This window comes from Bufo gargarizans, chromosome 1 (genome assembly GCF_014858855.1).
Source record: "Bufo gargarizans isolate SCDJY-AF-19 chromosome 1, ASM1485885v1, whole genome shotgun sequence".
NCBI classification, from domain to species: Eukaryota; Metazoa; Chordata; class Amphibia; order Anura; family Bufonidae; genus Bufo; species Bufo gargarizans.
Genome location: NC_058080.1, coordinates 502047772 through 502119860, shown reverse-complemented (window position 1 = coordinate 502119860; position 72089 = coordinate 502047772). Strand labels below are relative to the sequence as shown.

Genomic DNA, 72089 nt, shown 5'->3' with positions numbered 1-72089 from the left:
GCTGAGACATTGATCACATACCCAGACTGAGCCCTGCAGCCTCAGCTGGATGACAAGAAAGCAGACAATCTCCAGAGTTCCAGGACGAAAGCATTCCCTGATAGCCTATCTGTGAGTAAAGTCCAGAGACCTAGGAGAAGCCATATTCCTTCTCAGCAAGTCAGTTCCCACAAAGCAGAAGATATAGAGAAGCGCAGAAGATTAATTCCTGCCACAATTACAGAGCTACTAAGCAGACGTCTTATCCTGCAAGCTCCAGATTTATAGTGCAGAAGATTTATTCCTGCCAACAATTGCCAAAACCTGCTGGGACCAAAGACCAAAGCTGTATTCTGTTTGGATTTAAGTTATCTTCAGTAAAGAAAAGTTTGAACTTCATCTAAAGGTCTGGACATCAATTTCTGCTGCAAAATTTCTCTATTACTCCTACTATCACTACACTCAATTTATTGCAAGTGAGCCAGGAGTCCAGCCATACCCAGGTAGGAGACACCGTTGACACCATTTTCACCACCTATAGAGATATTATAAGCCATTACACCACTCTGGCATTCCTGACCTGGGACGTGCATTATAACACCTTGGGAGGGCCCTGTGATAGTACCCTGCGCACGCTGCAATTGGCGTCACGAACAAACTACAAACTATTATCCAACCATATCCACTGCATAAGTGGCATCAGCGTACCTGTTCCTGGTCACTGCAAAAGACCAGGCCATTTAACCCATTTCCTGACCAGGCCCATTTTCCATATGTCTTGGTATAACCAGGGGCATAACTAGAATTGACTGGGCCCCACAGCAGTGGTTTAAGTAGAAACGACTGAGCCCCACATTAAATTTTGAAGCCCCCCCATCGACTTCTTCACAACCCCCTCCTCCCATGCAACCCCCACTCCTATGGCTAGCCAAGATCGCTTATTCGGACCAGACCCATCACCCACTCTGTCCGTTTCCTACAGTTCTTCTATATATAATATAATTCTATAATACTGTTGAGGGGTCCTGACAATAAAATCTTTTAGTCCATCTCTTGGGTGGGCCCCTTCTGGGTTGAGACTCTAAAGCAGCCGCTTCCCCTATAGCTACACTCCTGCCCCACAGCACATTTTTGTATGAGCCCCCCATGACCATCCTGGCATCGCATTTGAGCATATGTAAGGGTTGCCATCTGTTTGACGTATACATTGGAAAAAAGTGATACAAAAATGTACTACACCACAGTCCTCAAAAATACCGCCATACAATATAATAGCTCATATCATGACTGGATAACAAACACTATAACATTATAGTCCCATACCATGACTGGATAACACTGCCATACAGTGACTACATAACACCACCATACAGTGACTGGATAACACCACCATACAGTGACTGCATAACACCACCATACAGGGACTGGATAACATTGCCATACAGTGAGTGGAAAATATCACCATACAGTGACTGGATAACACCACCATACAGTGACTGCATAACACCACTATACAGGGACTGGATAACATTGCCATACAGTGAGTGGAAAATATCACCATACAGTGACTGGATAACACTCCCATACAGGGACTACATAACACCACCATACAGGGACTGCATAACACCGCCATACGGTGACTGGATAACACTGTCATACAGTGACTGGATAACACCACCATACAATGAATGGATAGCACCGCCATACATTGACTGGATAACACCGCCATACAGTGACTGGAAAATGCCGCCATAAAGTGACTGGATAACAGGGTATATGGGGGCACAGTACAGGGTATAACTAGGGGTACTGTACAGGGTATAGTAAGGGAGCATAATGCAGTTTATAAGAGGGCATAGTACAGGTTAGGAGGCACAATATAGAGTATAAGGGGGCATAGTAGAGGTTAGGATGCACAGTACAGGGGTATCCCCTTATACCCTTGTACTGTGCCTCCTACAGTGAATTATAAGGGGCACAGTACAGAGTAGGGAGGCACCAGGTAGTGAGCACAATACAGGGTATCAGAATCATCAATGTTGGTCAGGCTGGCAGGGAGTCTGAAGCAGGAGGTCGTGGCGTTGGCTGGCAGGCAGGTCGCTGAGACACAGAGCTATTTCTTCTTGGTCATCTGTCACAGCCAGAGCAGGAGGTCAGCGGCGGTACAACCTAGGGATATCGCCAGGAAGGCGGGCACATGCAGAGTCTACTTGAACGATTGGTAGAGCAGCAGCTTCCCACCACTGTTTCACCAAGCAGATAACAGCAGCAGTGTAGAGAATTCCTCTATCCTCTTGTTTCAGTACAGGCCAACGCTTTATGCCCCAAACTCCCACCCCCCGACCCCCCCCTGGGAGAGAGGGGAGTTGGAAATATGTCCCTGCTGGCCATACGCCTGCTACTACTCCCGGGCCCCTTCTGCTCGGGCCCCAAAGCAGCTGCTTCCCCCGCTTCCCCAATAGCTACACCACTGGGTATAACGATTTTCCATTCAGCTATGTAAATAATTTTTGGCTCTTTTTTGGTGATATATTGAGCTTTATTTTTATGTAATTCTTATATTAGTATTTTTGTGGGTTTTTTTATACCCAAGAAAATGTACAGGAAAAGGGAAAATAGAGTGTTTTTCGCATTTCTTTTATTAATTTTTTTTGTTAATAGCACAGCATGCAACTAAAATAATTTTTAAAATGATATCCTTGTTCCATAAAGGATCATTTTGATATAGGACATGTATGGATTATGTTCACCAAGGTGGGTATGGAAGGTATGGTGGGATTTTATAATTTTTTATTTTTTTTTGTAAAGGGGTTCTTTCATCTCAGACAATGGCGGCATATAGCTAGGATATGCCCCCATTGTCTGATAGGTGGAACCCGTACCTACATCAAGAAGGGAGCTCCGAAAGTGGTGGAGGGCTCACTGCACAGCAACCCTCTATTCATTTCTATGGGGCGGCCAAAAATGGCCGGACCAGAGTCCTCCAGCCACCACTTTGCGGAGCTGTGCTTAGTACTTAGTATTGCCCTCAGCTCCATTCACTTCTATGGGGCTGGAGAATACGTCAATGCCTGTTGTGTTCTATAAAAATTAATCCAAATTGAATATTAGCAAAAAAAATCTAACATTTTAAAAATGTTGCCTTCAAATTTAGTGATGATCGAGCACCAAAGTATTCGGGGGCTCGGCCCGAACACATTACTTTATTCGTGTGCTCGGCCGAGCACCTGAGTATAATGGAAGTCAATGGGAGACAACTAGGCAACCCCTGCTCTGAAGAGGGGAGTGTGCCTGGTTCATTGGAAAAGGTCAGAAAGTGACAGAAACACCACCGAAATGGATCGGGAACAGCATGAGGACGATGTCTGGATGCATCTTGGACTCCATGTTGTCCGAGTTGTACGCCACTTTTACAGACTGACAAAAATACACACAAAACCCCCCCAAAAAAAATCAATTTTACAGGAAAAATTGTTAGGAAACATTCTTTCCTGTATATTCAATTGTATATAAAGTGCAAGTGCTGCAAAAAATTACAAGCAAGAGGCACTTCGAAACAGCCTGTATGTCACATAAAGGAGGGCCTCATTCACATTGTGGTACAATTGTTCAGGTAGTGGGACTCCTACACTCATAAAGCCTATGCACTAAGTGAAAGGGCTGCCAAAAAGGAACCGGCACTCCAAAACACCTTTTGTTACACATAAAGGAGGGAATCATACACACCCTTGAAAAATTATGATTGATGGCCTGCTGGTGACCTTCAAAAACATTTGGAGCAAGGGCCTGCTGATCTGACCATCTAAAACATTAGGGGAGAGGGTCTGCTGCCACACTGGTGACTCTAGATAACCTCTGGGTGATTGCACGCCCCCGTGACGGCAACAATCCATTTGGATGTCCGCCCTATCAATTTTCAATGTTCTTTTCTGCGCCTACCATGGTGACGGGTAACAGGGAATCAGGGTTCGATGCCGGAGAGGGAGCTTGAGAAAGGGATACCACATCCAAGGGAGGTCAATGGCTGAAATCTGATTGGATGTTGTTGCCTTGCCCCTTTTTTTTCCTAATTGTAAACCACCCAGAGAGGGTGGGTCAAGTTATTGAAGCAGAAGCATGCAAGGAAGGCAGAAGGCGTGTGGCAATTACCCATTCCCGACTCAGGGAGGTAGTGACAATAAATAACAATACAGCAATCCTAAGTGCCCTGTTTTTGGAATGAGTACACTTTCCGTTAACAAAGATCTATTGGAGGGCAAGTCTGGTGCCAGCAGCCAACTTGCTCCCGGCCTCCACAACGTTCACCCAGTGTGCCATCATGGTGAGGATTGTGTTGACCAGACTCTTGGCTACTGAGACTGGATTTGTAGGTGAGGGCCTGCTGCCACTTTGTTGACTCTAGATAACTTCTAGGCAATTGCACGTCCCCGTGACAGCGACAATCAATTTGGATGTCTGCCCTATCAACTTTGGAGCAATTTTTCAACAAGGACCTTCTGGTATAGTACCACTTTGCTTGTCCTCTCCACCAGAGGGATGAGAGAAGAGAAGTTCTTTTTGTAGCGGCGGTCGAGAAGGGTGAACAACCAGTAATCCATGTTGTCTAAAATGCATATAACGCGCGAGTCACAGGAAAGGCAGCCTAACATGAAGTCAGCCATGTGTGCCAGAGTACCAACAGGCAAGACTTCGCTGTCATCATCAGAAGGTGAGCTGACCCTGTAAAAGATTTTAGGTGAGGGCCTTCAGGTGAGCTGACCCTATAAAACATTATATGCAAGGGCCTGCAGTTGAGCTGACCCTGTAAAAGATTTTAGGTGAGGGCCTGCAAGTAACCTGACCCTGTAAAACATTATATGCGAGGGCCTGCAGTTGAGCTGACCCTGTAAAACATTATATGCGAGAGCCTGCAGTTGAGCTGGCCCTGTAAAGCATTATATGCAAGGGCCTGCAGTTGAGCTGGCCCTGTAAAACATTATATGCGAGGGCCTGCAGTTGAGCTAACCTTGTAAAAAAATTTAGGCGAGGGCCTGCAGGTGACCTGAGCCTGTAAAACATTATATGCGAGGGCCTGCTGCTGAGCTGACCCTCTAAAACATCAGGGGCGAGGGCCTGCTGGTGAGCTGACGCTCTAAAACATTATATGCGAGTGCCTGCTGGTGAGCTGACACTCTAAAACATTATATGCAAGTGCCTGCTGATGAGCTGACACTTTAAAACATTATATGCGAGTGCCTGCTGGTGAGCTGACTCTCTAAAATATTATATGCGAGTGCCTGCTGGTGAGCTGACGCTCTAAAACATTATATGCGAGTGACTGTTGTTGAGCTGACGCTCTAAAACATTATATGCGAGTGCCTGCTAGTGAGCTGACGCTCTAAAACATTATATGCTAGTGCCTGCAGGTGAGCAGACGCTGTAAAACATTATATGTGAGTGCTTGCAGGTGAGCTGATGCTCTAAAACATTATATGCGAGTGCATGCTGTTCAGCTGACCCTATACAAAAATTCAGTTGAGGGCTTGCAGTTGAGCTGACCCTATTAAAAACATTATAGTTGAGGGCCTGCAGTTGAGCTGACCCTATTAAAAAAATTAGAGTGGAGGGAATATATACAACCTGGAGGAGGAGAAGGAGGAGAAAACAAGATTCAACCATATACTCTTTTTTTTGTGGTAGAAAAGGTGCATGGGAATACACTACAGTAGATTGAGTACATTGAGTACATTATAAATGATAGCTTGACATTGCCTTTATGTTCATCATCAGCTAAGTTCTCCTCTGGTGGAGTTGAGAAGTCAGGGGCAATCCAGGCCTTTTTATCTGAGTCAACCTGTCAGCATTGCCAGTGGACAAGCGGATACGCTTATCTGTTATAATCCCACCAGCAGCTAAATACACGATCAGACAAAACGCTGGCGGCAAGGCAGGCCAGGACCTCCAAGGAGTAGAGCTCAAGTTAGTGCCACATGTCCAGCTTGGACACACAGTAGTTGTAAAGCACTGAAGGATCATTTAGTCTGCTATGTATTCCTTCACCATCTTCCAAAACTTTTCCCTCCTTGTACCACTAGGCCGCTTAAGGGTAAGGTTGCTGGCGGGTGTCATGAAAGTGTCCCATGCCTTGGAGAGTGTTGCCCTGCCTTTGTTGGAACTGCTGTGTATTCCCCTTGTCTCCTTTCCTCGGTTGCCTAAGGAAGTACGGACTCTGCCGGCCGTGTTGTCAGATGGAAAATTTTGGAGCAATCTCTCAACAAGTACCTTCTTGTATTGCACCGTTGTACTCGTCCTCTCCACCACAGGAATAAGAGATGAGAAGTTCTCTTTGTAGCGGGGGTCGAGAAGGGTGAACACCCAGTAATCCATGTTATCTAAAATGCGTATAACGTGAGGGTCGCGGGAAAGGCAGCGTAACATGAAGTCAGCCATGTCTGCCAGAGTACATCAGGATGACTCCCCATCTCCTCATTCTCCTCCTCTTCTGCCCATCCACGCTGAACAGATGGAATTAAAGTTCCATGGGTACTACCCTCTGTAGCAGAGGCAACTGTCTCAAGCTCCTCCTCCTCTTCATGGTCCAATTCGCGCTGAGAAGACGAACTGTAGGTGGTCTGGCTATCACCCTGTGTAATGTCCTCCCCCATTTCCTCGTCTGCCACATTCAGAGCGTCGTCCTTAATTGTGAGCAGCGATCGTTTAAGTAGACACAGCAGTGGGATGGTTATGCTGATAATAGCGTTATCGCCACTAACCATCTGTGTGGATTCATCAAAGTTTTTTAAAACCTCAGATTTATGTAGAGGTAGATTTATGCATGGGGGTGCTCGGTGTAATGGTTGCAGGCCTGTTTGGTGTGGTCTGACTTCTCCCTTTTGCAACCCCACTGCATCTTCCAGCCTGTTGCGGTGCTGTTGATCCCTCCCTCTCTGTACTGCTGTCCTCGCTCGGCTTTTCACCTTCCCATGTTCCCTCATCGTCAACCACCTCCTCTTCCACTTCCTCACTCTGCTCATCCTCCTGACTTGACCTAACCACAACCTTAGTGATTGACAACTGTGTCTCATCATCATCCACCTCGTGAACGAATGATTGCCGTTTACCACTGTCATCTTCTTGAGACTGTAAAGGCTCAAGAGGTTGGGAATCAGGGCACAATATCTCAGGTGTAGGTAGGTCAATCAGGGTAGATAGGTTAGGCCTATCCTGAATACTGCTCCAAAACTGAAAAATAATAACTAAAGGAGGGGCAGTTACTAAATAAAACTTCACTTTTAATATATAAGGGCGGACTATTTACCTAGGTGGACACCATTACCTTGGCGTCCCCTCCATCTGGTCTTCAGCCATACGATGATCGCACCCATCAAACAGTAAGTGCCCTCTCCCCTATTATCTCTTATGTCGATGACTGTGGGTGTTTTGGTCAATATCCTTATGTGTTTTGTGTTATGTTTTGTACTTTAGGCTATGCCCCACTGTTGAGCCATACGCTAGCTGCGGCTACCATCTACATGCCCTGTGTCCCCTGAAGAATCTAGGGGCTTGCATTGAGGAAACGCGTCGGGACACTTTTTTCATATCTTTATGCACAGTTTACAAGCCTAATTTTTTAGCTTATTAGCTCAATAGCTTTTTCATCCCCATATCTGGCATATGGTCCTGTATGTTGTTGTATAGGGCCTTGATAGGACCTCCAGCATAGGACCAGGTTCCAGCCGGGGCCATCCCTTGTTTTTTTTTTTTGGACCCCGTTCCAAGGATTTATACATACTATACCACCTTCTACTCTCACCCCTTCATCTTGGCTCTAATCACCCGCCAGTCTACCATAGGTGCCTACGTGGATCTCCCTCTGCACCTTTTATTGGAAATACTTTTTCCATTTAAGGGGGTCTATCGTTTATTGCCTCCCCGGTCCAATGCACGGTGTGGGCACCTATTTAGCCATCTTGATGGTCACATATGAAGCTCTATACGGTCTCACATCCATGACCAGTTGAGCTCCTATACTACCATCACTTACATGTTTGTTTGTGTGTAGGGGCCTTTTTACCCTTATATATTAAAAGTGAAGTTTTATTTAGTAACTGCCCCTCCTTTAGTTATCACAATATCTCAGGTCCCTCTTCAAGCATGCTGGGCGCAAGGGCCAAATGTAATAGTGGCACTGGAAAGAGCTCCTCGGAATATCCAAGTGTGGGATCACTCGTTAGGCAAGCCTCTCCATGGTGGGAGGAAGGATGATCAGAGTGAGAATTCAGTTGACCAGACTCTTGGTTACAGAGACTGGACTTGGTGGAAGAAAGGGTGGTGCTTAACCGACTGGAAGCATTATCTTCAGCAATCCAACTGACCAACTGGTCGCACTGGTCCAACTTGGACAGTGTTGTCCTGCGCCGCCCAGCTAATTTGGACATGAAGCTGGGTACGGTGGATGTTTTTTATTCCTTTCTGGTGTACTGGCAGAAGGCACAGTTTCATTGCGCCCAGGGTCACGGCCTCTGTGTGCACCATCAGCATCAAGCCCACTTCCCTGTCCCTTAGTGCTCGCCTTGTTCATATTATTGGTTTTGTCACTAGATGTGGCGCAGATTGTTTTACAGTCCGCTAAAGACACAGTTTTCGGATGCAGGACAGTATATGTCACAGAAACCCACAGAATATGGACATTATATTAGGCCCAGATTAGTTAAATTTGCCCTAAAGAAACAGTTTTCAGATGGAGTACTGTATGTCACAGAAAACAACACACTATGGACACCAGATTAGGCCCAGATTTTTGGAATTTGCAATACAAACTCAGTTTTCGGGTGCAGGACAGTATATGTCACAGAAACCCGCAGAATATGGACACTAGATTAGGCCCAGATTAGTTAAATTTGCCCTAAAGAAACAGTTTTCGCATGGCGTACTGTATATGTCACAGAAAGCCACACACTATGGACCGTAGATTAGGCCCAGATTATTGGAATTTGCCCTAAAGAAACAGTTTTCGCATGGCGTACTGTATATGTCACAGAAAACAACACACTATGGACACTAGATTAGGCGCAGATTTTTTTACTGACACAGTTTTCGGATGCAGGACAGTATATGTCACAGAACACCACAGAATATGGACACTATTTTAGGCCCAGATTATTGAAATCTGCACTACAGGCAATGTTTTGGCAATGTTTTCTGATGTAGTTTATATTTATATTTTTCACTATATCTGGGCCTGACAACCCCACAAGGTGTTGAAGCACAGATCACGCAATTCACGGATTACACAGTTGACAGCAAAAATGTGGATAGATTATGGGAGAAAAATAGTTTTCTGTATTTTACATTTTCCCTATATATGGGCCTGACAACCACACAAGGTGTTGAAGCACAGATCACACAATTCATGGATTACACCGTTGACAGCAAAAATGGGGATAGATTATGGGAAAAAAAATATTGTTTTTCACTAATATTCTTCCTATCTCTGCCCCTGACACACAGAAGGTATTGCTGCACAGATGTCACAAGTCACTGCAGACACCTTCTATATAGCAAAAGAATCGCTATTTCGCAAAGTATAAAAAAAAGAATTGAGTATTACAATTAAATTGCTGCCACCACACACCATAGTCCTTAAAAGGACTTTTGGGTCTTTGAAACGTTATTCACTGGAATATATTGTGATCACAATCTCCCTACACTATTTGTCCCTTCCTAAGCACATCTCTCCCTGACTCACAATGAGCCGAACTCACGTCATTGTGTGCTATATAGCACCGATGACGCGTTGCGGCCAGCCAATCTCTGTAGTGCTAGTAGCCAACATGGCTACTGGCATTACAGTGATGGCAGAACTCACCTGCACGTTGGCTGCTTAGCAGCCGCGAAACGTGCGGGGAGGAGACTTGATCATGACGCTCGAGTACATGTGGTACTCGGCTGAGTACCGCCATGTACTGAGCATAGCGATGCTCGAGCCGAACAGGTATTCGGTCGAGCACGCTCGCTCGTTACTATTCAAATTTCTTTAATTTAGTAAAACACCTAAAGGGTTAAAGAACTTTATAAACGCTGTTTTGAATACTTTTTGGGGTGCAGGAGCCCACGTTTTTAGCCCGGCAGATTCTCGGCATACTTCCCGAGTTGCGGCTGGTTTTACACCGGACCACATTATAGTTATTGGGGCTGGCAGGTTTTCAGGCAATGCCGGATCCAGATATCTCCAGCAGGCTGCTGCCTGCCGGAGATGCCTAGAGCTAGTGTGAAGATAGCCTAAGGGTAAGTTTATAGTTGGTGCAAATACCATTCTTTTAATGAGTATAAAGGATGCACAATATTATTCTTTAGTTGGTTTTGTCTTCAAAAACTTTTTAATTCTATATTTAGCTAAAAAATGCTAAGAAACAGAAAAGTAAACTATAAGTAAGTCCTGATGTACACAGCCAATAATCACCATCACATAAAAGTTTGAAACAAAACTTGGCTGTTATCCATATACTGCTCATTTGGTGCACAGGAAAATAATTAATCTCATGTGGATCGGATCATTTTTGAAAATTCAATTCAGAGTTAAAGCTGCTTATCTTTGAATGTGCTCTAGTGTATAAAAATGAGAACGGAGATGTATGTTTAGGCTATTGAAGGACTTATCAGGCTTTGGTTTGATGGTAGGTTGACTGTATACCTTAAGGTGGATTTTAATATTGATGGCCTCCTCAGGATAGGCCATTAATATCTGATTAGCAGGGGTCTGCCATCCTACCCCCTGCCAATCAGCTGTTTCCGAGTAGTTCCAGCATCAACAATTGCTGCCGGAGCTACTCAGGAGCAGCTGTTTGGTGGGGGTACGGGGTGTTGGACCCCCTGTCAATCAGATCTTGATGTTCTATCCTGATGATCGATGATACCAATATTACAATTGTGGCATACCTCTTTAAGGTTACACAGTCTGTCCAAAAATGTCAAAAGATGCAACATACAACAAGCATAAACAAATGCTTCGATTTCAACAGGGAAATTCACATTCAAACATATCTTCTCATCACCTCTGATTTGATAGACACATCAAATGAAAATCTTCAAGTCTGAAAATGATGACTATTATTCCTGTATCCACTAGTTTTACTAGTCCTGTCTTTTTAGCAGAAGATGGACAAAATACGACCCTGGTGACAGAATTCATCTTACTGGGGTTTCCACTTTGCTCAGATTTAGCAATATCTTTCTTCTTTGTTATATTACTTTTATACTTTTGTACCATCGCTGGAAACCTCTTGATCCTGGCACTGGTCTTCACAAATCAGCATCTTCATAGCCCCATGTATTTTTTCTTAAGCAATTTATCTATTTCAGATATCATTTTTGTAAATATCACAGTCCCCAAAATGTTGCAAGGTTTTTTCCCTAATGGTAAGACAATCTCCTTGCTTGCGTGCTTTGTACAATCCTATTTGTTTTTCTTAGTTGGGGTAAGTAATTTCCTCCTTTTAGCTGTCATGTCCTTCGACCGCTATATTGCAATTTGCCACCCATTGCACTACTCCATTATCATGCATCACAAACAGTGTGTAAGGCTTATTATTGGAGTGTGGGTGGGAGCGTTTTTCTCCATTCTTATGCTATCCATCAGGATAATGAGATTGCCATATTGCTCAGGGTTAGTAAATCACTTCTTCTGTGACGTCATTCCATTGCTGATGAATTCCTGCATTAACACCATCAGTATCCGGATACAGGAACTTATCACATCATCCACTGTGCTACTTGCTTCCCTACTGGTTACACTGGTATCTTATGTAAAGATTGTTAACGCTATTTTTAAAATCCACTCAGTCGAAGGAAGGAAAAAAGCTTTCTCCACCTGTTCTTCACATGCACTGGTGGTGTCTCTAGTTTATGGCAGTTGTATTTTCACGTATGTAAAGCCAGCTCATGGCCAGGCTATAGACTACGATAAAAAAGTTGCAATATTAACCATCGTGATTGTGCCATTCCTTAATCCTTACATATACACATTAAGAAACCAAAAAGTGAGACAGATACTAAAGGAACACATAAAGGGGTTGTCCAACGTCATATAGTTTTTTAAGTAATCCCCCCAACCCCACCCAGATGGACCTGTCAAGAAAAGCATGCTTACCTTCTCTCCGATGCTTGGTTCTGGCTGTGTGGGTCAACCACTGCTTTCACTGTGCTGCTGTCTCTGCATGTAAACTTCCATCATGGTCGGGGTCACATGTGCTGCTGAAGCCAATGAATGGCCACTGTGATGACGTGTCCCCCACTGCACATTTCTGTTGGGTCATGTGCAGCTTGAGGACATGTCACCACTGTGGCCAGTCATTGGCTGAAGCAGCACCTGTCACCCTGACCATGATAGAAGTTTACATGCAGGTGACTGAAGCATAGTGAAGATGCGCAGGTATGCTTTCCTCGAAAGGTCCCGCTGGATGTGATATTTAAAAATGCTAGAAGAAGTTGGACAACCCCTTTTAAAGAGGTTTTCTACTATTAAACTCCTGTGAAGCATTTTTACTGTTGTTTATGGATTATGGAGGGAAATTGTCTAAATAAATGACTTATTTACTATAAAGCATAATTTGCTATTTCAGGTATTATTATTATCTACTAAGCTTCATTCCCAGTATGACATTGGCACTGCACAGCATCTTTTCTAAACAGAAAGATATTCTCACATTGAGCTGAAGATTCTGACACCGCTAGAATGGGTGCCACTGGCTCACAGAGGGAGGTCCTGACCTGCTCCCCTTAATAAGGCATATACAGGTAAAACTCGAAAAATTAGAATACCGTGCAAAGTTCATTTATTTCAGTAATGCAACTTAAAAGGTGAAACTAATATATGATATAGACTCATTACATGCAAAGCGAGATATTTCAAGCCTTTATTTGGTATAATTTGGATGATTATGGCTTATAGCTTATGAAACCCCAAAGTGACAATTTTGAGGGACCCTTTGCTCAGGGGGTATGGATGAATTAGCTGACTAGAGTGTGACACTTTGAGCCTAGAATATTGAACCTTTAACAAAACTCTAATTTTAAGCTGCATTAATGTAATTCCTTTTAATTTACATTACTGAAATAAATGGACTTTTGCACGATATTACAATTTTTCAAGTTAACCTGTAGACCAGGGTTATTCAGGAGGAAAAAAAACTAGAGTTAGCTTACTACATACTGTATATACTGTAAGGGGTTACACTCTCAGGCAGGGGGGCGGCGATGACAGATTCTCTTGCAGACCACAGAGTTGAAGTCCAAACGTTGCTTTATTAATAACACTCCGGCAATACAGGCAACCCCAGTTATAATTCACTGGGTAAGGTGAAGGTCTAGCACCAAAAAACATAAACCAAACCAAAATAAACACCTGCCCGTCTGGGCTCTAACTAATACAGTGAAGATCCAAACTCACCTATTGAACACAGTTCACACAGAGAATTCGGCTTTTCTAGCCAGCAGGGCAGCCAGCTTTCCAGACTTTCTCCAGGCATCACTCTCCTAGACTGACAGCCTGGGCTATGCTTTATTTCCCCTTGACAATCCCAGCTGGCTTCAGCTGGGGATCCCGCAGGCTAGGGGAAAATCTGTCCCGGAATGGGGTGGACTGGGGAGGTCCCTCTACCAATCCTACCTTCTCCTAGTCCAATAAAACCCAGCCCATAAACTTAACCAAACTGTCTCAGCAACCTACACATTGCTGAGACCATTTTAACCTTCTGGATTTTATTTACCTCACCCAGTTGAGGAAGCTGGGTGGGATATACACCCCTTCCAGGACTTTACCATACACTTTTCTGTTCACCTTACCACATATCCCCCCCCCCCCTCCTCTTCTCCAGACCGTTGGTCTGGATATTTTTAGCCAACAAGCAGTGTATCCTGGACAAAGCATCTGCGTTCCCCTGTAATTTCCCCGGCCTATGTTCAACCTTGAAATTTAAATTTTGCAGGGAGAGAAACCACATGGTCACTCTTGTGTTTTTCTCCCAGTTTTGTTTCATAGAAGTTAAAGGAGCATGATCTGTCACCAACAGAAATTTCCTACCCAGCAGGTAATATTTAAGTGCCTCCAGAGCCCATTTAATGGCTAGACACTCTCGTTCCACTATGGCATAATATTTTTCTGTCGGGGTCAACTTCCTACTTAGGTACATCACTGGGTGCTCCTCCCCATTTATCACCTGTGACAGGACCGCTCCCAAGCCTGTCTCAGATGCATCAGTCTGGACCAAAAACTATTTTCTGAAATCCGGGGAAATGAGCACCGGCTGTTGACAGAAAGCGGACTTTAGACTTTGAAAGGCCTTTTCTGCCTCTGGGGTCCACTTCACCATTACTGACTTAGGGCATTTCGTTAAGTCAGTCAATGGTGCTGCAATTGAGGCAAAATTCGGTATGAACCGGAGGTAGTACTCTGTTATGCCAAGGAAGGCCCTGACTTGTTTTTTTGTAAAGGGCCTAGCCAGTCTTGTATCACCTCTACTTTATTGATCTGGGGTTTAACGAGCCCATTACCAATAATGTAGCCCAGATACTTTGCTTCCTCTAGACCAGGGGTGCACAACCTGCGGCCCGGGGGCCACATGCGGCCCTCAATACCATTCTATGCAGCCCCCAGCCATCTGGTAGCAGACATGTATGTCTATATCTTGTGGCTGCTCACATGAATCTTTCATGTATTGTCCCATTAGATGGGAGTACTAGAAGTGTAACTAGACATTTAGAATATATACTGTATGTTCAATATGCCATAAATATAGTATTTCACTTGGTAATACCCCTTTAAAGATTATTTTCGGCCCTTGGAATTGTTTCAGGTTGACAATGTGGCCCCCAACCAGAAAAGGTTGTGCACCCCTGCACATTTCTCAGGGTGTATCGTTACGCCAGCATCACTAATGGAGTCTATAATGGCCTGTACCTTCCAGAGGTTACTTCTCCAATCAGATGAAAAAATGACCACATCATCAAGGTAAGCGGCAGCATAGTCACGATGTGGCTTCAAGATCAGGTCCATCAACCTCTGAAATGTAGCAGGGGCTCCATGTAACCCGAACGGCATCACTGTGTACTGGAACAGCCCCTCTGGAGTGAAAAATGCTGTCTTTTATTTTGCATCATCTGTTAATGGTATCTGCCAATACCTTTTTGTAAGGTCAAGGGTCGTGATGTACCTTGCTTTCCCAAGCCTCTCAATTAGTTCATCTACTCTGGGCATGGGGTACGCATCAAATCTTGACACCTCATTTAGCTTCCGGAAATCATTACAAAATCTTCAAGTCCCATTAGACTTTGGGATTCAGACAATAGGGCTTGACCACTCACTGGTAGATTCCTCAATGACCCCTAACTCAAGCATGCCCCTGACCTCAGAGGATACCACTTTTCTGTGTGCTTCTGGTATCCTGTAGGGCTTTAGATTCACCTTACTGTGGGGCTCAGTTCTCACGGAATGTTTTATCAGGTGGGTACGGCCTAGTAGGTCAGAAAACCCCTCTATTTTTCTGTAGAAACTCCTTTACTTCTTGTTTCTGGGGTACTGACAATGCCTCACTAATTTTTACCGGAGGAATTGGTGGTGACACCTCCTTACTCATGGTCTGTGCGGCCACCAATGACTCCCGATCTTTCCATGGCTTGATCAGATTTACGTGGCAAATCTGGTAGGGTCTTCTTCCTGGTTGGTGCACCTTATAGTTCACCTCGCCCACTTTTTCCACAACCTCGTAGGGACCCCGCCACTTTGCCAGAAACTTACTTTCTACAGTGGGAACTAGAATCAGGACCCTGTCCCCAGGATTAAAGTCCCTTACTTTGGCAGACCTGTTATAAATTCTGCTTTGAGCCTCCTGGGCTCTTTGCAGATGTTCTTTAACAATGGGCATCACTGTCGCTATCCTGTCTTGCATGTCAGCCACATGTTCAATGACGCTCTTATAGGGAGTAGCCTTAGCCTCCCAGGTTTCTTTAGCTACATCGAGTAAACCCCTCGGGTGACGGCCATATAGTAACTCAAATGGTGAGAACCCTGTAGAAGCCTCAGGCACCTCCCTAACAGAGAACATAAGGTATGGTAGGAGGCAGTCCCAGTCCCAACCATCCTTTTCTACCACTTTTTTTAACATCTGTTTCAGCGTCTTGTTAAACCTCTCTACCAACCCGTCTGTCTGGGGGTGGTACACCGAGGTACGTATCTGGGTGATTTTGAACAACTTGCACAACTTTTTCATGACCTTCGACATAAAGGGGGTACCCTGGTCTGTGAGAATTTCTTTAGGGATCCCCGTGCGGGAAAACATGAAAAATAATTCCGGGCAATATTTTTGGACGCCATGTTTCGCAAGAGTACTGCTTCCGGGTATCGCGTGGCATAGTCCAACACAACCAAGATATACTGGTGCCCCCTAGCTGACTTAACAATAGGACCCACCAAGTCCATGACAATTCTTTCAAAAGGTACCTCAATGATGGGAAGAGGCACCAAGGGGCACTTATCTGGCAGGTTGGGCAGAACTCGCAGTATATTTCCACTTCCTTGTATATTCCAGGGCAGAAAAATCTTTGTAGTACCCTCTCCTGTGTTTTACTAACACCTAAATGACCCCCAAGTACGTGGTTATGTGCGAGATCTAGTACCATACGTCTATAGGGTTTTGGCACCAGAAGATGCTCCACAATTTCATTGTTGCATTTAATAACTCGATGCAGCAGGTTTCCATTCATGGCAAAATGCTTACTAGTAAGTCCCTGTGCATTCCGTATTTTGCAGAACGGAACAGCTGGCCCCTAATAGAACAGTACTATCCTTGTCCGTAATACAGACAATAATAAGGACATGTTCTATTTTTTGCGGGGCGGAAATACAGACATACGGAAACGGAATGCACACGGAGTCCCTTCTGTTTTTTTTGCAGACCCATTGAAATGAATGGTTCCGTATACAGTCAGCAAAAGAAAACGGAGCGGACACGGAAAGAAAATACGTTCGTGTGCATGAGCCCCCTAATATTTTCTAAAAGCAGACACCTGGCACATTGTGAAAATGCACATTAGGGAAGAGTGAATCAATTCGTACAAATTGGTTCGTTCATCAAATAGAGTTCTTGAGCTGTGAGGGGCCGTCTCCGCTGCTGAAGAAGCTCCCCCCTGCTGCTTGACTGAGGGCCATCTGGACATCTTGACTGGCCATGACAACTGTGCACCTGCACAGCTGCTCCAAGTAGTGGCACCAGTACAGAGGACTGTTTGTTATGCTGGAGCAGGGACTGTTCAGGAGTTTCTACCCGGAAGTGTAGCAGCGCATGCACAGTCACTCCTCCAGTTTCAGCAGCAGAATCTGTGCTTTTGCCACTACTTGGAGCAGTGGTGCAGGTGCAAGACCCTGACAAACAAGAGGCTGGGGGAGCGTCTTTTGAAGTATGATTCGATTCTCTCATCCCTAATGCACATGTACTACACATTTGAAAAGTGCCCCAAAAAATATATTTTATGAAAGCAGGCAACCTGATGAATGCAGCCATGTCAACCTTTATGTAACTTGGTGACAAACAGAAATTATTTTAAAAAATAAATAAAAAAATTTGCACCTAAAACTCACATCTAAGGAGACGTTTACACATGAAAACAATAGAATAAAAAAAAAGAACATATAAAATACATAAATAAATTAGCGATGACAGACACAAGCTCCGGGAGTGTGCCGCAAAGAAGGGTCAAGTATAAATATACATAGGAAAAACTATAAAGTACATGCAGGAATAGGTGTATACAAAAGATCAGGCCATATGGTTCACCCTCCTAAGCTTAGAAATATCCAAACCAAAATGGTAAAATATAGACCTGGTTGATGGCATCTCCATTGCCAATTTATTTATGTATTTTATATGTTCTTTTTCATTCTAATACAGATATATTTTGGTATACTACCGTGTAGATTTTTGAATACAGTGTGCTTGGGTTTTCTCATATAGGTGTTATGCATTTTCAGCACCTGTGATTTACTTTTGGGTGGTAATTCGGACCCTTTTAAATTTTTCATAGGTACATGAAAACAATGTAAAAATAATATATAAAGATGTGCAAAGCTCAGATACTGTATACCTCCAGTGTTTGCATCAAGAAGAGCTCTTAAAGGAACCGTGTCACCAAAAATGTTTTCTGCCAGTTAAAACCAGATAGTAACAAATATGCTTTTTTTCTAATCATTTTTTATTTTCCGGATTTTGCAGATTTATGATTTATTTATTCTGTTTTCTAAACATGATTATGGGGGCGGCCATCTTACCTGGGCTCTTCTTAACAGCATTAAAAAAATTGCTTTACAGCAGCCACATGGTCGATAGACACAATGGACTGAAGGAACCTCATTGACTTGTATTGGAGAGTTTTCTAGGCAGGCTCTGTGACCTGTGCCGATGTGATTGTACACGGGAAGAATAGATAAGATCTGACAATCAGCTATTGTGAATGGTGTATCAGGTCTTATCTGTCATTCTAATCCTGCCTGAATGATATCACCTCTATGTATAGATAAGCAGATAACATCAGTAAGGTGATCTGTAAAGACCAAGAAATGGTACCTATTATTAAAATTAGTGGCCAGTGCAAAAACGCAGGGTTTTATGGTTTTTGTTAGATGTTGACATGGAAAATTAAAAATAACCATCAAAAATTCTTTAAATATATATTAAACATAAAAACATGATTTAAATAGGTCATTTTCTGATGAGACGCCCCCCTCCTGAATTTAAACCTCAGGGGGAAAGCCTGACAGACTACAGGAGTAGACCTAGAAACTGCCTTAAATAATTTGACCACCCATCAAAAATGCTTGACAAGACAGAAACCCGAATCTTCAGTGTGTTAGCAGCCAGTCTCAATTCCAAACCTTTTGGGGAAAAAATTCTAAAATCTGATAAATCTGTGCAGCAACAGCGAGTTCTCTGGGTTCTAGACTAGAAAATCCTACAAATTTCCCCTATTCTGCTGTAATAGGGGGTATTAGAGTTACATAACATTTTTCAACATACATGCTGTTGGTGTGTGTGGTGCACTTAAACTAACCTGATACAGATCAGCCTCAGAAGTGACTCAAAATTGTGCACCTCAATTCTTCCCATTTTTTTTGTGTGATGGCATCTACCTGCTTTTTCTTATGCTGCCAACTCAACATATCTTTGTGTGCTCACAAGAGGCTCTAATCACTGTTTGGTCAATGAGAGCCTTGGGATGCATAAGTTTTCAGCAGGATCTCTCGTCCGTCTGACAGTATAGTAAATTCCATTTTCCTGCCTTACTACCAGTGCTGTGATGCTCCTATCATCCTAGTGTAAGTAGCATTGCAGCATTGGTAGTAGGGCTCAGGGGCGAAGCAGTGACTGTTGAAACAATCAGAAACATAAAAACATAGGCTGACTTTCATATCATGAGGGTTCACTAATCTTCAAGAAAAATAGTAAAATAATAGAAATGAAAATAATCAAGCAATGTGTCACACAATGGTCCATACTGAAAATACAACTGAAAACTGTTTTCCCAATTCCTCCCTTGCAATGTTATCAACAACCTCCAAATCTGAGAAATATTCGGATTAGAAGTTTATGGTCATGTACCACACAAAAATTAACTTATCCCTGTAATGTAAGATGCAAAACCTGTTCCCATGTAATGACAACACAGAAGATCCAGATCCCCAACACACAGCAGGACTATAAGACCCCAGGGACATTCACGTGTTCTACACCCAATGTTGTGTACCTGATCATCTGCACTAAATGTCCTGTTGAGGGTCACTATATGGGAGAAACAGGAAGATGAGGTCCCATCGCCACACAATTAAAGAGAAACGGGTATAATTTCCTGTGGCCGAGCATTTTTGCAGCCCAGGACACAATAAAAAAAAAAAAAAAGACATAAAGGTAGTAATATTAAAGGGCAATTTAAAATCTCAAAGGAGACAAGAATTTGGGATTACGAATTTGTGACATAACTTGACAAGTACACTGAATGGAACCTGTCTTGTTAAACCGGTGTATGGTCTTGGCCACCAGCTCAGTTTCAGGGTGTTGGCAATCTTCTTATAGCCTAGGCCATCTTTATGTAGAGCAACAATTCATTTTTTCAGATCCTCAGAGAGTTCTTTGCCATGAGGTGCCATGTTGAACTACCAGTGACCAGTATGAGAAAGTGTGGGAGCGATAACACCAAATCTAACACCCCTGCTCCCAATTCACACCTTAGAACACTAACGAGCAGTGGCGGAACTACCGGGGAAGCAGCTGCTTCGGGGCCCGGGCTGCCAAGGGGGTCCGGCGCCCCGGCAGTGTGTGTGACAGTTTATTTTCAAGTTAGTTAAATATCGTGTTCAGGGCCCCTTCACAGCAGCAGCCGCTAATGTGATCTAATCTTACTGTCTGCTAAAGTCTCCTGGTCTGGGATTCAAACCCACAACCTCCAATGTATCAGAGGCAAAGCATTAACCCTCACAACCATAAAGGCTGCATTACAACTGATTGAAAAAATATGAGACTTCTACTGTTATAGCTGGCTAATTGTACATCTATACACATGACAGCTGCCCAAACACACCTAGCACTGCTATATCTGTATATGACAGCTGTCCCTGCACACTCAGCTCTGCTATATCTCTATATATGACAGCTGCCCCAGCAAACCCAGCTCTACTACATCTATACACATGACAGCTGCACCAGCACACTCAGCTCTGCTATATCTCTATATATGACAGCTGCCCCAGCAAACCCAGCTCTACTACATCTATACACATGACAGCTGCCCAAACACACCCAGCTCTGCTACATCTATACACATGACAGCTGCCCCCAACACACCCAGCACTGCTATATCTCTATATGACATCTGTCCCAGCACACTCAGCTCTGCTATATCTCTATATATGACAGCTGCCCCAGCAAACCCAACACTGTGCCCCACAATGTACAGTATACCGCTACACTGTGCCCCACAATGTACAGTATACCTCTATACTGTGCCCCACAATGTACAGTATACCTCTACACTGTGCCCCACAATGTACAGTATACCGCTACACTGTGCCACACAATATACAGTATACCGCTACACTGTACCCCACAATGTACAGTATACCTCTATACTGTGCCCCACAATGTACAGTATACCTCTATACTGTGCCCCACAATGTACAGTATACCTCTACACTGTGCCCCACAATGTACAGTATACCGCTACACTGTGCCACACAATATACAGTATACCGCTACACTGTACCCCACAATGTACAGTATACCTCTATACTGTGCCCCACAATGTACAGTATACCTCTATACTGTGCCCCACAATGTACAGTATACCGCTACACTGTGCCACACAATATACAGTATACCGCTACACTGTGCCACACAATATACAGTATACCGCTACACTGTACCCCACAATGTACAGTATACCGCTACACTGTGCCCCACAATATACAGTATACCGCTACACTGTGCCACACAATATACAGTATACCTCTACACCGTGCCACACAATATACAGTATACCCCTACACTGTGCCACACAATATACAGTATACCTCTACACTGTGCCACACAATATACAGTATACCGCTACACTGTGCCACACAATATACAGTATACCTCTACACTGTGCCCCACAATATACAGTATACCTCTACACTGTGCCCCACAATACACAGTATACCTCTACACTGTGCCCCACAATATACAGTATACCCCTACACTGTGCCACACAATATACAGTATACCTCTACACTGTGCCACACAATATACAGTATACCGCTACACTGTGCCACACAATATACAGTATACCTCTACACTGTGCCTCACAATATACAGTATACCTCTACACTGTGCCACACAATATACAGTATACCACTACGCTGTGCCACACAATATACAGTATACCGCTACACTGTGCCAAAGGAGTGGGGTTTACACAGGAGGAGGGAGGTGCGAAGCGCACTGAGGGGGGCCCTTACAAATATTTGCTGTGGGGCCCAGTCACTTCTAGTTACGCCCCTGCTAACGAGTCACATGACTCTGTAGAGGGAAGATGGCTAATTGGGCACAATTTGGCCATTTTCACTTAGGGGTGTACTCACTTTTGTTGCCAGCATTTTAGACAATAATGTCTGTGTGGTGAGTTATTTTGAGGACACAGCATATATACACTGTTATACAACCTGTACACTGACTACTTTACATTCTATTAAAGTGTCAGATCTTCAGTGTTGTCCCATGAAAAGATAGAATAAAATATTGTATTGTACTCACTGAGATACTGTATATTAAATATATATATATATATATATATATATATATATAAAAATAGTAGAAAGCGGACAGCACATCCAGTAGAAAATCGTGGTTTATTGACCCATGTGGGACAGTGAGGCAACGTTTCGGCTCGGACACAGAGCCTTTCTCAAGCATAAAACATAAGTGCATTACACAGTATAAATAGCCAAACATGATTAGGGGGTGGAGCAAACAATATACATGATAATTACAATAAAATCACAATATCTAAATACAAATCACTGTAAAGTGACATACTATAGTGCATAGTGATAATCACAAAAGACATAATTATATGTAAAATTAATCAAATGGTGATCCTATATTACAGAAATTCAAAAAAATCTCATAAGTGCCACCAATGATCATCAGCTGCTGTGTATCATAATATTCAAATTAAAAAATCCACAGGTTGAGTAAAGGATAAGATCAAAAACATACCCATCAGACACATCATCGGTCCTCATGCAATCAATCGCCAAACTTGGCATGTAACAACGAACAGTGTGCAGGCGCCAGGTTGCGTCCTGAATGCATGATCTCATGCCGTAGCCAGAGTCGGCGTATCATAAGCCTCCTCCCCTCTCAGACGTAACAAAACAGGTCACTGGTTCCAACCTTCCAACGCGCATGCCCACATGGTAACATGTCGGGAAGCGCCATATTGAATTTAGGCAAACTGCCCCAAGTTGTATTACTATTATAGTATCGGCAGGTAGGAAGCAAATAAAGGAAGGGGAAACTCCTTGTCAAAGGGGTACACCATCCTGATAGTTGGGCATGCAATGAAAGCCCGATGAGCACTGCCGTTCTGATTGTGCAACTAAGCACCGCCCAATACACGCCTCCTACCAAAGCCAAAAACAGGGTTCTCCTGACAACTCTGGGATACAGTGTGAAAAAAATATATCAAGGCACAACCTGGACAATGGCACAGAGAACACTAAAAGAGTTTTATTTAATGATGGCATGGGATCATGATGCTGTTCCGTAGAGCATGTCCGTGTCTTCTCCATATTACTAAACATCACTCATCCAAAATTGTATGAGAAAAGAAAAGAGAGATCATGAGTATATTTTATACAATCACTTATGTTAAAAAAAAAAAAAAATCACCACTACAGGGTACAAGACAGAACATAAAAACAGGGACATTATAGGGCAAACCAATCCTTCAAGTATATAACCCCAGATTATAATCAATATTTAGACCATTTGGTCTCAAAGTATTCAATGTGTGTATCCAGAACAACTCCTTCCTCTTTAATAAAAAAAATTCTGTTACCTCCTCGTCTAGACATTTGCATGTGCGTATGTATTCACCCCCTTTGTTAGGAAGCCCATAGAAAGCTCTGGTGCAACCAATTACCTTCAGCAGTCACATACTTAGTAAAATGATGTCCACCTGTGTGCAATCAAAGTGTTACATGATCTGTCATTACATATACACACCTTTTTTTAAAAGCCCCAGAGGCTGCAACACCTAAGCAAAAGGTATCACTAGCCAAACACTGCCATGAAGACCAAGGAACTCTCCAAACAAGTAAGGGACAATGTTGTTGAGAAGAACAAGTCAGGGTTAGGTTATAAAGAAATAACCAAATCTTTGATGATCCCCTGGAGCACCATCAAATCTATCATAGTTTCAAAAGGTTTCTATTGAGGATTTTCTAAAGTGTGAATGTACAGACAATTGTACAGGTAAAGAAGATAAAATAAAATAATACAACTTATAAAGACAACATAATAAAGGAGTGTTCTTTATTTCACTTTTAGTCAAAATGTCATGCGCATACATACATGTACTCAGTTAGTAGCCATTGAGTTGTCATTTACATTTTCATTCTCACTGACCCTAAGCTTTAGCACCCAATATCTTATGCTCAGGTGACACTTAATTGCTTGATAACCACATAAGCCACCTATTGTGTGCTACTATCCTGGACTGCATAGTTTTGGCAAAAACCAGTTCACAGTACATATGATAATTTCCAGCTGCACTACTTCCTTTGTGCCATCTTCCAGTGTCGAGGTGTTACCTTTTTTGAAGCATTGAGAAAGTTGGCTACAATCCACTTAGCTTTGTATGGAACTTTGTCTAGACCCAGGCTTAAGCTAGCCAATTCCGGCTCTAATGTTGTTTGCAGACTCGTCTCCTCTTCCAGAATATTTGATATAGCTGCCCAGAAGCTTTTGACCGACGGACATTGCCACCACATATGGGTTGGGGTACCTATGTGTCCACAGCCCCTCCAACATAGAGGGGGATAGTTTGGGATGATATGGGATAACCTATTCGGAGTTACGTACCATCGGAGTAGAATTTTCCTATTCTGTTCAGTAGGATTAATACACCTAGAGCATTTCGTAGACCAATATAAAGCAGAGGTCCATGAGGTCAGTGGGAATGCTTTCCCCAGTTCAGCCTCCCATTTTAACATAAATGGCTGTTTTCCCCCATTGTTAGTTGAGAGTAGGACTGAGCACTATACAGATAAGCTGGAGTGGCGTGTGGTCTAATGCGGTCTGTGGGAGATTTTTTGATAGCAAGTGACGAATCTGCAAATACTGATAGAAGAGGGAATTAGGCAATGCATATTTGGAGTGTAATGTTTCAAAATCAACTAGGACTGAGTTGTCGAAGAGGCAGCCCAAGGTGTCTGTACCACATTCCAACCATTTGGTGAGAGAAAGTGTAGGGATGTGGTATTCAAGAACCGTGATAGGAAATTAACTAAAATCCAGATGTGTGTGCGCTCTGGATTTATGTAATCTAGTCCAAGGGAAGAAAGTGGCTTGCATGGTATTTAGAAGTAGGGGATAATTGCACGGATTTAACCTATATGCCGCTAATAGTGCTTTCAGGGACTTCCTTTTAGCAAAGTGTTCCTCTATATGCAACCATTGATGGGGTGCAGCCGGAGACCACCACTCCATGGCCTGATTCAGCAGATTAGCTATGTAGTAATTATACAAGCCTGGGACTACCAAGCCTCTCAAACGAAGGGGGGAGGGGATGTAATGCCTTCTTGGTGACTCTGCGGCGGGAACCGTTCCATATGAAACATGTCATATCCTCTTGCCGTTGCTCAATTACCGTAGTTGTTTTGGTATCTTAAGTGGAATGCAGCAAAATTTATACATCTTTGGCAGAATTAACATTTTAACTGTTTATTTTTGCAATCCAGGATAATTGCACTTTAGAGTACTTAGCATAATCCTTCAGCAGTTCTGACCTTAGACTTTTGAAACTGGAGGATTGCACTTTAGAGTACTTAGCATAATCCTTCAGCAGTTCTGACCTTAGACTTTTGAAACTGGAGGTAACCAACCCATTGTTAGCGTGAGTCAGCTCCACTCCCAGATAAGCCAATGATTTTTCAGCTGATATATTGAAAGTGGTTACTTATTCTGCTTTTCAGGGCGTCCGGAACATTGATAGGTAGCACATTGGTTTTGTTGACATTAAGCTTGTAGTAAGAGAGTGAGGAATACTGAGTGATAATCTTGGAAGCTACCTCTAAAGGATCTCAGGGGGTCTGATAGTGTCAAAATAACGTCATAGGCATATAGCCCGATTATATGGGAACGTTCACCTACCAATACACCTGAGATGTCCCTGCATGTGCAGTTTTTCCGCCAGCGGCTCCATAATCAGGGTATAGATAAGGGGCAATAGTGGGCACCCTTGTCTGGTGCCGCTGGTAATTGGAAAGACGTTGGATAAAAAAACCTGAGGCTAAAACCCTTGCAGAGGGTGTGGAGTATAAACCAGATATAGCTTTTAATATGTTCCCCTGGAATCCAAATTTTTTCAACACTTGGTCCAGGAACCCCTAGTTGAACCCTGTTGAACGCTTTTTCAGCGTCTAAGGAGACAGACTGTGGGGGCCCTGGACCAATGTGCAATCTGAAGTAAATTTATCATACGTCTAGTACCATCCCTGCATTGTCTGCCAGGCACAAAGCCTACCTGGTCAGTGGCGATCAGGGAGGGCAGAAAGTTATTGATTCGAGCGGCTAACAGCTTGGCAAAAAAATTTAAGTCAGCATTTAGTAAATAAATCGGCCTAAAGTTTTCCGAAGCAATAGGGGGTTTCCCTGGTTTGGGCAAGGTGACCACTGTGGCTGAGAGCATGTCAGGGGGTATATTACCAGACGTCATAAAGCCAGTATACAATTTCTCCATTTTTGGGAGTAACGTAGTAAGGAAAGTTTTTACAATATTCTGCTGGGAACCCATCTGGTCTCGGTGCTTTATTTGCTGGGGTGGCTTTAATGGTTCTCAGTATTTCCTCTTTAGTTATGGGTTGGTTTAAGGTGTTTAAAGCATCAGTAGACAAAGTGGGTAGTGAGTCTAAAAAAAGAGGATATGTTAGCTGAGGAGGGATGGGGGGTATGATGATCCGACCCTAGATTGTATAAGGAGGAGTAGTAAGATGCGAAGGCATTGGATATTTCCAGTGGGTGAGTGACTAGCAAGTTAGCATAATTCAATCTGTCAATCCAAGCCTCTGTCTGCTTTCGGTTTAACCTATGAGCTAGCAGTGCACCAGCACTGTCCCCTTGTATGGTAAAAATTTGCTTTGAGGCATCTCATTCCTAGCTCTTGTAGCTATAAGAGCAGTGACCTCAAGTGTAGCCTGCATTTCTGTAATTCAGCTAATGAAGAGGCATTTTGATGTAGTTTATGCCTCTTCGCTGCAGCTTGCAGCTGTTAGTGCATCCCGCATTGCCAGATCTCTGCTTCTTTTCATTCGTGCAGCAGACTGTAATAGGATACCTCTCATATATGCTTTATGCGTGAGCCATAAAGGGTTTGTAAGTATCATTTAGGCTCATGAATTCCTGTAATGTAGCAGAGTATCCTTCAACCCTCTTAGGACATTTGATTAAGTATGGGTTCCTTCTCCACTGTGGAGAAGGGTGATTAGAAAGGTCATTTTCAATCATTATGCTCACAGGCGCAGGATCTGACCACGTAGCGCTCCCAATGTCAGCCTGCAAAACCTTATGAAGCAGGTTTCTAGAGACTAGTATATAATCAATCCGTGAGGAGATAAATGTATAATCACGCTCTCCTCCATGTTGATATCTCCAAATATCACGGTAAGGAGATTCATGGAGAATAGCCTGCAGATCCACCCAGTGACTACCTTGTGGTGAGATTTAGTCAAGGTCCGAGTTAACCGGGATGTTAAAATCTCCTAATACCACTTAGCCAACAGCTTCTTTTTGCACTTTTTTTTTTTAAATAGTCTCCTGCAGAATCTCAGCTGACCGACATTGGGAGCGTACACAGACACCAACGTATATGGTTTACTATCAATCGTGCAAACTAGGATGACATATCGTCCAATAGAATTGGGGATACACCTTATAAAAAGGAAACACGACCGTGGATTTTATACAGCTCATAACCCCCGCTTTCTTTCTGTTGACCGCATGGGAGTGTAATATTCCGGGGAACCTCTGGTGTACGCATCCGCCACCAGCAGGTGGGATTATTGTATAAAGGCTACATCACTTTTAGACTTGAGGAGCTCTGTCCACAGCTGCTTACGCATGTACGGGGAGTTCAAACCCCTCATATTGAGCGAATAAACCTTTAACCCCATGACAGACAAGCACAACCCCTCCTCATTGTAGTGACAGAGTGGAGCCTGATGTTGTATGTCACTTGGCGCATGATTGTCCATCATAGGAACACATTTAAGAGATAAAAAGGAACAACTGAAAATGGAAAATAAAAACAAAAAAAGACAACATGGCAAGATATCCCTATCAGGAAAAAGATGTGGTGGTGGGGCAGAAAAAAGAAAAACCACTCCTGCCTTGGACCAACACTTAGATCTGATCCTTTTTTAATTTCCCCAGAAAACTTCTGCAACTCACAGATCAGGCAGTGTCCCATTCCGGGTAATCTTGTCTGGACGGACAGCAGCATCTCCCAACAATCGTGTTTCTTCGGCAGTAAGCCCCCATTCCACTAGCTTACGGGATTTCCCCTTGTGGAGAGCTGAGCATTTGTTGGGATCCGTTATAGATGACCAACAACTTCACCGGAAAACCCCATCAATACTTTACTTGATGTTCCCTCAGTATTTTGGTGATGGGAGAAAATTATTTTCTTTTGGCCAATGTTGCTGCTGAGAGGTCTGAGTAGATAGAGATGCCCTTGAAGATATCAGATGGCGTGGGGTCTCGTCTCAAAGCTCTCAGAAATGACTCCTTAATCGTGAAGAAATAAATCGTGCAATGACATCACAAGGTAGGGAACCATCCAAGCCCTGCGGTTTCGGCACTCTGTGGATATGGTCTCTAATTAGGTCTCTCTCAGTGACAGTCAGCAATGCTGTTTTAAGAAGCTCCTTGAGTAATGGCTCCAGCTGGGCTGACTCCACATTTTCTGGAATCCCACGTATTCTAATATTTCGGCGGTGCCGGTCCACAGAGTCATGCAGTTTGGCTGCCAGCTTGGCGATATCCTCCTCCATGGCCTCATGGGCATCTATGAGAGAGAGTTTTGTGAAGTGGTGAACGCCGGCATCTTAGTTTCCAAGTGCACCGTGCGGTCTCCAATGTTTGTATATCTCTTTTGAGCCCACTCAGCAAACCCATCATGTCCTCTTTCATAGAAGAGCACAGATTTTCCAGCAATGACCTCATTACATCCTCGGATAGGCGAGTATCCAATTGTCTGTCATGCCCCAGCACTTTGGCACTGATGGAGGCACTCGGCAGGGACGTTGGTGTGGCAGCAGAGGAGATAGAGCGCACTGGCGGAGTGACGCTCCCTAGGCCCGGCTCCACAGAGCCTGTTTTGCCAAAGAACTTGGTCAATTTTGCTGGAGCTGGGTGCCTTTTAACTTTCCCCATGCCTGGTGAGTACTAGAGGTTACCCCAGGCTGTCTGGTCCGCCAGGTGAATCACTTTGAGACGCTTTTCAGTGTGTAGGTCTGGAGCTAAGGAATCAAGCACCTGGCGCCATCAGCCCCCCACCATCAAATCGATCATAACCAAATGGAAAGAACGTGGAACAACAGCACAACTGCCAAGAGACAGCCGCCCACCAAAACGCAAGGACTGGGCAAGGAGGGGATTAATCCGAGAGGCAGCACAGAGACCTAAGGTAACCCTGGAGGAGCTACAGAGTTCCACAGCAGAGACTGGAGTATCTGTACATAGGACGACAAGACAATAAGCCGTACGCTCCATAGAGTTGGACTTTATGGCAGAGTGGCCAGAAGAAAGCCATTACTTTCAGCTAAAAACAAAAATACACATTGCGAGTTTGTGAAAAGGCATGTGGGAGACTCCCAAAATGTATGCAGGAAGGTGCACTGGCCTGACGAGACTAAAATTTTACTTTTTCGTCATTAAAAAAACCCCCGCGATGTCTGGCGCAAACCCAACACATCACATCACCCAAAGAACACCATCCCCACAGTGAAACATGGTGGTGGCAGCAGCATGCTGTGGGGATGTTTTTCAGCAGCCGGGACTGGGAAACTGGTCAGAGTTAAGGGAAAGATGGATGGTGCTAAATACAGGGATATTCTTGAGCAAATCCTGTACCACTCTGTGCGTGATTTGAGGCTAGGACGGAGGTTCACCTTCCAGCAGGACAATGACCCCAAACACACTGCTAAAGCTACACTTGAGTGGGGAAACATGTAAATGTGTTGGAATGGCCTAGTCAAAGCCCAGATCTCAATCCAATAGAAAATCTGTGGTCAGACTTAAAGGATAACTGTCACATTTAGACCCTAATTTCAATTTTCATTTTAATAAGATTCAGCCCTTAGCAACCAGTCTGCATAAAACTGCAATTTCACTATTCAGTTAAGATGGCCGCCACTGCCCTCACCCTGAGGCTAATCCCGTCTGCCCTCACTAGCCAGTAACAATAGCCCCCCAAAAGTGTCAGTAACCAGAGCCCTCCCCCTAAAGGGTTAATCTCCTGCAGCACAAAGGGGTCCTCTTACCTACATGTTGCTTTCATTTATACACTGAGCAGACGGCAGATCTCCCTTCCCTGGTCTGCGCTGATTCAGCTCTGCATTCTCCAGCTCTGCTGAGTGAGGGAGCGTCTGCCAAGTGCAGGGACAGGGAGAAGTGCACACAGCCTAGGCACTGTTATCAGCTGCTGGGGAGGACCTGGCTTTAATCATTTACTTATAGTCCCTGGCTGTCAGTAATCTGACCTTGCACGTAGCCTGCTTCTGAGTCCTTCAACACAGAGGACGGACCATGCCTAGCAACCTGATTTTAAGCAGAGGTAAAAATAGGCAGCACAGGGAACAAAATTGTGGAATTAAGGGGTAATTGAATACACAGTGAAAAGTTGAAATAGGGACACCAAGGAGATATTAATCACCACAATCCAATACTCAAAAAAAAAAAAAAAATGACAGTTATCCTTTAAAGATTGCTGTTCACAAGCAAAAACCATCCAACTTGAAGGAGCTGGAGCAGTTTTGCAAGGAGGAATGGGCAAAAATCCCAGTGGTAAGATGTGGCAAGCTCATATAGACTTATCCAAAGCGACTTGGAGCTGTGATTGCTGCAAAAGGTGGCTCTACAAAAGTATTGACTTTAGGGGGGTTAATAGTTATGCACATTGACTTTGTTATTTTGTCCTATTTGTTGTTTGCTTCACAAAAAAATAATATATATTTTTTAAAGTTGTGGGCATGTTCTGTAAATTAAATGATGCAAATCCTCAAACAATCCATATTAATTCCAGGTTGTGAGGCACCAAATACAAAAAAAGTCAAGTGGGGTGAATACTTTTGCAAGGCACTATATATGCTTCGGTTTCTTTAGGCACTCTTGTCGTACACCTGATGAAGACACCGCAGTTGTCTCGGCAGCTTGCTGTAACATCCTTCCTTCTATTTTTGTTGGCCGTTAATAGGCATCAGACAGGCAAGACTCTTATTTTGTTTCTCTCAACGAGTACGTTAAACTAGTTTTCTACTGCGGTATCACACTTTTTTCATTATTCTGCCATACAGCTAAATACATTGTAAAGTCGCATAAGTGTTCTCATCGAATGGCTAAATTATTTTAAAATCTATAGAACAGCCTAATATTTAATTGGATAAAAGCAAGCAAACTGTCTGAAAATCCCATTCACGTGCACTCTGACCATTTGAGGCTCTGTTTGTAGAAATGAACTATACAAACTATGTAGGTTTAGCCATCTTAGAACAGAACCTTGTTAATAGAAATATGAAAGGACATTACTTGGATGAAAGTTGCTTTGCTCCTTACTGTTCATAATATTCATATACAATGCTGGGCATCCATTGTGCTTGTAGAAATTAGGGTTACAAAACTTAGTAGACACTTATAACCCCATAATTTATCCAAACAGCGTGCTTATACTAATAAGGGACAGAAATAATATTGAGGGAAAAAGTAACAAATTGTAAATTTATTTTTTTTAATAGAAAAAAATAATATTAATCTTCCTCTAAATATAAAGCAACAAAACGTATTGGCAAAATAAATAATCACAATTCTGGATCATAAATACAACTACAGCTGGTAAAACAAAATAGGACAGCAACAACAGGGAGGATAAGGAATGTGGGCACTTGTTACAGGAAGCCATTCTAAATTGTCTCTTACTGCCATTAAAGGCTTGCAACAACTGTACTGTACCAGATAAGTGCAGCTTGTAAGTGTCTTCTGTGTTATAACCCTGCAAGAGAGTTTATCCTTCACCACAGAATGTGAGGGACATAGCAGTTGATGCTTCTGCTTGTAAGTCCCCAATTCACAGCTTTGAGGATAGATCCGGCTGTCCTGCAATTATTCGCTCTGGGGTCTGTAAGCCACTGTTGCGCTGGCCTGAGTGCTTGGTCCCTGAGGCTTACCATTCACCAACAACCGTACAGGAGAGTCCACGCGTATACTTTGAAAGGCAGATGTCTGTTAAAATATACAAATGATGAGTAAATAGAAAAATTAAAAGAATTGTTTTCTAAAAGGGATTAAAGGGGCTTTCTGTGACTTAAAGGGACTGTCAGCAGTTTTGACCATGCAAAACTGCTGACTGCACTAGGTAGGTGCTGGCGAGAGCTGCACAAACATAGCTTTTGTGGAGCTTTTATTATCAGGAGTAGTGTAAATATGAAGTTTTAAATTGCCGAATTCTGCTCTTTTAAGTAACCAGGGCAGAGCTTCACTGTGAAGTCCTCTCTGCAGTGATCTGGTTCACAGTTCCTCCCCTCTGAACGAGAGTGGGCGTTCTCCTGACTGGATGCTACATCTGGCACTCAGAAAACAGGGGAGGGGTTGTGAAGCAGCTCAATGTTCTGCTCTGGGCATCTGACAGAATAGAACTTCATATTCACAATACGCTGGATATGAAAAGCTCCACAAAAGGTATGTTTCTACTGTCCTCCCAAGCCCCGCCCCCTACCTAGTATGTCAGCATATTTATTTCAGAAGGCAATTTGTGACGATTGTGGCCTTTTATCTGCTGTAATACAGGAGTAGCATAAGAAGTCCAGATCACCATTTTGGCTTTCCTACTGTTCCTTGTTCTCCTGCTGTCAGCACTCAAAGCTGTGCTGAAGTACACAGTCTGGACTGCTGTGCCATGCCAATATAATAGAGAGGAGTCCTGTGCGCATGCACGGCAGTCCCGACAATATACTTAGTGCAAATTTAAACTATGACAGTTTTAGAAAAGAGGGGCAGCAGGCAAAAAAATATAAGCAATCTGGACTCCTTATCTGCAGTGTGTATTACAGTAGATAACAATCCAAGGCAATGGTGCCGGATTCCTGGTACACCCTCCTTTCACTGCTCCTCCTGCAGTAACCAGGCACAGCCACTACAAAGTGTATGGAGCTGTGCAGTTCCAATAACATGACTCCTGAAAATGGCGGACTGGCAAGAGTGATGGAGGGTGGACCCCGTTGATCTGATACTGATGCCCTATAATATTATTATTAATAGTAATAAAAGAGGCACTTTCATAATATTTTTTTAAGTTACATTAACTGCCTAAAGCCTTAGGGCTCATGCACACAAATGTATTTTCTTCCACTGTCCGTTTCAGTCTTTTTGCAGACCGCATGCAGAACCATTCATTTCAATGGGTCCGCAAAAAAAACCCAAAAAAAACCGTAAGTTACTCCATGTGCATTTTGTTTCCGTATGTCTGTTCCGCAAAAAAAATAAAATTAGAACATGTCCTATTATTGTCCGCAATAAGCACAATGATAGGACTGTTCTATTAGGGGCCAGCTATTCTGTTCCCCAAAATACGGAATGCACACGGACATCATCCGTATTTTTCGCGGATCCGTGTTTTGTGGACAGCAAAATACAAACGGTCATGTGCATGAGCCCTTATTAACACGTCTGTGTCCGTATGACTTCCAGAGAAAAAACGGTCAGTGTTTCATCCTTCAAGCTCTCCTTGATGGATTCATTTTAAGTCTGTACGTCTGTTTTATGCCCTACGTGTGTCATCCATATTCCGTGTGCACGGTTAGCTTGAAAAAGGTATTTTCAAGTCATTTCGCACCAATGGTCAGTAAAATGCACTGAAAAAACACACATACCCTCTGGGTTTTGTCGGTGGTTTTCACGGAACCATAGACTTCAGTGTGTTTAGTCTTCAACACGGACCAAAGTAGTGCATGCTTCATTCAGAGGAAAAACTAAATGTGTGAATAAACACATTAAAATCAAAGGATACGTGAGCCAGGATTCACTGACATGTCAATAAACCCTGTGTATGAATATTCTATGTGATTTTCTTTACAAAAAATGGTTGGATGGTTTTCTGGATATAATTGTTTGAAGTTGCGCCATTTATTCTACTTCCTGTGCTTTCTCTTCATCTTCCTCCTCTGTTTGAACATTTAGCTTGGCAAACAGCCTTGTTCAATTTTATCCGTCAGACCATCCACTCTGACCAGGGACGAAAGGGGGGAGAGTTAGAGACTGAGCTTTTAGTTGAAGGAAATAAAATTGCTATATATCCTGATTTTTCTGCAAAAGAAAAGAGCTAAATTCCAAGATGTGAAACGCAGTCTTCGAAACCTGCAGATTCCCTACTCTATGCTGTATCTGGCCAAGCTGCGAGTGGTGGCACATGGAGAAGTCAGCATTTTCGAAACTCCATTGGACGCCAACGAATCGGCACTTAAAGCATCGGCGAACAAGGGATGAACATTCCTCGTACGAGGTTCCAGGAACTGTGCTGAATCCTATGAGAGCTGAAAGATGCGCTTGATAAGTATCACAAGCCGTAGTTGTGTTTTTTTTTTTTTTACCTTTTTCTTTCTTCCTTATTAAAGGACTATTGTTTTTAACGGCATTAGTGGTACAAATTGCACTAGCTTCTGTTCAGTAGGCACTAAGCTACCTCTATTAGAATTCTGTGACTCTTAGATTATTGGGACTCCAATTTGTGGTCTGTTTACTTCAGGCGCGCTGCAGATTTGAAAATCTATTGGGCAGGTCCGTAAGACCAATCCGCTGCATAGTAATTGAGTTGATCAGTTCTTATGTTTTTGACAGTTACTTTGAAATTCGGGTGCCCGGTTACAGGGTATATTTTTGTCCTACTAGTTATTTTAAATGCCGGGATGCCTCCTTTATGGAGCCCATCCTTTGAAGCTGCATTAAATGTTTATGGTTGGGGTTAGGTGGGTCTGGCAATGAGGTGGGTATGAGACATATTGGGTCAGAGTGGAAATGGCCGAATGGTCATTTTAATATATGGGAGGTACCCCTTGTTACTACATATTACTCTAAGAAACATGGCGGACAGGCTCAAAATAGTAGGATGGAACATAAGAGGATTGGGGGACCCCACTAAGAGAGCTGCGATGTTTTAAGCCTGCAATAATCTGTCTATCAGAGACGCATCTGATTCCCACTACTACCTATGTTATACACAAACCTTGGGTGGGTAGTTCCTACCACTCCACGTTTTCCACACATTCTAGGGGGACACATACCTGTCATTCGTCCCATATAGACTCCACGGGAAGGTATGTGTGTTTGCATTGTATATGTAACCATTTCTCCTTTGTTTTAGTGGCGGTATATATTCCTCCCCCTTATAGTAGTGAAGTGTTAAAAGAGATTATGATATACGTTGAAAGGCTGTCTAAGTGTCCCCTGCTAATAGTGGGCAACTTTAATACTTGTCCCTCTGCACGGTTAGATAGGGTAGGCGGTTCAGGCGAGGGCAGAGATACTAACTTTGCCACTGTACTGCGGAAACTGGACCTGCATGACATATGGCGGGTGAGGAATCCAAATGCACGCTGGTTTTCATGTTTCTCCAGCTCTCATCATTCACTGTCTAGGATTGATTTGGCCATAGGGACCCCCTGATGTATTGTCTCTTGTAGTGGAGGCCACATATTTGCCCAGAAGTCTGTCCGATCACTCCCCTATGTATGTGGAGCTTAAATTAGGTGTCTGGCATTCTTGTGGGGTTGGTAAGTGGAGACTTAATCCTTTCTGGCTGCAGCTGGTAGATTGGGATACAGGTATTGAAGTGGAGATTAAGGAATTCTTTGCTACTAATAATTGGTCGACGCCTGTTGGGGTAGTGTGCGATACTTTCCAAGCGTTTATCCGGGGCCTTTGCATTTAAAGGATAAGTCGCCATAAAACAAAATCCAGGGACACTCAAAGAAAATAACAGGCTCTGGTCGTGGAAACGGAGGAGAGGTATGTTAATTACCCCTCCAGTGCTCACAAAGATCCATTTATAGCAGCTCAGGCAGATTTAAAGCACCATCTCCTGCACACCGCCGAATATAAACGTTTCTTTCTGAAACAAAAGTACTTTATAGTGGGGGAAAGTTCTGGGAGGTTATTAGTCAGAGTTGTCAGGGCTCTATTTCACACACTAATCTAGTAAGAATTGTTAAACGTTCGTGGATATTATATTAACACAGCCTGACGAACGTATTGAAAGAAAACAAAAAAGTCTTTATTGGGTTAATCTATTTAAATCTGGGAAATTCTTATGTATCACTTTGTGTGACCATCAGGCAACCAGACTAGAAGTGGCGTAGACGGGAGTATCGTATAATCCGCTACATCAATTCAGGTCTGGAATAATACTTCTACTTGCTAGCAAGGTGCTGCTGCCAACAAGCAAAGAAAAAAGGACACCGTCCAATTAGGTTATAGGCTAGGGCGTGACACACACACCACCTCTATATCGGCAGCACACTGACAACTATAGGCATATATCTGGTGACTAGCTTCAGAGAGAGCTATACATAGCACTGGCTGTACTTGGCCTATGGAATGTGGTCTATGATTCAACCAATCATCCACATACATTAGCCTCAGTGGTTATTGCGTACACTGCTTGATACAATTAGTACCATACACACTGCTATGTTTGGAAAGGTCCCATCTGTAGCCAATCATATACACTGTGATACCTATTATGCTCTCAAGCTCGAGTCTCAAATAGCCTATATATTGGTTGCCAGTGGAACCTACCCAAGAGGTAGATTGTCAGTGCACATTCACACCCTGCCTTTAGAACCGTGTCCTATAGTCATTGACATTGGCTCTACGCGTTTCAACGTGACATGTGCGCCACGTATCTTCAGGAGCTAAGTTAAGAACGCCTGTGAAGGAACAAGTGCCCTGCACGGTTGTGTGCACAGGCTACTGGCGCTTTGATAGCAGTTTTCTTTGCTCGTTAGCAGCAGCACCTTGCTAGCAAGTATAAGTATTATTCCAGACCTGAATTGATGTAGCGGTTTATACGATACTCCCGTCAACACCACTTCTAGTCTGGTTCCCCGATGGTCACACAAAGTGATACATAAGATTTTACCAGATTTTAATAGATTATCCCAATAAAGACACTTTTGTCTTCTTTCAATACGTTCGTCAGGCTGTGTTAATAGAGTTGTCAGAGCGCAAGATGGGCCATCTAAAACACTGTCTATCCGAGGAACTGATGGCTCTGTGGTTACAGCAGACACTGATATCCTGGAGGTATTTTATTCATACATATTTCGAATCCCTATATAGAACACAGCTTACGGTTGATTCCTCTAATATTACCGAATATCTTGCTGGGATTAGTGTTTCGCGGCTCTCTGCGGAGAGTGTGGCCTATCTAGACCGGCCTTTGACGCTACCAGAGTTTGAATTGGCACTCAAATCCTTTCCAAATGAAAAATCCCCTGGAATAGACTGCCTGCCAGCGGAGTTTTCTTTTTTTTAAATATAGCGGTATCCTCCTACCCCAATTGCTATCTGTATTTAATGATGCCCTACTAACAGGAGAAATGCCTGCTTCCATAAAGGAGGCCATAATTGTTGTACTGCCCAAGCCTGGAAAGGTTCCAAATCTTCTTGACTCATATTAGGCCAATCTCACTATTGACATCTGATTTTAAGATTTTAGCGACAGTCCTAGCAAACCGGTTGCAAACGGTCATTTTGACCATTATACATAGAGATCAAGCAGGATTCATGCCTGAAATCCACTTTGGTAAATATTAGAAGACTCTTTCTTAATATTCAAAAGGAGGGCAGAATCAGATGAAGGATGGGTCATACTTTCCCTAGATGCGGCCAAGGCTTTTGATTGTGTAGAATGGAACTCTCTCTGGGCAGTGTTGAGAGTCATGGTCTTTGGGGAAACCTTTATATCTTGGGTTCAGTTACTATACCGGGGCCCCACAGCTAGGATTAGAGCTAATGGGGGGGGGGGGGGGGGGGTCAGAGGCATTTAGGCTGGGCAGGGGAAAGCGTCAGGGGTGCCCGCTATCCCCTCTTTTATTTGCCATTGCGATTGAGCCGCTGGCATGTCTACTCCGTTCCTCAGACAAAATTGTAGGATTTCCTATGGGAGATGGGGAGGAGCGGGCATCTCTCTACGCTGACGACATGCTTATATATGTGGGGAATATAGAGAAGTCGCTAGGTCTTATTATGTCCATCATAAAGGATTTAGGCGATAGGTCTGGCCACTCTGTTGCAGCTAGATGTGATAGTTCCCTCCTGCGGTCCACTCAGCTGCAGATTGTTCAACAATTCAAATATCTGGGAATAGTTGTTTAAAGGGCTGCAGAAGGATGGCGAGTTTAGGTCCTTTGAGCAGTTTAGAACTGAGTTTGCGCTTCCTCACACAGCCTTTTATCAGTTTTTGCAGCTATGACATGCCTTTCAGGTATGGGCGAAATCTGTGTCACTTAAATGTACGACTGTCCCAACAAATCCTCACGGGTTACTTCTCGAATGGATTAATTTCATCCATTTATAGGAATCTATTTGTGAAATCAGTGAAACAGGATACACTAGTGGTCAAGTATAAATGGGAAGGGGAGGTTGGACCAATATCAGAGGAATAATGGAAGTCGATACGGGCATGGACACCAGTTGTCGCTTTGTGAAGGCCAACGCATGCCTCTGGTCATGTTTCTTGGTCACAGGGTGCATAGGACTCCAGCATTTTTGTTCAGGATAGGGGTTAGACCTGATGCATCCTGTCCTCGATGTGGAGAGAGTCCTGCTTCCTTGCTACACATGTTCTGGGACTGTACAGAGCTTAATAAATTCTGGACTGATGTTCTGACAACTATTAAAGACGCGTACAATATTGAGATCTCGGCTAATCCGAGGACATGTGTACTGGGAATACTTGACATTAAAAATAGTCATTATCGTCTGGAAGTGCAGCGTCTGCTTCTCCAGGCTAGAAAACTGATTGCTAAATACAGGCTTAGACCCCAGGCCCCATCGAGGAAAGAATTCATAAACAGAATGACTGATATCCTTCGCCTAGAAAAAGGAATATATCTTAAGAGACAGTGTCTGGGAAAATGTTACAAAATCTGAGACAAATGGGTAGACTATAGGAATGGTGCAATGTAATTAGGCCTCTCACCGTGGAGCTGCCTACATACGAAGGCAATATAGTGTTGTGTGTACATGTGCTCATGCCTAGGAAGGGAAGTCATACATGGAAGGGGTGATTTGATTAGTGATCTGGTATATACTTTGGGAAGGTTGGTTCTCCTATGGAGTTCAACTGAACGGTTGGTGTAGTGCCCATCTCATCGCCGGGTGTTTTAAGAGTGAATAGGTTATGATAGCTACCATTCTACACTGATAAGAAATTATATTGATATCTTGGACCGTTGTTAGATAATATGCATAATCTGTAGATAATATATGTCAATTACCAGAGATTATGTATACTTCATACTGTAATTTGTATGTGCATTGTTATTTGTATCTTATCTCTACCTCTTGGAAAATAAATAAAAACTATTTAAAAACAAAAACAAAAACACGGAACAGGAGCAGAGCTTTCCATTATACCTGTGTGGGTTTCATACTGGTTTTGGCTCACAATAACTGATGGAAATAACTGAAGTGTCCCTAGCTAGAGTAACAAACTGGTGATAGGTGGACTCTCCCCCGAGGGTTATCCAGGGTGCAATAGGGGGTGGTTCTGGGGCAAAGGTCACCTATCATCAGTGTGTTACTCTGGATAGGGTCACTGTAGGGACAGTCCTGTCCTCCCTCTCCAAATCTGTCTTGCTTTCTAGGATGTATTGATATTACACCATCCCTCTTGCACTTCTTTGTTAAATAGTCCATATTTTTAGTTTCTTTCAACAATTGTGTGTTTTGGTGGTCATAGTCACCCTTTAACATAATTGCATAATGAAAGTTAAGAGTTTTCTAAAAATTGTAATACTGATGACCTATCATCAGGTCATCAGTATCTGATTGGTGGGGTTCCGACACCTGGGACCCCCCCCATCGATCAGCTGTTTGACAAGGAACCGGTGCACGCGCGGTGTACGGTTTCGCACATGAAGTAGGTGCTTCTCCCGTGGTGGTGCAGTTATTTTTACTAATCCAGTGGATCTGCGCTTGCACTAATCCACACACACCCTCCTCCAGCTGATTCTGGTGCGGCCGTGTCACTTCCGAGTATAGCATTCTGCCAAGGTATAGGAATCTGGCAGAACACCGGCGCTCAGTGCTCACAAAGCACAGCACTGTACATTGTATAGCAGCTGTGCTTGGTATCGCGCTCAGCCCCTTTCACTTCAATGAGACTGAGCTGCACCTAGGCCATGTGACTGATGAATGACATCACATGGCCTAGGGAAAGCTGTGAGAAGTGCCACTGCCTTCTCACACAGCTGATCAGCGGGGGTCCTTTGTGTCAGAACCCCAATCAGATACTGATGACGGAGGATAGGTCATCAGTATTAGGCCTCATGCACACAACAGTATTTTTTTGCAGTCCGCAAAAAGGGGTTCCGTTGTTTCATGATCCGTGTCTGTTTTTGTTTCCGTGTGTCTTCCTTTATTTTTGGAGGATCTCCAAACATGAAGGAAAGTATAAAAAAAAAAAAAAATCTAAGTTTAGTTTGCCATGCAAATGATAGGAAAACGGACGCGGGTGACAATCTTGTGTGCATCCGTGTTTTTTCACGGACCCATTGACTTGAATGGGTCCGCGAACTGTTGTCCGTGAAAAAAATAGGACAGGTCCTATTTTTTTCACGGACTGGAACCACGGATAGCAAACGGTGCAGAGTTTTCAACGGACCCATTGAAAAGCAATGGGTCCGCTGAAAATCACGAAAAACTGAACGGACACGGAACACAACGGTCGTGTGCATGAGGCCTTACACGCTCAGAAAACCCCTTTAAGATCTCATGCTTTCAGTGATATTATAAATAACCATGGTCCCTTGTACATTTTTTTCAGTGACTGTAAAAGTTGTAATAATGTAATGTTTAAAAGGGAGTAGTCAACAAGAGGTCTCCAACTGAATGCTGTGTCTTGAGTCCAGAACCTTTATTTACAGCAACACAAATGCTGCTGCTCCAGGGGTTTATTGTATGCTCAATCCTATTGTACCCGATGCATCAGGAATTTGCTAGAAATTACAACGCAGACTTACCTGGCCTTTGTGTTGAATAGTGTGCTGTTTCAAGTGCGGTTCAGGGATGGTAACAGAGTCTGCAATGAGAACTCCCCAGCTTTCCACCATATTGTAAACCATTATAGCATAACAAGTTCCCTCTGTATCAACAAGTCCAAATGTGCTGCAAAAACCCAGAAAAAACATATACTATGTTACCATCTATAGGGATTAATATATGGTGAGCAGAATCTAAGACATAGAAGTTAGGGTGCATTTACATGATCGCTAAAATATGCCCCTAATGTCTGATAGAGGCAGGTCCCAGCCACACCTATTCTCAGAACGGACCCTGCAAAGTGAGGGAGGGCGCACTGCACATGTACGGCCGCCCTCCACTGATTTCTATGGTAGTGCCAAAAATAGCGGAGCCCTATTTCCATAAGCCTGACAGAAGTGAATGGAGCAGTGGCTGTGCTTACATTGTGCGCTTCCCATTAATTTCAATGGGACTCTGGAAAATAGCTGAGCGACGCTATTTCGACACTCCAGTAGAAATGGAGTGGCCACGCATGCGCAGTGCGCCCTAAGTGACTTTGCTGGCTCAGTTCCAGAGGTGGGACCTGCACCTATCAGAAATTGGGGGCATGTCCTAATGATATGTCCCCAGTGTCCAAGATGAGACGCCCCCTTTAAGGCTGGTCTATGGGTTACAATTGGAATTGCAGCTCAGCAGCATGTCTGAGGTGCAATACCTCACTGGTCAACTGCCGCTTTTGGTACACAGCAGCCATGTTTTCCTAATCCTGGACAACGTCATTAGTCTCTAGTGAAGGTCTTACCAAGGTGATCAAAATGTAACTGACCACAGCGCTAAAGAGTATAGATATAGATCAAGAATTTTACCATTTCATGTCTATATGTACAAAAAAAAAAAAATGGTTAAGACTAATATATATCTGTCTTAACAGCTAAATCGCAATGCTCAACCAAGTATTTGATGTGTGTGTCCAACCTCAGAACAGAGGAGAGGGAAACAAAGGACAAGAGATCATTACCTGTGATAACGGCGTTGTCAAATTCCCCACAACACAGTGTGGTAGTTACATCCATGTAATCTGGTTTACTTCCTTGATCACTAACATTATCAGATCTAACCTGTCCTTTGGATAGGTCATCAGTATCTGATTGGGGGGAGGGGTCCGAAACCCAGAACCCCCACTGATCAGCTGTTTGAGAAGGCACCAGGGCTCCTGTGAGAGCCACGGCCTTCTCCACGCCTACCAAGCACACTGCTGTACATTGTATAGTGGTTGTGCATGGTATCACAGTCAGCCCCATAGAAGTGGAAGGGGCCCGATTTGGGCCTAGGCCTTGTGACTGATGAACGTGTCGTCACTGGCGTAGGTAAAGCTGAGAGAAGGCCGTGGCGCTACTGTGAGCACTGGTACCTTCACAAAACAGCTGAACGACGGGGGTCCAGGGTGTCAGACCCCCACTGATCAAATTCTGAGGATCTATTCATCAGCATGAAAGTCTCGGAAAACCCCTTTAAGTTTGGACATCTGAGAAAAACAAGCTAGTGGGGGCTCCACATGAAAAGCACATTCTCTTTGTAAATTAAGTAGGGCTAATCATCCAGGCAGGACCCTCATTTACATATAGGATGTGGTTTTTAATGGCACCCCGAGTAGACGTCCAGGAGCCTGCTCAAGAGCAAGAGCACCTGGAGACTTTATCTACCAAAATAAAGGGGGCTGTTTTGGTGACAGATTTCATTTAAATTACTAAAACCAGTTGTTTCACATTGTCCCACACGGCAGCACTGGAAATACATGACTAAGAGTACAGCCACACTTAGCGGAAATCCACAGCTGATGTGGTCAAAAACTTCCACCGCAAAAAAAAACCAAAATGGGCTGGTGTTTCCTAAGACACTGCCAGCATCAGAGCGGGTCCTCCTCTGCTTTCAACCTTTAGATTGCAAAGGTTGAAAGTCACGGGTAAAACCTGCAGAGTAAATTGGCATGTTGCAGATTTATGCTGTGGCTTCACAAAGCGTGGATGGAGTACTTGTGGATCGGCTGCACGCGCTATAGCGTCCTAATATTTATCCCTAGTGGCTTGGTATCAATTAGTCATTATACAAAACGCCATCAGGCTTCTGGAGATGAATGTACACAATGTATAGATTTCCACCTATTCCAAGTTCTGGCCCTCAAACAGCCAGGAAGTTACAATTTTGAGAATGGCACTGAACATGTTTTTCAGGTTAGCTTGTTATTAGGTTAGTGAAAAATGACATAATAAATAACTAAAAGGATCACATCTTTTACTTAGGTGATACTGGACTTACTTCCAGTAACTCTGGTCATACTTAATTATATCGATCAAAAAAATAATGCACAGCCCAATGTAAATGTGGACAAATTAGGAGGGGGGGAAAAAAAAAAAAAGAAAACTGTTAATCATGGGCGGAAAGTGATTCAAAACACATTGTGAATATTGGTAACATGTAAATGCCGACTCTGATCTGCCTGACAGCATGGTATTAGTAAATCGGACATGTCATGGCTGTATACAGGAACAGACTAATACTCACAATGGCACTCGCTCCTCAGGCACCAGGCTGAAAACAACCCTCCCAAGCACCACACAGCCAGGATTTTTTCCTGGCTGCAGAGCACTTAAGGGCTTTAACTGTAATCCACCAGAACTTCCATAATGACCCAGAAGCCCAGGACTTAAACTACTCAGCATGTTCTGTAGTCGTTTACCACGGATCTTTCCCTGTGTAAGCATATGTAAGAAAAGTAATTAAGTAGATCAGCAAGGTTTAACAAGGTAATCTGTCTTGATGAGAAGGAATTGCCCTAAAGCCTCATTCACACGTCAGTGATTTCCATCAGTGAATGACCCAAAACCAGGATTGGAGCCTCCACAGACAAAGGGTATAAGGAAAAGATCTGCACCTGTTTTTGGCTCAAAATCACTGATGGAAATCACCGACGTGTGAATGAGGCATTAGAGAGGATGTGTAGCCAGTGTTCCCTTTAAGCTGCGCAGCTTCCATAGTGCCACCACTCAGGACCTCTGTAGGCCTGCTCACCGCCGCAGCCGGAGACCTGGACTTCAACAAACTGCCTGTTCTGAATTGTAGGGCAATTTACCCCAGCAATGCAGACAAGATCCGCTTGTGCACTGCTGGGGTGGGCGGCCCCAGAACTCAGAACAGAGTAGATGGTGTTTCCTAGTGGGCTAAAGGACCTTCCTGATGTCATTGCTCATGTGACCAGACTTTTTTTAAAATTTTATTAACAATTCAGGGGCCGGCACTACTGTGAGGGGCTACTAAAGGAGGCATTATACTGCAAGGGGGGATTCAATTTTGTTAGGCCCAAAGGGGACTGGGTGGAACTGGGACATGTATAGATGGACATCAAGAAGGGTTAGGGTGGGTTCACATCACGTTTTATGCCTCAGTTTGACATACATATATATAATAAAAAAGTATACAAAAACGCAGCACACCACGTTCTTGTATCCTGCAGAGTCCGGCAAAAAATAAAATAAAGTACACTTTTTTTTTAATGGTAAATGGATGCCACTGTTTGGTATCAGTCTGAGGCATCCGTTTAACGTATAGATTTTTTGTATATGTTAAACAGATAGGAAGAACACGATGTAAACCCAGCCTTAGAGGATCGGCTTTGTTGCGTGCCAAGGATCATAACCATCCTAGTGCTTTTTAAAAGGTCAGAGTTATGACCATCTAATACGTTAGCACTGTATTATCTGTGGTGTTACATAGGACTGCAGGTAACATCTACTACATTATCTGTACTCAGAGAGTTATCACTGTGTTCTTGCTCAGCAGACGCTTAGAGGGAACACTGTCTGAAGCCTCTCCTGACATGTCTGCTTTAGTAACTGCTTGCATCCACCTTGTAATTCTGCAGCATCTATTCTTATTACTTTGTGATGTGCTATTCCTTTATTATTCCTGCTAGAAGTTTGCAATAAATACCCAGATGTCCCTGCACAGTTTGACCTTATCTAATCAGAGCTGTAAGTGTCAGACTGTGTAGGGACACACCCCCAACTAGTAACACTCTTCTGGACCTTAACTGCAAACTGCTAGTCATTTATTCATAACTTCTACGAGAAATAATAAAGAAATGGCACATAATAGAGTGATAAGATGCATGTAGTTATTAAAGCAGACATGTCAGGAGAGGTCACATGTGCTTTTAAATTTTTTTATTTTTTTATCTGAATGTATGGTGCAGATTGCATGGCTACTTCTACAATATCCCTATAGCGGGACACATGTTTTCTTAGCTCTTATTAGCCTGGTAATACCAGTTATCTTTCACCTACCAACTAAATCTACAGCTGCCACCATGTCCTTCATTCCCTTATTCTACATCTGTCCCAATTTAACCATGTACCACTTCTCTAGTTTAGCTCCATAACAGCAGTTAGGAGTATTCCAGTAGGTACAAGATATCCCCTATCCACAGGACCCCTACCAATCACAAAAACATGCCCCCTGCAGGCCCCATGCTGCTCCCCTAAAATGACCAGAGCGGCCGGTCGCTCCATTCATTTCTATAGGAGTTCCAGAGATAGTGGAGCGCTGTACTTGGCCATCTCTGGAACTACTACAGAAATGAATGGAGTGGCCGCACACGTGGGGCCCCTGTTCTCGTGATCAGTGGGGGTCCCAGCAGTAGGATTTGTACCTACCAGAGTACCCCTATAAATTAACCAGAAAGATCTGCTGGTGTTCAGGGCGGAGGGGATACCTTATTGCTGAGAAGACCACACAACCTGCCCAGGTAATCAAGTAATTGTTCTTCCCTCATAACAGGTTCAGTCCAAGATGGCTCCAGAGCTGCAGCTCGAGAAAACCCATCGAGTGCTCCTTGATAGTTCTCCTCATACTTGCACAACTGAATGGAAAAGAACACAATTTTTATATTCAACCAGATTCATATGGTGTCAAACAAAGTGTACCTCTTGCTTTATTTTATCAGAAGACCACAAACTGCAGAACCTGTCATCAGTATTGGAGGCTTTGATCTACAATTCTTGTTTGAGTCAATAAGTCCATTTCAGCCAGGCTGCCCATACTGAAGCTAGGAGTCGATGAAGCAGAGAGTGCCGCTCCAAGCGTACAGTATGGACCCTGAGAAGTTCCAAGAATAATATCCATTATACTAAAAAGAATCACCAGCTAAAGTGCACTCAAAAACTGCCTGATGACGAGTGATGTCCATAATATTTGAACTTGCATCCATTTTCCCATCAGTTCTCCCACTGAATCCAAAGGATGGAAAAATGCCAGATATTTCATAATGAATTAAATTGAATATAGTGGAATATAATTGCCGACATAGTCCTGCAATCCAATCTCTTGCAGGGCCCATAGATCGGACTGGCGGCTTATTGTTGCCTGCAACATTTCGGTCAGGTGAACACTTGAATGCAACGCTATGTAAGATAATGTACACTATAGTTCATCCTGTTCCACAATAGTAATAGAATATCAATGATGGTGAATTGTATAACCATCTACCCCAAGGAAGACGGTAAAAGAATCGAAACCATAAAAATCGAATGGTTTACCATCCTAGATATTACCTTCACTACTTGAACACTTACCGTTGCTCGGTTGAGGTGCAAATCTGGATTACTGGAGGCAGTCTTGTCCACTCTCTCCTATGATAGAAGACATTTTTTGTGATTGCATAAGTGGTGAAAGCATGAAATCCTTGGAAAGTACATAACACTTAGAGGCTTCTGAAAATAATTTGGACAACCACTTTATCTCTCATGATATTTGTCTGCTGTAACTTCCAGTGAAAGTACATTAAAGGAGCATTCTCACTTAGAACATTTATGGCACATGCACAGACATACACGTCCAATATGTGGGGATCCATTCTCTGGGGCCCGCATCTATCTAAAAAACGGATCTCTGTTACACCCGGCCTAGAATGGAGATGTGGACACACTTGTACGGCTCTCTCCATTCGCTTCATCAGCACTTTCGAAAATAGCCAAGCACACCGACTAGGCTAGTTTCAGTTTGATGGAGGGAGCTGTGTATATGAGGTCACCTCTCCATTCCTAGCCAGGAGTGACAGAGCCCCATTCTTGAACTAGGAGCAGGTCTGATGTGCACCCTTCCATATGCAGATATTTAGGACATATCTTGTGAATGTGGCAGGATCAGAAGAAAGAGTGGTAGGGCACACCAATATTCGGAATCACAAGGATAGTTACAATATTTTATTATTAGGTGACATACACTGTTGAATAGCACACGTAAAAATTAAAAACGATAAAATACAATAAAATAATAAAACAAGCATACAAATCAATAGTCTTATATATATAAATATGCTAATATTTGCCCTAAAGTCAATTTGAATAGTTTAAATTGACTTTAGGGCAAATATTAGCATATTTATATATATCTATAAGACTATTGATTTGTATGCTTGTTTTATTATTTTATTGTATTTTATAGTTTTTAATTTTTACGTGTGCTATTCAACAGTGTATGTCACCTAATAATAAAATATTGTAACTATCCTTGTGATTCCGAATATTGGTGTGCCCTACCACTCTTTCTTCTGATCCTGCCACTTTTTACCTTAGAGGATTGGGTGAATCCTCTTGGTAGGTGCACCCACTTCCACTCTTGATTATACAGGTGAGCCCTCTCTGAATATTCATATCTTGTGAATGTGCCAAAAATGTCCATCCTTTAACAACTACTACCTTGAAGATTGTAAGCTCTCGCGGACAGGGTCCTCTCCCCTCTGTAACAGTCTGTTTATTGTATTTGCATTTTATATTATGTGTAACACATCAAGTTCAGCTCCATGGAATTAATGGTGCTTTCAACAACAACAACTACTACTACTACTAGCCGGGAAAGATGCATGTCCAAACATTTTTAAAGGTGTGTTATCACCTCAAAGTGATTGCATATTGTTCTGGGACCCCCAATGATTCAGAGAATGAATGAATGAATGAATGAATGGTTGGGGCCCCTTTATTGTTTTAACCTGTACAGCAGTCCTAACCAGGGGGAAAAAAACTAAAAAAAACCAAGTAGAGTGGTGCACTTGAGTTGTGCCGCAGTTTACTTGCACAGTGAGTGGTCAATGAGCTGGGAATCAGCGCTGTGATCCGAGTATTAATCGGACTGCTGAGGGTCTCAAAAGGTCAGAATCACACCCATTATAAAGTAATGGCAGATTCAACCAGTATGAAACTGGAACAACCCTTTAACTAAAGGAGAGGTTTGCACTGGTCAGAAGCAGCCATCTTTACATTATACCAGATCACTGTTACTTTCACAGCCAGCTAAACTATGGTCAGTTAAACTACTTTTAAAATACGCTAGGAAATTACTGGAAGACATACTGATTAACCTTTTCACTACCAGAGGTTTTTCATTTTTGCGTTTTCATTTTTCTTCCCCATCTTCCTTGAGCCATACCTTTTTTATATTTCTGTTCACATATCTGTATGTGGGCTTATTTATTGCGGGACAAGTTGTACTTTTTAATGCCACCATTAATTATGGCATAAAATGTAGTGGGAAGAGATAAAAAAAAATTCCAAATGGGGTGGAATTAGAAAAAATAAAATAAAAAAATAACGCAATTCCTCCACTGTTTTACGGGTATTGTTCCCACAGCGTTTTGTATGCAGTAAATATGTATACAAATATGTATAGGTTTCTTTAGGTCTAATTTTTTTTTTTTACATCACCATATCCTGACCCCCATAACTTCCTTATAATTTTGTCTACTGAGCTGTTTAGGGGCTCATTTTTTGTGGAACAATCAGTAGTTTTTATTGATACCATTTTGGAGTGTGTGTAACTTTTTGATCACATTTTATAACTTTTTGGGGTAAGAGAAGCAATAAAATAAAAAAAAGGCAAATAGGCCATTCCGGCGATACCCATGATGTTAATATTTATTTTTTAATTTACGGAAAGGGGGCAATTTAAGCTTCTATTTTTTTATATATAATTTTTATGTATTTTTTTGTGATGATTTTGAAGCTCATATATGAGACTATAAACCATGTTTTTTACTTTAAAATTTTGTACTATCAGGGATTTTTAAAATGGGGTTTGGACTGAAAATTGCTAATTTGTTATCCTGGCCTGCTATCTGGGGCAGCATGAACACTATCAGCCTTGTCAGCGAGGCTCATAGTGTTCAGCACAACTACCGATGCCCTCATTGGCCGCAGGGGGTGTCTGTAGGAAGCCTGGAAGTGCAAGCTTCGGGGGTTTTTGCGCATTTAGATGCCGTGATCTCACTTAATCACGGCATCTAAAACCTTTAAATACCACGATTGGCATTATTACCACGGTAATTAGATTTGCCGGCCATGACACCCACTGCACGTGAGAGCGGGCGCAGTGTTCCCAAATCGCTCCAGCACCGTAAATGTACGGCGCTGGTAGTGAAAGGATTAAAGGGATTTCTGGGTGTTTTATACTGATGACCTATCCTCAGGATAGGTCATCAGTATGTAATTGGTGGGGGTCTGATGCCTGGTACCCCTGCCGATCCACTGTTTAAAGTGGCCTCCTTGGAGCCTCCTATTGGATCGCAGCTGAGCCCTATTAACTTGAATAGGACTGAGCTGCGCCTAGGCCAGTGATGGCTAACCTCCAGCACTACAGCTGTGGTGAAACTACCACTCCCAGCATGCTTCATTCATTTCTATGGAGTTCTGAGACCAGCCAAGTAAGTGTACATCTTGGGAGTTGTAGTTTTACCACAGCTGGAGTGTCAGTAAGCCATCACAGGCCTAGGCTATGTAACCGTTGGGAGTGATGTCACTGGCCTAGGAAGAGGCTGCAGTGCTCACCAGAGTGCTGTGGCCTCTTCAAAGGCTGATCAGTGAGGGTGCCTCTGGATAGGTCATTCGTATAAAACACTCCGAAAAGCCACACAGAATAACCCTTTCCAATAACTAAGAAAAAGTGAGCAGTAGCACCCACTGAACCTCTCCATTCCTTAATAGATGTGGACAGCTTCGATAAATGTTATCGAAAGCAAATTTCCTAACATCGTCACTTCTTGTGACTGGATATTTCAAAATTAGTTGGAGCATTAGCCACAAATTAGCTTCTTAATGAAGCCACTTATGGGCAAACATACTCCCTATGCATCTTACACACCCATTCATACAATTGGCCTGCTTTGTTGCATTGACTTTTTCATTCCCACCACCATACATTGTCTAGCTAGGATTTTATTATAACTCATTTTCAATGATGGCCTCAGTCCTCTGAAGGTTATCTGCATCCCTGCAATACGTAAATACGTGATGATGGATCAGTGTGTAAAGGCAGTCTGTATATTCTGCAAACAGAAGAAAATTAGTGATATGATTGCTCTCAAAATCTTATCGGTTCAGTACATGATCCTGACCATAGCTGTTACAATCCAGTGGTTTACTGAGCGGTTCCTAGGGCAGTATATCAAGGATCTTGCTACTTAACATGCTGCACTGGTTTACCATCAGTCAGTTAAGAGGTTTCCTTACGGCTGGCTCTGTAGGATGATAGATTAAAAACATGTGGGGAAAAAACATATTTTAGGAACTCACCGCCTGTACATACGCATTTAGAGCCTGCTGAGAAATTTTGGGATTTTGGCCAGTGCAGAAGAACAGAGATAGATAGGCATTGCCAAGGATATCTGTGAAAGCAAACAAAAAAAATAATAATACACAGTGCAGCATCAATAAGCAAACCACTAACGAACATCCAAAACTTCCCAGACCGCAGTACAGATCAGGTGTGTTGTGGAGGTTGTTCATGGAAAATCTCAACATGGCCTAAGTCTACATGCTGAGTGATAAAATATAAAATCCAAACAAGCACTTCACCTCCAGAGGGTAGAATGTGTTCTCTTTAGGTACTTCAAGGGGTATTCCCATCTGAGACAATGAGGATGGGACCCACACCGACACTGAGAACTGAGCTGGAAAGGTGGTGGCTGGAGGACCGCGGGTTTCCCCGGTCCGGCCACCACCGAGCGCTCTCCCCATAGTAGTAAATGGGAGTGCACAATGCATTCATTTCTATGGAGAAGACGGAAAAAGCTGAGCCAGTGCTTTGCTTTTTTTGGCAGCCCCTTAGAAATGAATGGAGACTGTGGAGTGAGGCTTCCACAACTTGCGGAGCTTCGTTCTCAGTGTAGGTGTGGGACCCGCACCTATCAGACAATGGGGGCATATCCTAGCAATATGCCCCCCATTGTCCATGATAGGGAAAACCCCTTTAATGAGCTTTTGCTGATCAGGAGTGGCCTACAGACAGCAATGATCCAGTGAATGTTCATTCACGATCATCGGTCCGTGTAAAAAGGCCTTAAGGCTGACACACACACAAACGTATTATTAGTCCGCATCCGATACACATTTTTTGGAGTCAGAAACAAAAGGCTCCCTCCACTATGTAGAATGGGAGTCCTAAGTACCCCATCTTAAAGAAAGGGTGCTTACACATGCGCAACACCACACCAGTCACTGTTCGTAGGACTGATGTAGATAGCCAATCATTGCATTTGACTATCTCTGCCAATCTTGGAACAGTGACTGACACTTTCACCAGTAGTACGCATACGTAACCGCCACTCTATTAAAAGGGGGACACAGGACCCCCAGTAATCATACACTTATCACCTATTCTGTGGATCGATACATGCATAAAACTTACACCAGGAAGTGCCATCTCTTGTATCCATTTGAACTGCTTGCTTGGCTTGCTTTACACTGTCCATGATATTTCGAGAATTTTCATCCGCATCTTGTGCGCGCTGTTGCCGCATCACCATTGAGAGGTTTCGCAGTGAGACTTTGTTCTTACACTTTAATATGAAAATGGAAGAAAAATAAGATTCGCATCTAAAGGAGCGAAGATCCCTACAATACAGGCTTATTATTAGACGTTCTTATACGTCTTATCAATTCTTACATGATTTAGAGCACCCAAGAAGCAAGTCTTTGCAGCAGTCACATCCATTTTCTTCCAGTATACTTCTCCGAGCTGATTCCAAGCTTCTACCAGCCCCGGGTCCAATTTAACTGCCTTTGAAAGCATTTCCTCAGCTTCCAGGCAATAGCTGGGTGTGACATTCAGAGCCTTCCCCTTCAGCATTAAGAAGAAGGCCTTGTTCTTCCAGGCATCTACAAGAGAGAAACAGACACAATATGAACAGGAGGACAAGTCTTCCCTAGAGCAGAAAGGCTGACATTGTTCTTCTTTACCATCAGTCTCATCCATCAAGGCAATGGTCCGCTTCATTTCTTCCTTCACATCAAACTGTTTCCGAATAGCATCTTCCACACTGTGGGTTTCAAAATAGTGGTCCCGAAAATGATAAAGCTTCTCTACTAGCTCCTACAATGGAAAAGTAGCTGCTGCAAGTTAGACGCACCAAGATACGCATTTCACAGATAGACAATTTCACATGTGCATCCTTTCTGAATGTTAAAGAGGTTTTCCGAGTTAATCACTCATGGCCTATCCTCAGCATCCCATCGATCAGCTGTTTGAAGAGACCATGTTGCTGGCGTGAGCGCTGTGTACAAAACACAGCGCCATGCGTTATATAGTGGCTGTGCTTGGTATTGCGTCTCAGTTCCACTCACCTGAATGAGACTGAGCTGCAAAAAGGCTATTTGACTGACGGATGTAATGTCACAGGCAGAGGATGAGGCACTGTGGTGGCCCGAGCACTGCGACCTCTTCCAATAGCTGATCGGCGAGGATGTTGGGAGTCGGCTGCCCATCAGACTGATATTTATGACCTATCCTGAGGACAGGTCATCATTATTTAACTATAGGAGAACCCCTTTAATCTGCACTATATTAGCGATACTGAGGAGAGTGACATGTGGTTTCCATAAAATGATTGAGTTCTATAAATTGTTTTATCATAGGACCTCATGCCCTCAACTCCCATCTGTATGATTCCTACTGAGCCAGAGCCTACAGAGGCCGGTGTAGCGGAAACGTGAGGCCAACCAGAGCCGTCAGCAATAACTGCTGTTTCCTCTGTTGTGCCGACAGATAGAGTACACTGTAAGCCAAATTTCGTGCCTTTCATACACAGTTTTTTGAAGGGATAAAAAGTTCCTGCAGTTTTTTTTTTGCCAAAGCCAGAAGTGGATTCTAAAGGAAGGACTTCTACTTCTCCCTCCTACTGGACCCCCAGACGAAGGTTCACTGAAATGGCGCCATCCCGGAGGAGCCACATCATGGGTAACCGATTCTCTGGATATAGACTTCTTTTGTACTTTTTGCACTTGCACTTTACTCAGTTTTTTTACGCTTATTGGACTATTATAAATTGCTGCCATTGTGTTCTCTTCCAGTGATGTCACAATTTTTAAACATTTTATTTATATAAATTTTGCAAATAAAGGCCATTATTGACTTCACGCAGTCTGGCAGTTCTTTCTAAGTATTTGGATCCACTTCTGGTTTGACTCACAAAACTGCATCAAAAACAGCTGCGTGTGTAAAACAACCCTTAGGCTACTTTCACACTAGCGTCTATCCTTTCCGGCATAGAGTTCCGTCACAGGGGCTCTATACCGGAGAAGAACTGATCAGTTTTATCCCCATGCATTCTGAATGGAGAGTAATCCGTTCAGGATGCATTAGGATGTCTTCAGTCAGAGGCGTAGCTAAAGGCTCATAGGCCCTGGTGCAAGAGTTCAGCTTGGGCCCCCCTTCCCTCAAACCTTCGTGCTGCATGAGGCAAAAATTGAAACTGCCCCCCCCCCCCCTCCTCCATACCGAATTCTTAACCTAACCCTTTCTGTCTAGCCAGAGGTGTAACTTGCATACACTTTCTATAATACCAGTGTCTTCTTATGTGGCTAAAGGGTCTTTGGGCCCCCTCAGGCTCCTGGGCCCGGTAGCTATAGGGGGTGCAGAGGTAGCAGTCGCTACGCCCCTGTCTTCAGTACAGTCTTTTTGATTGATCAGGACGGAGATAATACCGCAGCATGCTGTGGTTTTATCTCCGGCCCAAAAAAAACGAAGACTTGCCTGAATGCCAGATCCGTCCTTCTGAAAAAAAATAATTTGAACAGCCGGATCCATTTTTCCAGATGACACCAGAAAGACGGATCTGGCATTTCAATGCATTTGTAGGATGGATCAGTCTTACAAATGCCATCAGTTTGTATACGTTTTGACGGATACGGCAGGCAGTTCCGGCGATGGAACTGCTTGCCGGATTACTCTGCCGCAAGTAGCCTTACTGGACATTTTTGGGTGTTTCTGGATCTCCCCTCTACACAGCTCAGATAATGGCCCTTGATCCAGAGAAATCTTGTGCAGTTCTGTATTTACAAGTAATAGCCAGTTTGTAAAAATCATTGCAAAATGAGTATTACACTTAGCGGTAATCCGGTTTCCTGGAAGTCTCCATGACACCACATCCTTAGGCCTCTTTCACACTACCGCATGGCTATTTCAGCGTTTTGCGGTCCGTTTTTCACAGATCCGTTTTTTTGTTTCCGTTCCGTTTGGCATATACAGTATACAGTAATTACATAGAAAAAAATTGGGCTGGGCATAACATTTTCAATAGATGCGGAAGACATACGGATGCATTTCCGTACGTGTTCCTTTTTTTTGCGGACCCATTGAGTTGAATGGAGCCACGGAATACGATTTGCGGGCAATAAGACATTTTCTATCTTTCAACGGAATGCATACGGAGTACATTCATTTTTTTTTGGGCAGAACCATTGAAATGAACGGGCCGTTTTATTATTATTAATTTTACTGCTGTTAAAGTTTCCATCTTGAACTTCTGAAATGAAACATGTTTGTTCAAGGGTTTCCGATTTACTATAATTCGGGACTTTCCACTTTTTTTTTTATTACGAATAAGCAAGAGTAGTGACCTTTTCCCCGCAACAGGTTCTATCGCTCTTAATTTTAGTAAATCTTCTATGCCTATCTTTAAAGGTACCTTGTTGAGAGGGAGGAAGAGTGGTACTAACAAACTTTTCTGGAGGGGGAAGATTCTAACTCTACCAGGTAACCCTCTCTTATGATATTTAGGATCCACAAATTTGATGCTCCCAAGTGCTTAAAAAGGAGCCGGGTCTTCCCCCTACTTATATGGCCTAATTTCTTCCATTAACCCCTTTTGTATAACTCCACCTCCCCGTTTTTCCTTTGATTTCCCATCTGGAAAGCCTTTCTTTCTATCGGTGGCGTTTTCTAAGATCTTGTCTAGATGTGGTCCAAAAACGTATTGGCCGTGAAAGGGGAGGGAAATTAGCTTGTTTTTGGCTGTAATATCCCTTGCCCATGCTTTGAGCCATAGCACCCGTCTGGCTGTGCTGGATAACACTGCCGTGCGTGCTGAAAGTTTTACGGATTCAGCTGCCGCATCCGGTAGGAAACTAGTTGCCATTTTTAGTAACGGAATGCTCTCCAGAATCTGATCTCTCTGCGTTTTATTAATTAGATGAATCTCCAATTGTTCCAGCCACAAATTAAGGGTTTTAGCTACACAAGTAGAAGCTTAAGAAGGGCTGCCGTAGCCCCCCAGGTTTTCCTTAGTAGGCTCTCTGCTTTCCTATCCATGGGGTCTTTAAGCTGCGTGAATCTTCAAATGGCAGGGCGGTACGTTTTGCTACCTTAGCCACCGGTGCGTCCACTCCTGGAATAGCTTCCCAATCGGCGCAATCTTACTCATTAAAAGGATAGCGCCTCTTGATACCGCTAGGAATGAAAGATCCTTTATCGGGCTTCTCCCATTCTGACTCTGGAACTGGGAATACAGCCCCCCAAATATCTCTTCCTGCACTGACTTAGGCTTCTCCATCTGTATCGTGGCGCTAATCGCCTTTATAAGCTCATCAATGTCATCCGGATTAAACAAGAAACGTTTATATTCATTATCTTCATCAGAAGATATATAGGATTTCCCATACGTTTCAAAGTCCGAGCCCTCCAAATGTCCGAATCCGAGTCAGACACCGGATAGCGACTATCGGATGATTTGAGGAGGGTTTTTAGGGGGGCAACTCCTGGGAAGTTAGTGCGGACTGGACTTCTTTAACTCATGTCCTGATATCTTCCAGGAAACTAGAGGATTCAGCTTTTACCACATTAGAAGTACATTCTTTACATAAGGGTTTAGCTCCTACGTTAGGCAAACGCTTAGAACATCTCTTTCTTGGAGCTGCAGTAGAATCCTTTTCTCCGTGAAGTATAAGTGAGAAGGATCAGCTAACCAGGTTATAGGGGCGATACACCATGTGCCTGATACCAGGCTACTCACAACTCCTGGATTTGTTGCAGGCTTTGCTCCCAGAGCCGGGCGTGATTGGGGCGCTCATCTGTACCCACTCCCGTCCGCCAGCAGACACTGCCCTTCTCCTTTTGCAGAAGAATCGCACTGTCCAGACGCCATTGAGCAGGTCCTACGGTCTTAAATGTCACCTGTGACCTGCGGCGTCCGAAGGATACAGCATGACGTCCTCAGGCTCCGCCCCCGCGTCTGACGTCACGCACCAGCGGCTGGAGGGAGCGTATCACAGTTTCGCGCCACCATCTTCCTTCACCTCTGCATGTAATCCCCCGGACCACAGCAGAGGGGATCTTCGCATGGGACAGCCACCATATGGGCCCGTGCACAGGCCCCCAGAAGAGGAAGGAGAGCCGCACTCCGGATCCGACCTCGGCCTGTCTATGTGTCGGCACAGGTGGGCCCCAAAGAGCCTCCATGCACCTCTCCTGCTTCCTATCCTGGTAGGACAGGAAGAACACTAGTGATGGAGGGGAGGGTGGGATTTAAACCTCTGTTTTCCTGTCCTATCAGAGAAAGTCAGTGTCAGGATGTGGTGTCATGGGGACGACTAGGAAAAAGGTCCTAATCTACTTGTGTGTCATCCATCTGTACGTCACACAGTAACCTACCCCCCCGTGTTCTGTCATCCATCTGTACGTCACACAGTAACCTACCCCCCCGTGTTCTGTCATCCATCTGTACGTCACACAGTAACCTACCCCCCCGGTTCTGTCATCCATCTGTACGTCACACAGTAACCTACCCCCCCCCGTGTGCTGTCATCCATCTGTACGTCACACAGTAACCTACCCCCCCCCCGTGTGCTGTCATCCATCTGTACGTCACACAGTAACCTACCCCCCCCGTGTGCTGTCATCCATCTGTACGTCACACAGTAACCTACCCCCCCGTGTGCTGTCATCCATCTGTACGTCACACAGTAACCTACCCCCCCGTGTGCTGTCATCCATCTGTACGTCACACAGTAACCTACCCCCCGTGTGCTGTCATCCATCTGTACGTCACACAGTAACCTACCCCCCGTGTGCCGTCATCCATCTGTACGTCACACAGTAACCTACCCCCCGTGTGCTGTCATCCATTTGTACGTCACACAGTAACCTAACCCCCCCGTGTGCTGCCATCCATCTGTACGTCACACAGTAACCTACCCCCCCGTGTGCTGTCATACAGTAACCAACCCCCCCGTGTGCTGTCATACAGTAACCAACCCCCCCGTGTGCTGTCATCCATCTGTATGTCACACAGTAAGCTACCCCCCCGTGTCCTGTCATCCATCTGTACATCACACAGTAACCTACCCCCCGTGTGCTGTCATCCATCTGTACGTCACACAGTAACCTACCCCCCGTGTGCTGTCATCCATCTGTACGTCACACAGTAACCTACCCCCCCCCCCCGTGTGCTGTCATCCATTTGTACGTCACACAGTAACCTAACCCCCCCCCCCGTGTGCTGCCATCCATCTGTACGTCACACAGTAACCTACCCCCCGTGTGCTGTCATACAGTAAGCTACCCCCCCGTGTCCTGTCATCCATCTGTATGTCACACAGTAAGCTACCCCCCCCCGTGTCCTGTCATCCATCTGTATTGTCACACAGTAACCTACCCCCCCCGTGTCCTGTCATCCATCTGTATTGTCACACAGTAACCTACCCCCCCCCCGTGTGCTGTCATTCATCTGTATGTCACACAGTAACCTACCCCCCCCGTGTGTTGTCATCCATCTGTACGTCACACAGTAACCCCCCCCCCCCCCCCCCCCGTGTGCATGAGAAGGCTCCTCTTCTGGGCATGCCCTGTACAGTAAATGAACGATTCTGAGCAAGCACAGAGGACTATCCGACCAGGGATGAATATGGGTGAATCACATCATGGCCCCCATAGTGCGCAGGGGACGAGTGATGACATTTACACAGATGCAGACCCTGGGATCTCAGCTTACATACTTGCCTCTCTCTTCAGCACCGCCGGTCCAGCCCTTCTCCTGCTGTTTACAGGCTATAGAGTTGAAGTACTGGTATAGGGGACATGACTGCTGCAGCCAATCACTGCCCAGCGCTGTATACCTGCACGTCACAGCATCTGGAGACTCTGGTACAATTTTGAATCATTTTGGACAGCCCTTCTAACGACCTGCACAGAGGCTCCATGCTTGTTGAAAAGCCGGCCATACACACGTAAGGATAAGCAGGAAGGAGACCATCGTCCCATATCACTCGCCCATCACTGCGCCAGACGAAACTGGCCGATCAGGGAGATATAAAAGTGTCAGGTGATCGGCCGCATTCATCTGATCGTGCCACACTCTTACACTTCTCAGCCAAAAATCCAACCTGACAGATCCCATCGTTTGCATAGGACTGCTGCACTATTGTGCTCCAAAATTATCAAAATCGGCCATTTTGGCCAACACTCATGTGTGGGGACCTGACAGAGCACCCTGCAGGATACTAGTATCCAGGATGACGTCCAGCACCATGCTGCCAGCAGCCGACAGTCTGGGTTGCTATAGCAACAGGCACCAAGGAGAAGTGACAGCAAACTGAGGGCTAAACTTTCCAGGGAGAAATGCCCAGCAACGCCAGCAGTGCCATGTGCCCTGCACCCTGTACACAACAGCCTGCGGAGTACACGCGTGCCCTGCTAGGCACCTCAGCACACGGTGCGTTACTTGCACACCTCCCCAGCTAGTATATAGGTCACTCTGCAGCTCCTGGTAACCAGAGCACAGCGTCCATTACTACTGGCAGAGGTGACAGGCACCCCGGAGTCCTGACTTACCTGCACTCTGCCCCTCACTTCTGCTTCTGTTTCCGCTCCCCCTTCAGCCATAGTTTCCCGAGCTCTCCTTCTCCTTCTAGTCTGTTAAAGGATTCGGAGCTCGCTGCAGGCGGGAGTTTCGGCCACAGCGCCCCCTGGCGGCCAGGCGGAGCTTAGACAGCGACTCCCCCAGCAATGAATGCCTGGTGTCTTCCTAGCAAAGATTTCTTTTAGGTACGTTCACACTAGCGTTAACGTTTTCCGGCATAGAGTTCCATCCTAGGGCCTCAATACCGGGGAAAACGCATCAGTTTGGTCCTAATTAGGGATGAGCGAACTCGAACTGTATAGTTCGGGTTCGTACCGAATTTTGGGGTGTCCGTGACACGGACCCGAACCCGGACATTTTCGTAAAAGTCCGGGTTCGGGTTCGGTGTTCGTCGCTTTCTTCGCGCTTTTGTGACGCTTTCTTGGCGCTTTTTGAAAGGCTGCAAAGCAGCCAATCAACAAGCGTCATACTACTTGCCCCAAGAGGCCATCACAGCCATGCCTACTATTGGCATGGCTGTGATTGGCCAGAGGACCATGTGACCCAGCCTCTATTTAAGCTGGAGTCACATAGCGCCGCCCGTCACTCTGCTCTGATTAGCGTAGGGAGAGGTTGCGGCTGCGACAGTAGGGCGAGATTAGGCAGATTAACTCCTCCAAAGGACTTGATTAACTGATCGATCTGCAGCTGTGGATCATTGAGCTGCTGATCCTCAATTGCTCACTGTTTTTAGGCTGCCCAGACCGTTTGTCAGTCACATTTTTCTGGGGTGATCGGCGGCCATTTTGTGTCTTGTGGTGCGCCAGCACAAGCTGCGACCAAGTGCATTTAACCCTCAATGGTGTGGTTGTTTTTTGGCTAAAGCCTACATCAGGGTGAAGCTGTCACACCAAGTGCATTTAACCAGCAATAGTCTGTTCATTTTTTGGCCATATACAAAATCAGGGGCAAGCTGCGCCTGTCACCAAGTGCATTTAACCCTCAATGGTGTGGTTGTTTTTTGGCTAAAGCCTACATCAGGGTGAAGCTGTCACACCAAGTGCATTTAACCAGCAATAGTCTGTTCATTTTTTGGCCATATACTAAATCAGGGGCAAGCTGCGCCTGTCACCAAGTGCATTTAACCCTCAATGGTGTGGTTGTTTTTTGGCTAAAGCCTACATCAGGGTGAAGCTGTCACACCAAGTGCATTTAACCAGCAATAGTCTGTTTATTTTTTGGCCATATCCCAGTCTAATTCTGTCACTAAATCCATACCGGTCACCCAGCGCCTAAATACTAGGCCTCAAATTTATATCCCGCTAAATCTGTCCTTAGTGCTGTAGCTGGGCGAGTTATTTAGTGTCCGTTCAAGCACATTTCTTGTTCTGGGTTGAAATACAATTCCCAATTTAGCAATTTCATAATTTAGTGGTTTCTGCTATATCAGAGCTATTTGAAATCTATCCCTAAAAGGGTATATAATATTCAAGGTGCACATTGGGTCATTCAGAATAACTTCACACACACCCGCTACTGTGTATTTCCAAGTCTAATTCTGGCACTAAACCCATACCTGTCACCCAGCGCCTAAATACTAGGCCTCAAATTTATATCCCGCTAAATCTGTCCTTAGTGCTGTAGCTGGGCGAGTTATTTAGTGTCCGTTCAAGCACATTTCTTGTTCTGGGTTGAAATACAATTCCCAATTTAGCAATTTCATAATTTAGTGGTTTCTGCTATATCAGAGCTATTTGAAATCTATCCCTAAAAGGGTATATAATATTCAAGGTGCACATTGGGTCATTCAGAATAACTTCACACACACCCGCTACTGTGTATTTCCAAGTCTAATTCTGGCACTAAACCCATACCTGTCACCCAGCGCCTAAATACTAGGCCTCAAATTTATATCCCGCTAAATCTGTCCTTAGTGCTGTAGCTGGGCGAGTTATTTAGTGTCCGTTCAAGCACATTTCTTGTTCTGGGTTGAAATACAATTCCCAATTTAGCAATTTCATAATTTAGTGGTTTCTGCTATATCAGAGCTATTTGAAATCTATCCCTAAAAGGGTATATAATATTCAAGGTGCACATTGGGTCATTCAGAATAACTTCACACACACCCGCTACTGTGTATTTCCAAGTCTAATTCTGGCACTAAACCCATACCTGTCACCCAGCGCCTAAATACTAGGCCTCAAATTTATATCCCGCTAAATCTGTCCTTAGTGCTGTAGCTGGGCGAGTTATTTAGTGTCCGTTCAAGCACATTTCTGGTTCTGGGTTGAAATACAATTCCCAATTTAGCAATTTCATAATTTAGTGGTTTCTGCTATATCAGAGCTATTTGAAATCTATCCCTAAAAGGGTATATAATATTCAAGGTGCACATTGGGTCATTCAGAATAACTTCACACACACCCGCTACTGTGTATTTCCAAGTCTAATTCTGGCACTAAACCCATACCTGTCACCCAGCGCCTAAATACTAGGCCTCAAATTTATATCCCGCTAAATCTGTCCTTAGTGCTGTAGCTGGGCGAGTTATTTAGTGTCCGTTCAAGCACATTTCTTGTTCTGGGTTGAAATACAATTCCCAATTTAGCAATTTCATAATTTAGTGGTTTCTGCTATATCAGAGCTATTTGAAATCTATCCCTAAAAGGGTATATAATATTCAAGGTGCACATTGGGTCATTCAGAATAACTTCACACACACCCGCTACTGTGTATTTCCAAGTCTAATTCTGGCACTAAACCCATACCTGTCACCCAGCGCCTAAATACTAGGCCTCAAATTTATATCCCGCTAAATCTGTCCCTAGTGCTGTAGCTGGGCGAGTTATTTAGTGTCCGTTCAAGCACATTTCTTGTTCTGGGTTGAAATACAATTCCCAATTTAGCAATTTCATAATTTAGTGGTTTCTGCTATATCAGAGCTATTTGAAATCTATCCCTAAAAGGGTATATAATATTCAAGGTGCACATAGGGTCATTCAGAATAACTTCACACACCCGCTACTGTGCATTTCCAAATCTAATTCTGTCACTAAACCCATACCTGTCACCCAGCGCCTAAATACTAGGCCTCAAATTTATATCCCGCTAAATCTCTCGTTACCGCTGTCCTGTTGTGGCTGGGAAAGTTATTTAGTGTCCGTCAAAGCACATTTTTTGTTCTGGGTTGAAATACAATTCCCAATTTAGCAATTTCATAATTTAGTCGTTTCTGCTATATCAGAGCTATTTGAAATCTATCCCTAAAAGGGTAGATCATATTGAAGGTGCACATAGGGTCATTCAGAATAACTTCACACACACGCTTCTGTGCATTTCCAAGTCTAATTCTGTCACTAAATCCATACCGGTCACCCAGCGCCTAAATACTAGGCCTCAAATTTATATCCCGCTGAATTTGAATACAATACATTGGGCCAAATAATATATTTGTTGTTGTGGTGAACCATAACAATGAGAAAAACATCTAGTAAGGGACGCGGACGTGGACATGGTCGTGGTGGTGTTAGTGGACCCTCTGGTGCTGGGAGAGGACGTGGCCGTTCTGCCACATCCACACGTCCTAGTGTACCAACTACCTCAGGTCCCAGTAGCCGCCAGAATTTACAGCGATATATGGTGGGGCCCAATGCCGTTCTAAGGATGGTAAGGCCTGAGCAGGTACAGGCATTAGTCAATTGGGTGGCCGACAGTGGATCCAGCACGTTCACATTATCTCCCACCCAGTCTTCTGCAGAAAGCGCACAGATGGCGCCTGAAAACCAACCCCATCAGTCTGTCACATCACCCCCATGCATACCAGGGAAACTGTCTCAGCCTCAAGTTATGCAGCAGTCTCTTATGCTGTTTGAAGACTCCGCTGGCAGGGTTTCCCAAGGGCATCCACCTAGCCCTTCCCCAGCGGTGAAAGACATAGAATGCACTGACGCACAACCACTTATGTTTCCTGATGATGAGGACATGGGAATACCACCTCAGCATGTCTCTGATGATGACGAAACACAGGTGCCAACTGCTGCGTCTTTCTGCAGTGTGCAGACTGAACAGGAGGTCAGGGATCAAGACTGGGTGGAAGACGATGCAGGGGACGATGAGGTCCTAGACCCCACATGGAATGAAGGTCGTGCCACTGACTTTCACAGTTCGGAGGAAGAGGCAGTGGTGAGACCGAGCCAACAGCGTAGCAAAAGAGGGAGCAGTGGGCAAAAGCAGAACACCCGCCGCCAAGAGACTCCGCCTGCTACTGACCGCCGCCATCTGGGACCGAGCACCCCAAAGGCAGCTTCAAGGAGTTCCCTGGCATGGCACTTCTTCAAACAATGTGCTGACGACAAGACCCGAGTGGTTTGCACGCTGTGCCATCAGAGCCTGAAGCGAGGCATTAACGTTCTGAACCTGAGCACAACCTGCATGACCAGGCACCTGCATGCAAAGCATGAACTGCAGTGGAGTAAACACCTTAAAACCAAGGAAGTCACTCAGGCTCCCCCTGCTACCTCTTCTGCTGCTGCCGCCTCGGCCTATTCTGCTGCTGCCGCCTCGGCCTCTTCCTCCGCCTCTGGAGGAACGTTGGCACCTGCCGCCCAGCAAACAGGGGATGTACCACCAACACCACCACCACCACCTCCGTCACCAAGCGTCTCAACCATGTCACACGCCAGCGTTCAGCTCTCCATCTCACAAACATTTGATAGAAAGCGTAAATTCCCACCTAGCCACCCTCGATCCCTGGCCCTGAATGCCAGCATTTCTAAACTACTGGCCTATGAAATGCTGTCATTTAGGCTGGTGGACACAGACAGCTTCAAACAGCTCATGTCGCTTGCTGTCCCACAGTATGTTGTTCCCAGCCGGCACTACTTCTCCAAGAGAGCCGTGCCTTCCCTGCACAACCAAGTATCCGATAAAATCAAGTGTGCACTGCGCAACGCCATCTGTGGCAAGGTCCACCTAACCACAGATACGTGGACCAGTAAGCACGGCCAGGGACGCTATATCTCCCTAACTGCACACTGGGTAAATGTAGTGGCAGCTGGGCCCCAGGCGGAGAGCTGTTTGGCGCACGTCCTTCCGCCGCCAAGGATCGCAGGGCAACATTCTTTGCCTCCTGTTGCCACCTCCTCCTTCTCGGCTTCCTCCTCCTCTTCTTCCACCTGCTCATCCAGTCAGCCACACACCTTCACCACCAACTTCAGCACAGCCCGGGGTAAACGTCAGCAGGCCATTCTGAAACTCATATGTTTGGGGGACAGGCCCCACACCGCACAGGAGTTGTGGCGGGGTATAGAACAACAGACCGACGAGTGGTTGCTGCCGGTGAGCCTCAAGCCCGGCCTGGTGGTGTGTGATAATGGGCGAAATCTCGTTGCAGCTCTGGGACTAGCCAATTTGACGCACATCCCTTGCTTGGCGCATGTGCTGAATTTGGTGGTGCAGAAGTTCATTCACAACTACCCCGACATGTCAGAGCTGCTGCATAAAGTGCGGGCCGTTTGTTCGCGCTTCCGGCGTTCACATCCTGCTGCTGCTCGCCTGTCTGCGCTACAGCGTAACTTCGGCCTTCCCGCTCACCGCCTCGTATGCGACGTGCCCACCAGGTGGAACTCCACCTTGCACATGCTGGACAGACTGTGCGAGCAGCAGCAGGCCATAGTGGAGTTTCAGCTGCAGCACGCACGGGTCAGTCGCACTACAGAACAGCACCACTTCACCACCAATGACTGGGCCTCCATGCGAGACCTGTGTGCCCTGTTGCGCTGTTTCGAGTACTCCACCAACATGGCCAGTGGCGATGACACCGTTATCAGCGTTACAATACCACTTCTATGTCTCCTTGAGAAAACACTTAGGGCGATGATGGAAGAGGAGGTGGCCCAGGAGGAGGAGGAGGAGGAGGAGGAAGAGGGGTCATTTTTAGCACTTTCAGGCCAGTCTCTTCGAAGTGACTCAGAGGGAGGTTTTTGGCAACAGCAGAGGCCAGGTACAAATGTGGCCAGCCAGGGCCCACTACTGGAGGACGAGGATGAGGAGGAGGTGGAGGAGGATGAGGATGAAGCATGGTCACAGCGGGGTGGCACCCAACGCAGCTCGGGTCCATCACTGGTGCGTGGCTGGGGGGAAAGGCAGGACGATGACGATACGCCTCCCACAGAGGACAGCTTGTCCTTACCCCTGGGCAGCCTGGCACACATGAGCGACTACATGCTGCAGTGCCTGCGCAACGACAGCAGAGTTGCCCACATTTTAACCTGTGCGGACTACTGGGTTGCCACCCTGCTGGATCCACGCTACAAAGACAATGTGCCCACCTTACTTCCTGCACTGGAGCGTGATAGGAAGATGCGCGAGTACAAGCGCACGTTGGTAGACGCGCTACTGAGAGCATTCCCAAATGTCACAGGGGAACAAGTGGAAGCCCAAGGCCAAGGCAGAGGAGGAGCAAGAGGTCGCCAAGGCAGCTGTGTCACGGCCAGCTCCTCTGAGGGCAGGGTTAGCATGGCAGAGATGTGGAAAACTTTTGTCAACACGCCACAGCTAACTGCACCACCACCTGATACGCAACGTGTTAGCAGGAGGCAACATTTCACTAACATGGTGGAACAGTACGTGTGCACACCCCTCCACGTACTGACTGATGGTTCGGCCCCATTCAACTTCTGGGTCTCTAAATTGTCCACGTGGCCAGAGCTAGCCTTTTATGCCTTGGAGGTGCTGGCCTGCCCGGCAGCCAGCGTTTTGTCTGAACGTGTATTCAGCACGGCAGGGGGCGTCATTACAGACAAACGCAGCCGCCTGTCTACAGCCAATGTGGACAAGCTGACGTTCATAAAAATGAACCAGGCATGGATCCCACAGGACCTGTCCGTCCCTTGTCCAGATTAGACATTAACTACCTCCCCATAACCATATATTATTGGACTCCAGGGCACTTCCTCATTCAATCCTATTTTTATTTTCATTTTACCATTATATTGCGAGGCTACCCAAAGTTGAATGAACCTCTCCTCTGCCTGTGTGCTAGGCCTAAATATATGCCAATGGACTGTTGCAGTGGTGGCTGACGTGAAGCCTCATTCTCTGCTATGACATGCAGACTGATTCTCTGCTGACATGAAGACAGATTCTCTGTTACGGGACCTCCCTCCTCTGCCTGGGTGCTGGGCCTAAATATATGCCAATGGACTGTTGCAGTGGTGGCTGACATGAAGCCTGATTCTCTGCTATGACATGCAGACTAATTCTCTGCTGACATGAAGCCAGATTGTCTGTTACGGGACCTCTCTCCTCTGCCTGGGTGCTGGGCCTAAATTTATGACAATGGACTGTTGCAGTGGTGGCTGACGTGAAGCCTGATTCTCTGCTATGACATGCAGACTGATTCTCTGCTGACATGAAGCCAGATTGTCTGTTACGGGACCTCTCTGCTCTGCCTGTGTGCTAGGCCTAAATATATGCCAATGGACTGTTGCAGTGGTGGCTGACGTGAAGCCTCATTCTCTGCTATGACATGCAGACTGATTCTCTGCTGACATGAAGCCAGATTGTCTGTTACGGGACCTCTCTGCTCTGCCTGTGTGCTAGGCCTAAATATATGCCAATGGACTGTTGCAGTGGTGGGTGACGTGAAGCCTCATTCTCTGCTATGACATGCAGACTGATTCTCTGCTGACATGAAGCCAGATTCTCTGTTACGGGACCTCTCTCCTCTGCCTGTGTGTGTGCTGGGCCTAAATATATGCCAATGGACTGTTGCAGTGGTGGCTGACGTGAAGCCTGATTCTCTGCTATGACATGCAGACTGATTCTCTGCTGACATGAAGCCAGATTGTCTGTTACGGGACCTCTCTCCTCTGCCTGTGTGTGTGCTGGGCCTAAATATATGCCAATGGACTGTTGCAGTGGTGGCTGACGTGAAGCCTCATTCTCTGCTATGACATGCAGACTAATTCTCTGCTGACATGAAGACAGATTCTCTGTTACGGGACCTCTCTCCTCTGCCTGGGTGCCGGGGCCTAAATATCTGAGAATGGACTGTTCCAGTGGTGGGTGACGGGAAGCCAGATTCTCTGCTATGGAACCTCTCTCCAATTGATTTTGGTTAATTTTTATTTATTTAATTTTTATTTTAATTCATTTCCCTATCCACATTTGTTTGCAGGGGATTTACCTACATGTTGCTGCCTTTTGCAGCCCTCTAGCTCTTTCCTGGGCTGTTTTACAGCCTTTTTAGTGCCGAAAAGTTCGGGTCCCCATTGACTTCAATGGGGTTCGGGTTCGGGACGAAGTTCGGATCGGGTTCGGATCCCGAACCCGAACATTTCCGGGATGTTCGGCCGAACTTCTCGAACCCGAACATCCAGGTGTTCGCTCAACTCTAGTCCTAATTAGGGATGAGCGAACTCGAACTGTATAGTTCGGGTTCGTACCGAATTTTGGGGTGTCCGTGACACGGACCCGAACCCGGACATTTTCGTAAAAGTCCGGGTTCGGGTTCGGTGTTCGTCGCTTTCTTCGCGCTTTTGTGACGCTTTCTTGGCGCTTTTTGAAAGGCTGCAAAGCAGCCAATCAACAAGCGTCATACTACTTGCCCCAAGAGGCCATCACAGCCATGCCTACTATTGGCATGGCTGTGATTGGCCAGAGCACCATGTGACCCAGCCTCTATTTAAGCTGGAGTCACATAGCGCCGCCCGTCACTCTGCTCTGATTAGCGTAGGGAGAGGTTGCGGCTGCGACAGTAGGGCGAGATTAGGCAGATTAACTCCTCCAAAGGACTTGATTAACTGATCGATCTGCAGCTGTGGATCATTGAGCTGCTGATCCTCAATTGCTCACTGTTTTTAGGCTGCCCAGACCGTTTGTCAGTCACATTTTTCTGGGGTGATCGGCGGCCATTTTGTGTCTTGTGGTGCGCCAGCACAAGCTGCGACCAAGTGCATTTAACCCTCAATGGTGTGGTTGTTTTTTGGCTAAAGCCTACATCAGGGTGAAGCTGTCACACCAAGTGCATTTAACCAGCAATAGTCTGTTCATTTTTTGGCCATATACAAAATCAGGGGCAAGCTGCGCCTGTCACCAAGTGCATTTAACCCTCAATGGTGTGGTTGTTTTTTGGCTAAAGCCTACATCAGGGTGAAGCTGTCACACCAAGTGCATTTAACCAGCAATAGTCTGTTCATTTTTTGGCCATATACTAAATCAGGGGCAAGCTGCGCCTGTCACCAAGTGCATTTAACCCTCAATGGTGTGGTTGTTTTTTGGCTAAAGCCTACATCAGGGTGAAGCTGTCACACCAAGTGCATTTAACCAGCAATAGTCTGTTTATTTTTTGGCCATATCCCAGTCTAATTCTGTCACTAAATCCATACCGGTCACCCAGCGCCTAAATACTAGGCCTCAAATTTATATCCCGCTAAATCTGTCCTTAGTGCTGTAGCTGGGCGAGTTATTTAGTGTCCGTTCAAGCACATTTCTTGTTCTGGGTTGAAATACAATTCCCAATTTAGCAATTTCATAATTTAGTGGTTTCTGCTATATCAGAGCTATTTGAAATCTATCCCTAAAAGGGTATATAATATTCAAGGTGCACATTGGGTCATTCAGAATAACTTCACACACACCCGCTACTGTGTATTTCCAAGTCTAATTCTGGCACTAAACCCATACCTGTCACCCAGCGCCTAAATACTAGGCCTCAAATTTATATCCCGCTAAATCTGTCCTTAGTGCTGTAGCTGGGCGAGTTATTTAGTGTCCGTTCAAGCACATTTCTTGTTCTGGGTTGAAATACAATTCCCAATTTAGCAATTTCATAATTTAGTGGTTTCTGCTATATCAGAGCTATTTGAAATCTATCCCTAAAAGGGTATATAATATTCAAGGTGCACATTGGGTCATTCAGAATAACTTCACACACACCCGCTACTGTGTATTTCCAAGTCTAATTCTGGCACTAAACCCATACCTGTCACCCAGCGCCTAAATACTAGGCCTCAAATTTATATCCCGCTAAATCTGTCCTTAGTGCTGTAGCTGGGCGAGTTATTTAGTGTCCGTTCAAGCACATTTCTTGTTCTGGGTTGAAATACAATTCCCAATTTAGCAATTTCATAATTTAGTGGTTTCTGCTATATCAGAGCTATTTGAAATCTATCCCTAAAAGGGTATATAATATTCAAGGTGCACATTGGGTCATTCAGAATAACTTCACACACACCCGCTACTGTGTATTTCCAAGTCTAATTCTGGCACTAAACCCATACCTGTCACCCAGCGCCTAAATACTAGGCCTCAAATTTATATCCCGCTAAATCTGTCCTTAGTGCTGTAGCTGGGCGAGTTATTTAGTGTCCGTTCAAGCACATTTCTTGTTCTGGGTTGAAATACAATTCCCAATTTAGCAATTTCATAATTTAGTGGTTTCTGCTATATCAGAGCTATTTGAAATCTATCCCTAAAAGGGTATATAATATTCAAGGTGCACATTGGGTCATTCAGAATAACTTCACACACACCCGCTACTGTGTATTTCCAAGTCTAATTCTGGCACTAAACCCATACCTGTCACCCAGCGCCTAAATACTAGGCCTCAAATTTATATCCCGCTAAATCTGTCCCTAGTGCTGTAGCTGGGCGAGTTATTTAGTGTCCGTTCAAGCACATTTCTTGTTCTGGGTTGAAATACAATTCCCAATTTAGCAATTTCATAATTTAGTGGTTTCTGCTATATCAGAGCTATTTGAAATCTATCCCTAAAAGGGTATATAATATTCAAGGTGCACATAGGGTCATTCAGAATAACTTCACACACCCGCTACTGTGCATTTCCAAATCTAATTCTGTCACTAAACCCATACCTGTCACCCAGCGCCTAAATACTAGGCCTCAAATTTATATCCCGCTAAATCTCTCGTTACCGCTGTCCTGTTGTGGCTGGGAAAGTTATTTAGTGTCCGTCAAAGCACATTTTTTGTTCTGGGTTGAAATACAATTCCCAATTTAGCAATTTCATAATTTAGTCGTTTCTGCTATATCAGAGCTATTTGAAATCTATCCCTAAAAGGGTAGATCATATTGAAGGTGCACATAGGGTCATTCAGAATAACTTCACACACACGCTTCTGTGCATTTCCAAGTCTAATTCTGTCACTAAATCCATACCGGTCACCCAGCGCCTAAATACTAGGCCTCAAATTTATATCCCGCTGAATTTGAATACAATACATTGGGCCAAATAATATATTTGTTGTTGTGGTGAACCATAACAATGAGAAAAACATCTAGTAAGGGACGCGGACGTGGACATGGTCGTGGTGGTGTTAGTGGACCCTCTGGTGCTGGGAGAGGACGTGGCCGTTCTGCCACATCCACACGTCCTAGTGTACCAACTACCTCAGGTCCCAGTAGCCGCCAGAATTTACAGCGATATATGGTGGGGCCCAATGCCGTTCTAAGGATGGTAAGGCCTGAGCAGGTACAGGCATTAGTCAATTGGGTGGCCGACAGTGGATCCAGCACGTTCACATTATCTCCCACCCAGTCTTCTGCAGAAAGCGCACAGATGGCGCCTGAAAACCAACCCCATCAGTCTGTCACATCACCCCCATGCATACCAGGGAAACTGTCTCAGCCTCAAGTTATGCAGCAGTCTCTTATGCTGTTTGAAGACTCCGCTGGCAGGGTTTCCCAAGGGCATCCACCTAGCCCTTCCCCAGCGGTGAAAGACATAGAATGCACTGACGCACAACCACTTATGTTTCCTGATGATGAGGACATGGGAATACCACCTCAGCATGTCTCTGATGATGACGAAACACAGGTGCCAACTGCTGCGTCTTTCTGCAGTGTGCAGACTGAACAGGAGGTCAGGGATCAAGACTGGGTGGAAGACGATGCAGGGGACGATGAGGTCCTAGACCCCACATGGAATGAAGGTCGTGCCACTGACTTTCACAGTTCGGAGGAAGAGGCAGTGGTGAGACCGAGCCAACAGCGTAGCAAAAGAGGGAGCAGTGGGCAAAAGCAGAACACCCGCCGCCAAGAGACTCCGCCTGCTACTGACCGCCGCCATCTGGGACCGAGCACCCCAAAGGCAGCTTCAAGGAGTTCCCTGGCATGGCACTTCTTCAAACAATGTGCTGACGACAAGACCCGAGTGGTTTGCACGCTGTGCCATCAGAGCCTGAAGCGAGGCATTAACGTTCTGAACCTGAGCACAACCTGCATGACCAGGCACCTGCATGCAAAGCATGAACTGCAGTGGAGTAAACACCTTAAAACCAAGGAAGTCACTCAGGCTCCCCCTGCTACCTCTTCTGCTGCTGCCGCCTCGGCCTATTCTGCTGCTGCCGCCTCGGCCTCTTCCTCCGCCTCTGGAGGAACGTTGGCACCTGCCGCCCAGCAAACAGGGGATGTACCACCAACACCACCACCACCACCTCCGTCACCAAGCGTCTCAACCATGTCACACGCCAGCGTTCAGCTCTCCATCTCACAAACATTTGATAGAAAGCGTAAATTCCCACCTAGCCACCCTCGATCCCTGGCCCTGAATGCCAGCATTTCTAAACTACTGGCCTATGAAATGCTGTCATTTAGGCTGGTGGACACAGACAGCTTCAAACAGCTCATGTCGCTTGCTG

The 72089-nt window shown here is 44.6% G+C and overlaps 1 protein-coding gene across 2 annotated transcripts; it reads right to left on the bottom strand.

Moving 5' to 3' along the window:
* Nucleotides 1-31727: 31727 nt before the first annotated feature.
* On the bottom strand, nucleotides 31728-59542 carry TTC5 (tetratricopeptide repeat domain 5). 2 transcript variants are annotated; one of them, XM_044274964.1, is made up of 10 exons: nucleotides 59421-59542; nucleotides 52556-52688; nucleotides 52263-52474; nucleotides 52005-52155; nucleotides 50891-50982; nucleotides 46901-46957; nucleotides 46042-46188; nucleotides 43836-44023; nucleotides 41273-41417; nucleotides 31728-32255 (listed from the first exon to the last, which is right to left on the bottom strand). In XM_044274964.1, exons 1-10 carry the CDS (start codon nucleotides 59469-59471, stop codon nucleotides 32136-32138), a joined length of 1296 nt encoding a protein of 431 aa, XP_044130899.1. In that variant the 5' UTR covers nucleotides 59472-59542; the 3' UTR covers nucleotides 31728-32135. The 2 variants fall into 2 exon arrangements, with proteins under 2 accessions (XP_044130899.1, XP_044130905.1); XM_044274970.1 differs by having other exon boundaries at nucleotides 52556-52705; nucleotides 59421-59511.
* Between the last annotated feature and the right edge of the window lie 12547 nt (nucleotides 59543-72089).

Bases quoted from the DNA above. Each gene is read 5' to 3' on its own strand.
- TTC5 (XM_044274964.1), bottom strand. From the start codon at position 59,471: ATGGCTGAAGGGGGAGCGGAAACAGAAGCAGAAGTGAGGGGCAGAGTG. The intron at 46,189-46,900 runs GTAAGTGTTCAA...TTTTCCATTCAG, and splicing joins TGCACCTCAACCGAGCAACG to TTGTGCAAGTATGAGGAGAA. The intron at 44,024-46,041 runs GTATCCCCTCCG...ATGCTTACACAG, and splicing joins GTGGTCTTCTCAGCAATAAG to GGAAAGATCCGTGGTAAACG.